Source organism: Coccinella septempunctata, chromosome 7 (assembly GCF_907165205.1).
Source record: "Coccinella septempunctata chromosome 7, icCocSept1.1, whole genome shotgun sequence".
Lineage (NCBI taxonomy): Eukaryota > Metazoa > Arthropoda > Insecta > Coleoptera > Coccinellidae > Coccinella > Coccinella septempunctata.
Window position 1 is genome coordinate 29,403,462 of NC_058195.1, and position 51,817 is coordinate 29,455,278.

A 51,817-nucleotide genomic window follows, 5' to 3' on the forward strand; every position below is an offset into this window, starting at 1 on the left:
GTATTTTGTGATGTAAAATGTACATGGAAACAACCTCTAATAATGGGGGCACCCAATTTTGCATGTCTCTATATTAACATTTACTTCTAGCTAGCGATATTCCATCTTAAAGTTGATTCCTATGTAAAAAAATTTGAATATGGATATGATTCTAACCTCACTAATATGGTCTATAGGCTTCTTTCTCTATGGGTAATAACCATAGACATAGAGACATGTCTCTATGTCTATGGTAATAACATCAACAAACAGGAACAGGAATCTTTGAGGTTAATCTCTGTCATGAAAATAGTTTTAATTAAGTAATGAGTGACTTGAATATTTACGTTTTAGGAGCAGGAATTGTCGGGCTTACTACAGCCTTAGAACTGAAGAGAGATCTCAGAAATGCTTCTATTACTGTTATCGCTGATGACTTCTATGAGAACACAACCAGTTATGTAGCTGCTGGTATATTTCGTCCTACAAGTGGCGATTTTGGAAAGAGTGAAGAGATAACAAGGTGATGAGATAATTGCCCTAATATCCTCAATAAGTAATTTTGGAGTTTTTGTCATATGATGTGGGTGAAAATTGAATTAGTGTTGATGAAATAAAGGACAGGCTTTACAATCCAGTCTCAAAAACATTTTTAGAGGATATTCTCTGGGTTTCATATGAGTTGTGTTTCTGAAAAAGAAAGATTGAGCAAATTCCCAAGTTTCTGTCTGAATCAAGAAACATTGGGCCAGAAGTAGCATGTGCAGAACTGCTTTATCAGATGGAATTAAAAAGTATGATCATGTGTCACATAAGTTGGGAGAATTGAATTTTACACTCTGAATTTCATAATATCATTTGAACAGAAGCCCACTGTATACAATAACTTGGTTTTCAGACCATATGACATATGTCGTAGAAATATATTTTCATGTCCCCATTGCAAGACATCTACATTTAACCCTTAACTGGTCAGGCATAGTCGAAGTGACTACTGCAAATATGGATGTATGCCTCATTTGATAATGAAAATGCCGATCAGATGTTCATTCTTGTTCAGAATTTTAATAAGTTTTCAATATATTCTGTTTATTTTTCATAGTAAATCACATTTATTGTATACCTATATTCTCTGAACCATGTTACCAGACCGGTTGAGGGTTGAAAAAGTTTCAGTCACAATATTTACAGGCTGTACAACACTTTTCCAAATGAATTTGAACTGTCAGATAAAACTAGGTTCAAGAAGATATAAGTATTTCTTCTTGACTCCTTATTACTATAATTTGTGGATGTGTTCATTTTTTTTTGTTTCTTCAATTCCTTTATACTTTCATTTTTGATAATGTTATTTTCAGATTAACTTTTCAAGACTACAAGGGTTAAGTGGTACCTTTTTGTAAACTTCCCCTTGAGATTTCAATTAAAATGAAGATATTTATTATTATTATCATCAATTTGAGCAAATGGAACCGCTGTGAAGCAGAATGTTTCCAGCAGACTGTTTGACGGAAATAGCCGAACGCTTGGACCAGTGGCGCACGGTCGGAAATAGATTTCTCGTGCGAATATAACGGAATTTTTCGTTTTTTTTTCCACAGGAAGAAATGCGGCGGAGCTTTAACATATTTACTATGGTGCACAAACAAATTTTCTACGATGGTTCAGAAGGAACATTCTGGTAAAAAAAATTCGGACTTCGGATGAGACGGCGGGGTTGAAACTTTAACCCTTAACATTCATATTTTTTCTTCACATGAAAACGGCGACGCAGCACAAAAAAATTTCGTACGATGATTCAGTAGGGCGAAAGGAACATTCTGGTAAAAAAATTCGGACTTCGGATGGGACGGCGGGGTTGAAACTTCAACATTCATGTTTTTTTTTCACAAGGAAAACGGTGACGGAGCACAAACATATTTTATACATTATTCACTAGGGAGAGAGGAACATTCTAGAAACGATTCGAAAGACTAAAAAACGGAGCACTCATTTCCGCACTATCTGTGAGGTAAAATGCTAGCCGCGTTTTTTTATATGGTCTCCCCAGTAGGCATAGTCCATTATGATAATAGGACAGAATTTAACGCATCCATTCAATTATTTTCCTTCTTTTCCTCCGATTTATCACAAAATACACAATCCTACGGTAAATACGAAATTCTTGCGTCATCAATATTGTCGCATATTCTATGTATTTTTAAATTCCTCATGCGGTTCAGCTTTGTTCCTTAAGCAATCAATATGAAAGCTCCGTTTACAGCATATGCATATATAATAATTAATTTCAACAAATCTCGAACAATACGAACATCTTTCTGTCATCACATATTATTTCTCCAATAAGAATTTCTTCAATTCTATTAGTACATTCATATTTTTATGCTCATCCAGCGGTTTTCCCAAAAAGTGCTGTTGGAAGTAGTGAATAACGTACATCCCACAATTAAAATTATCCTGTTGGTACATCATATCTATATCTATAATTTTCCATTCTGCCACATATAATTCATCATATTTTCCGCTGGATAAAAGAAGACTCTTCATCTTTTGAAAGTATTTAAATTTCCTTTCCTGATTCACTATGTCTGAGCGTTGTGAAGGATCCAGAAAAAGAAAGTCTTTTTCTTCAACGTCAAGTAATATTATCAAAATGAAATGACTGCTGTTCTCATCTATTGGCAATGCGATGTAGTTTTTTTCCATAACGACATTTTGTTCATGAACAGGGGCGGTAGAAAATATTGCACTTGCCAACTACACCGAGAATTTTTGATATACATATATCGGTCTTAACAATTATGCATAAGCAGTTATCTATGATGAAACTGGTTAAATAATTTCCGCAATCAAGGGATATTTAATCGCTTATTTCAATTTCTGGCACAGGGCAGGAAATATTATTATATCGTGCGACTACGTAATTACGTTCCAATGGTATTCTTCTTGATCCCCCAACATCCCAATCATCAGGTATATTTTTATGTAAATTTATATCCTTCAATAGTCCCATTTAGAAAGGCAGACTGCTTACAAGTAAGCACTTTTGGAACGTCCATCAGAAAAATAGAAGATGCAATTGACAAATTATGAGCGTTACAAAATGAGAGTAATAAATGAGGGAAACCACTAATACCTGGTTTCGAGAAGAGCAGAAGGCTTGAGATCTAACTCGTATGTCGAGCAAGATGAATTAAAAACTTCCAAAGTTGAACCAGGACTAGAGACTGTCAACTAGTTTCATGGATTACAAGAAGTTCATATAGAGTTCTACAGGATATCGACTGAACCTAGAGTCCACCCTGGAGGCATGAGAATTGATTCATATGAAACTCGAAAACAATAATTGGCAATATGGAAATTGAGAGGTTAACAATTGAGTTGATTTGAGAAATGAAATAAGACGACCATGAGTAAATAATAAATCAGTATTCATTACCAGAGAGAAAGACAAGAGAATATTCAATTCTGGTGCTACATACCCATGTGAGAAACCTAGAGAGGTCTGAAAATGTATTCAAATTATAAAAATGTAATGAAATATATATTAATGAGAGTGCACATAAATGAAGTGAATCGAGTGAATCTATAAATTGAGCAGTACAGAGAAGGATTACCAATCTTTTTATAGATTATTCATCATCTAACACATACATAAAGAAAGCATGGAATGAATTGAACGAGAAGGCGCGAAATTATTTTGAGATGAACTATAATAAAAAATTTAACAAGAATCGATGTTTACTCGAGAAAGTCAAAAAGAAAAGAGCTTGACAATTTGTTTTCTGAGAATTCCTCAAACGAGTTTCTGAATATTTGCTGAAATCTTTAGGAAAAGATAGGTTGTATCTTTGATTCAAAACAAGAAAGTATGTTTTTCTGTCAGTCAGGAGTACAGGACTTATATAGGTGATTTTTCTGGAAAAAAATTCTAGTAGTAACCTTTCCTGTTCTGGTTCATTTTTTACTATTTGATTCAACTTCTTTTTCTTACCTACACATTGTGCTATAATTTCCCTGGGGGCTTGGTTGAGATCGTTGAGCTTGAAAATATCTCTGCCTTACTATACACAGTTCTACACTATAGACAAAACTGATCCTTCTTCAATGTAATTTATGGGAACTATAATATTTGGTTATTTTCAGAAAATGGATTATTGATTCTTTTTCATATTGGGAATTGTTGAGACTTTCATCTGAATCCTCTGAAGCTGGTGTCAAGGAAATATCAGGTTATATATTTTCGAGTGAACATCCTCATATTGTCAGAGTAAGTAAACTTGAAATGAACTTGTACAAAACACTAGTTTCCCATTACCCTATATTTTCGTTTTATCAAGCTCAAGAATGACGGGATGTATATGAATTATTCTTTCATATAAACTTTTCTTTTTCGCCCCCCTGCTTAGCCCACTGAAGATGGCGCCCGAAAAGCAGTTTTAAATTTTTTTCAAGAAAAAAAAAACTGACAACAATGAAATTAGGTATTTTATGCGAGTGAGGAGGCACTCAAAACATTTTATGGTGGTGTTCCTCTATGATTGCAGGGAATAGAAAAAGCCACTCCAAAACCTTGTTTCGCAAGAAATTTTTTTTCATTTTTATTTTACTATCTGTGGCAACCGTGAGTATTAAGATACTCACAACAAGATTTACCAGCAGACAGAGAGTTTCTGACGATTGGTCTCGATTTACCAGAGAAATACTCATTGGAAGTAAATGACTCAGTCGCCATAAAGAATGAATAATGATACGAGAATATAGAATGAAGAGTATATATGGAATCAGTGATATGTTTCTCGTTCCGACAATAATATTGAATGAATATCGGCACAAGGATCCTTGTGCCGATATTCACCTTCAATAGTATATCGAATCGTGAATGACTGATTATTGAATATAGAGTCTAGAATGACTATAGCATGAAAAATCGAATTATTGGATTAGGGATAGTGAATAAGGACTAAGGCTACGTCCGCACAGACAGGAGGCTTGCTTCGCGCCTAGATCCTAGGGAGTCAACAAACCAAGCGAGGAGCGTAGTAAAACGAACGTTCTCGAATATACATCATGTGCCACACTTTCTTATGACGCGTAGCTAGTCGCTTAGCGAGTATCGAAGTGAACAAACGTGTTGATTTTTTAAAGCTAGGTGTTCAAAATCGAGGGTGTTATGATTTTGTAATTAAAGAGTAGTGGACTGTATGAGTTGGAGATGGTATAAAAACATTTATTGAATATCGTTCACAATCATAAAATGAATATGCACCTGCATGAAGCTAATACAGTAAAAGCAAACTAATATTAACGACATCTATAGACTCAGAGAGACATTATTCAACTAAAAACAAGAGATCTTCCAGAGCAGTTCAAATGATAAGTCAGTCGATGTCAGACTTGGACGTTGAGGAGTTCAATAAATTCAATATGAACACAACGGTTACAGAGTGATAGAGCAATCAATTGAAAATTGATTGCGAGAGCCTCTTTATTCCATCAGAAAACGCGAAGGTTAGAATACTGAATTTTAAGGAGAAGACGCGAGAGTTCAGAGAAATAGGCCAGAGGTGAAACTGCAATGTCCAAGGCTAGGAACATAGTGAAGCGACCAAGAGGTGCGAAGAGGATAGCGGCAAATTCAAGCGAATATATTGTAATAGAGTAGTACATAGCGCCGCGGTCTCGATCGCAATAGCGCGAGGCGTTTGAGCGAGGATAGCGGCGCGATCGAGGAAGTTTGTTTTCTTTCGACGCCGCGCGGTTGCAAGTAGGTGAATAAAAATAGATATCGAAGCTTTAATAAGTTCTATTAGAGTGCTTTGTGGGATTCAAGAGACGTCCAACATCGTAACCGATATGTTTTGGACAAGTTATGGGATGATGTTTGCCAATGAAATGAAGCTAACAAGTAATTGATTTATATTTTATTCTGACATACATAATGTGTAAAGGTATCCCTAATTAAAGAAGCAGTGGCAGTTGGTCTGTTATTTTCGCGCTGTGCCCCAAATTTGTTCGAATGTGATGGAAGTTGTTCATCATCAATAGAAATTTCTTCCTTGTCGATAATTATGTTGTGCAAAATACATATACATTTTATCACCTTATTTGCTATCTCTGGAGATGTTTCTATTGGTTTCCAGAGAATCCGAAACTTGTCACTTATAATTCCAAATGCACATCCGACTACACGTCTGGCTCGTGAAAGCCTCATATTGAAATATTCTTTCTCGGCATCTAAGTTCCTCCTATTGAATGGTCTCATTGAATTATTTAGTAAAGGATAAGCTTCATCCCCAATGAAAACATAAGGTACAGTTATTGCAGATAAAGGTAATATAGTATCCCCAGGTATGTGTAGACGTTTATTTTCCATCAGATGGAAAAGCGATGAAGATCGGAATGAACCCCCATCACTCTGCTTTCCATATCCACCGACATCAATTATTGTGAATTTGTAATTAGCATCAGCAACAGCTTGCAACACAATCGAAAAAAAAAATTTGTAATTATAAAGAATGATCACGCCTAAACGGGGAGGCTCTAGGTAAATATTACCCAGTAGAACATGCCAACATTGAATAAAGTTCCATCAATTCCAAACGTTCTCCACCGTACAAAAATGCTATGTTGCTCTGATGAGGCCAAATGAGGTCGAAACCATGGTCAGCATCTGCTTTTCTTCGGTGGAGCGTACTCCATTTGGGACCTTGACGATGGCAAATTGGCTAGCTCAATTCAGATCGTAAGATTTGTTGATATTCATATCGGCGGGTAATGTGCATCTGAATTTATCCTCATTATTTTATTCATTGCCTCCCCGTTTAGGCGTGATCATTCTTTATTATTGTTCCGCTGGCATCATTTCTGCCGTGATTTGAGCGCGTTCCAGACTTCTCAATTCATCATGCGTCTGACGTTCGCAAAGCGAATCGGCGTACTGAATTAGGGAAAATATGGGACATATGCTATTGTCTTCGTCTTGGTTTCTATCTGGAGGGGATTGAATCGGACACCGTTTCATGTTGGGTGGCGCTCTGGGTAAATATTACCCAGTAGAACATACCAACATTGAATAAAGTTCCATCAATTCCAAACGTTCTCCATCGAAGAAAAATGCTATCTTGCTCTGATGAGGCCAAATGAGGCCGAAACCATGGTCAGCATCTGCTTTTCTTCGGTGGAGCGTACTCCATTTGGGACCTTGACGATGGCAAATTGGCTAGCTCAATTCAGATCGTAACACTTGTTAATATTCATATCGGCGGGTAGTATGCATCTGAATTTATCCTCACTATTTTTGTAATTATAATACATACTACCCGAGTTATGGGGACATTTTATACGAATGTGTTTTCCATCAATTGCCCCCAAACAATTAGGAAAGTTCCATCTTTCATAAAATTCTTTCGCAATATTTTCAAAATTATTTTCAGTAGGAACTTCCATATGGACTGGTTGGAACGTGTCCCAGATAACTTCCACTACTTCTCGAACGATTGACACAGTTGAGGCACCCATTCGAAAAGTGAAACCAAGTGTTTTGAAAGATGATCCAGTTGCCAAATATCTGCAAAATAAAAAAAAGTTTGAATGCTATCCTTACCAATTTTTTTATTCCAGAAAACATTGTTAGAACAAAATGGAAGAATTTAAGAGACACGTTTCGTAAAGAACTAAAAAAAATGCCTGTGAAGCGATCAGGAGATGGAGCTTCCTCTTGGAGGTCATCTTGGCTATATTTCGACAACCTATACTTCTTAAAAGATCAATTCACGGCTAGAAAAAGTACAAGTAATTTGCCTGATGGCGTAATCTTCGATGAGGATCTTAATTCTCAATTATCGAATGAAGAAATTTTAGATAACGTAGATCCTCCATCGATGGTCGATATATCACAATCCTGTATTAATGAACCATCGACAAGCACGCCATCGGTGAGCAATTTTTCAAGAAAAAGGGAAAGTGAGCATAATGATTGATACACTCCTCTTGCAAAAAAAAATAAGAAGAAACTAACCAACGAGTCAGAAGTTGGAACCGCTTTAATAAGGTTAGAGGAAGAAAAAATCAAATTGTTAAGTAACCAGAAGAAACCTCCAGATGAAGATGAATGTTTCTTCGAAAGCCTCCTTCCTCATATAAGGACACTCAGTCCGAGAAAAAAAATGCTATTGAGGATGAAAATACAGAAAGAAGTTTATGACTGCGTTTATGGAGGTCAGCAAAGGACACAATCAACCAGTTCTGTACAAAATACACCGGACGAATATTCGACATCTACATCCATAGCATCTTACATAAATCATTTTTCTGATGAATCTTTTCAAAATTTGTAAAATTCAAAAAATACTCAGTAGCATCTACATTTTTTATTCTTGTTCAATTTGAATCCATTTCTGAATAAAATTATGAGAAATATGTGTTTACTCACCTCAAAGTCACCACCAGACGTTCTGTGGGAGTGATAGGGTCGCGAATGAAATTGGTCCAGTTTTTCATTAATTGGGATTCAATTTTTTCCAGAATGTAATCGAACGTTGCAATCTTCATACGAAAATATGAATAAAATATTTCTGGATTCTCGCGTAATTCCTCATACAAGTGATGAAATTCACCATGTAATTTTCTGGATTTATTGATTTCATGAACACTACAAGATCTTCTGTTTTCATAATTTTTTATCAGATACCAGAATATCAGTGACGAATTTTCCAACAGCATAAATTCATTTGAATCCATTATTCGAAATCGCGCCACTTCTTGACTTCTATAATAAAATCAAACTCGACTGCCGCTTTGCTTTCTTGGTCGCCTCACTATACGATGACACCTCGTCATCGCCGCTACTCTCGGGAACCGCTATCCTCGACTCCGCTATCCTCTTCGCACCTCGTGGTCGCTTCAATATGTTCCTAGCCTTAGTCTGATCATCAACGAGAAATCGATACATTAAATATGAGTTGATCAATAAGTATAATGTAAATATGAGCAGAACAAGAGTCGCACAATGAGAAGAAAGAGAGAGATGAGAGAAGCACAAAATTAATGAATTTGAGAAGCACTAGAATATTAAATATTATATGAAAGGGGCAATAAATTCTAATTAAATGAAAAGCTCAATAATAATAAATTAAGTGAAAAGAACAATCATAATTAATCTGAGAAGTATAATTCATATACATTGAAGAGTGCAAAAATTAATCATTGAATTCAACATTTACAGAGACGAACTGCTTACAAGTAAGCACGATTGGAACGTTCATCAGAAAACAAGAAACAATTGATAAATTAAGAGAAGAACAAGAGAATACTGAATTATAAAAAAAAATTACTAATCGTTGATTTTTGAGATGTGCTGAAGGCTGAGAAAACTAACATGTATGTTGAGTCCGATGAATGAATACGGAAAAGAATCAATGAGAGTACAAGTTATAAAGAGTAGATCATACCAATGAGTGTACACGAGTACTCGAGCAGACTTTCCAGGGTGGAGCCTAGGTCGAGAGTGTATTGAGCAATATCAATGATCGCTTAACCATAGTTGAGGCGTTCACATCATGTTCTTAGGAAAACTACTACATCCAGGGTCCACCCTGGAGAATATGAGGATTCATTCATCCGAAAACTCAACAACAGTAATTAGTTACATGCACATAGAGGTGATCATAAGAGTTGTCTTAAAAATGAGTAAACTGATTCTAATAAAAAGGAATATCATATCAATAAATCAGTAATCATTATTATTGAGAAGGACTTGAGAAGTTTCAATCCTGGTGCTACATACCCATTTTCATCTGAGAAGATCTAGAGAAGTCTGAAAATCTATACAAATTATGAAATACTAGCTGACCCGGCAAACCTAGTTTTGCCATTTAAATTATTTCTAGGGTAGATAATAATAACTAACTCATCGTGATTGCTCGATTGGTCGTAAGAAAAAGGAATGCCTTTTTTTCTGTTCTGTACAATTTTTTTGGGAATATTTTGTTATATAAACCTTGCCCTAACAATAATAAACACAACAAAAAAAGAATTGTCCAATTTGGTGCGATCGTTTGAACAATAAAGCATTTTGAAGTAAACCATAGATCCTCTTTTATTAATATAGAAGATAATAAAATATATATTTCTGAAAAGGCAATTGATCGATTTGTCTTGAGTGGACGTTTCAGTTGAGCGGTGCTAGCAAGGATTATGAATATGTTTCAAGATTCTGAAATATCTTGCACGTGGACTCATTTCATCAGAATGAAATTATCATGAAAATGGTCTTCTTCTTCTTCTTCATCTTACGTTAGGACTCAGTCCTGTGTTCTCTGCAATGTTCCTCATTCCTGGGATGCCGACGTCCAGCTTTCGTACCATCGTTTTGGTGGTCTTCCTGGTAGTCTCGAGGTATTGGGCTTTTCTGTTTTTGCTATTTTGGGTAGTCGGTTGTCGGGCATCCTATCTACGTGGTCTCTCCAGTGTCTTCGTCTTGTTCTGGCCCATCTCACCACGTCTTGTAGTCCACAGATCTCTCTGATTTCCTCACTTCTCTTATGGTCGTACAATGTATAGCCCGTTATACTTCTCAGTACTCGCATTTCCGTTGTTCTCAGTTGTCTTTTGGTTTGAGCATTTTCGGCTCGTGTTTCAATGCCGTATGTCATGACTGGCCTCACACACGTCTTGTAAATTCTGACCTTGCTAGCTGTGCTCAAGTGTTTGTTCCTCCATACTATATCGCGTAGGTATCCTGATATCAGGGAAGCTTTTGTTGTTTGGCTCTGCACCTCTTCTTTTAAATTTCTGCTACTTGTTATTTTAGAGCCAAGGTATGTGTACGACATTACTTGCTCGATACTCTTATTATACACTGCCAGCTTGCATCTTCTCGGTTCCTTAGATACAGAAAGGCATTGGGTTTTTTGGGTTGAGATAATCATGTTGAAACAGTCTGCTGCTCGTTCGAAAGCATAGAGAAGTCTCTGAAGGTCATCCTCATTTTCAGAAATTATCACAGCGTCGTCCGCGTAGCACATGATTTTAATTTCCTTTCTTCCCATTCTGTATCCTCGACTCTTGCTCTTTACCTGTCTTATGATCTCATCCATGACCACGTTAAAAAGTATTGGGCTCAGGCTGTCTCCCTGTCGTATCCCTGACGCGATTGGTATTTCCTTCGTCAGCCCCGATTCCGTCTTGATGAATGTTGAGGTGTTGGTATTTAGTTCGCTAATGAGTCTTATTATGTTTGTATCTACTTTTCGTTGTTTTAGTAGTCGCACTATGTCCGTGAGGCGTACTCTATCGAATGCCTGGGTGAGATCAATGAAGCACATATAGGCCGTTTTGTTAAATTCTATGGCTTTTTCGGTGATCTGTCTGATGGTAAATATGGCATCTATCGTCGATCTGTTCTTTCTGAAGCCTTGCTGTTCCTCGGATATTCCTGTTGAGACTACCTCGTCTGATATTATTTTTGTTAGTAGCTTCGATACTGTGCTTAGGAGGCTTATTCCTCGATAGTTTTCGGGGAGGGCTCTCTCTCCCTTTTTGAATATGGGTATTGTAATACTTTGTTTCCACTGTTCTGGTATTCTTCCTGTGGTAATTATTCTGCTAAACAAGGTGTGCAGCTCCTGAACCAGGTCATCCCCTCCGTATTTCAGCATTTCATTGGTTATCTCGTCCAAACCAGGTGATTTTCTATTTTTTAGTGCATTAAGTGTTTGACGTATTTTCTCTTGGGATATTGACCAATTCCCATGTTCTTCCATATCCCCATACTCACATACCACTTTGTTGGTTTTGCCATATAATTGATGAAAGTGTTTTTCCCAAGTGTCCGATGATATCCTTGTCATTTGTATATGTTCGTTAACTGGCTTTTTCCTATTTCTTAGCATGTTCCATACCTTCTTTTGTGCTCCATACAGATCATGCTCCATGTCCGAAGAGAATTTTTCCCAGAAGCTTCGTTTTATTGCCTGTATTTGCTCGTTTACCCTATTTCGTACTAATTTATACCCTTCGCATGTTAGCTTCTTACTTCTGAACTGAAGGTATGCGGTGCGTTTTTCTTCAGCTAGCGTTTTCACATCCTCTGTAAACCAGGGTTTCGTCTGTCTTTTACCGTTTGAAGTGGTTCTCCTTCGTCCCAGGGCTTCTTCTGCGGCTGTGATGATGTTCGTCCTCAGTTTTTTCCAAGCGGATTCGACGTCATCAGCTTCCCTGATCTTGTTGTTGTTTATCTGTAGTGCTAGTCTCCTCTGATATAGATCTTTTGTTGAATCATTTGACAGCGATTCAATGTTAAGCTTTTCAGTTTGAATGGCTTGGGTTCTACGCTCTCTTTGTACCCTGTTCCTGATTTTCGCTAGGACGAGGCTGTGGTTGGTTATGGTGTTAGCTGAGCTCAAGACTCTCACGTCGAGTATTTTCGATGGATGGACGTTTTTGTTAGTTATCACGTAATCTATTACTGATTTTTGACCTCTTGAGTTTTCGAACGTGAAGCTGTGCTGCGGTTTGTGTGGGAAGAATGTGTTATTTATTCTTAATTCATTTTGTGCGCATGTTTGAATTAGTTGTTCTCCATTTTCATTGATGTTTTCTTCGTTGAATCGGTTTTTCAGTCCTCTTATCACACCGTTACCAACTCTAGCGTTGAAGTCTCCGAGCAGCATGATTTCGTCCTTTCCTGGTATTCCGTCGAGTACCCTTTGCAGGTCTTCATAGAAGGCATCTTTCTCTTCTGAGGGCTTAGATATATCCGGTGCATATACGCTTATAATATGGGTAATACTCGTGTCCTGAAATTTAAATATTGCCTGCAGTATCCTGTCATTGACATATATGACATTTTCTATGTTCGCTTCGAGTTTTCCATGTACCATCAAGCCGACTCCCGATGTAGCTCTTTCGTGCTTTCCTTTCCCGCTGTATATGAAAATGTAGTCTTCGTATTTGATGTTGCCTTTACCTTTCCTTTTTGTTTCCGAAAGAGCACATATGTCAACTTTGTGTCTTTTGATCTCTATCAATATCTCTTGATCCTTCTTGTTAAAAGATGTCACATTCCAACATCCTATCCGCAATATATTCAGTTTCCTTAATCGTTTTCTCCTTTTTCTCTCCGTGTCGTTATCCGATTGATCAGTCCTGTCCGAGGCAACATTGTTGCCTCGGACCACCATGAAAATGGTGAAATTAATAATTTTGAGAAGTGTACTTTACCTTATGAAAAGAACAATTTAGCACCAGGATTGAGCGAGAGGACTTGAAAATGAGATTACACTAGAAGAGGTGAACTAAAGCGAGTTGCTGCAAATCAAAAAAATGATAACAACGAGAAGTGAATTCTACGGTGTTAACAAAGAGAATCATTAAGAAAAAATGTGTAAATGTGTGGTTTTTCACTTCTGAAAAATACTGAAAGTGGGGCCGCTGCGTCGTTCAACCAGTGCACCGCAGAATGGGGGTACCATACGTGGCCAACGGAGCTGGTCAGGAGCGTCGACTAGAGTAGAGAGAGGTCAATTTTTAACACTAGGGGACAGGCATTTTAAGCATAACAAAATGGATGAAATATTAATTGCATCAGGTTTCAAAAGAGAACCTCTGTGGAATCCATCTAATAACCTCCATAAAAATGCAGTTATCTTGAAACAACTCAAAAATTGTTTGTAGGAGTGAAATTAATATAAAAAATTTATCATCCAAGACACACCGAGAGACACACCAAATAACGAACACATGTAGTTTATAAAATTGTTTCTTGTTCCCACTGTGGGATGATATACATATATCGGTCCAACTTCACCGCTATTAAAAAAAAAGAATCAGCCAACACAAAAACGATGTAAAAAACATATCGAATTTCGAACAGGTCAATGTCCTGGATAATGAAAACAATTACCAAAAGAGATATTTTCTAGAGATGTATCAGATAAAGAGAAATGAGACCACCATGAACGAAAAAACAAGAAATTAACAACCCAAGCTCAATTTATTCCTTTCTCATTCACTTTAATTATAATAATAATGGATCGACCCTGCTCGCACTATAAAAGCAACATGGGGCACTATTAAAAAAAAGATTTTCAAGGAAGAACGAACCATGGGGTTATGATTATGTGGTTTTCACTAAGCTGTCAGCAGCCTCCCAAACGGGAACCGGCCAGTTTGTGTTAGCTTGGGCTTCCATCAGTGCCATCTCAACTCCTCCAAAAATGATATACGAGGACATCGTGGGTACCATTTATGTTAGAATTTATGTCGTCCAGTGCACGACGTTTGTGTTTATACATAAGCTGACTATTTGTATTTTACTTCTCGCCAACCTATGACAGATACATTGGCTGCATCAGAAATATCACAAATCCAACATTCAGTGAGATCAAAATAGATTACCGCTGTAGGAAATTTTTTCCTCGAAAATAAATTGACATGCTGAATTCCTACAACAAATTCGACGAGAAAATCAAAACGGAGAAACATAGAAAACAACGCCTCTTTCAGAGATTGAGACAGAAGAACACCAGCTAAGAAAATTACGCATATCGTTTCCGCATTCCAAGCCTGCACACAAAAGGTTAGGTTAGGTTAGACATCGGTTATATTTTACTCTTCAGGGCAACCCTCATAATGTTGGATTGAATAAACTGTGATATTATGTTGTAATATTTTATTTCACTTCCCTTTTCCCTGGTAAAATATCGATAGTTCCAGCTCAACCATTGAACTTTAGTTCAATGAGCTCAACATACTACTCAACCCACACCACTGTAACCAACTAATTTATATTTATAATTCACATTATAGAACCCTGAAGAAGGCTTGCATTAATCAGCCGAAATAGAAGGATTTAACATCAACAGTCTTCTTGTTACAAGCCTGTTCTACCCAGAAGAAGTAATATTCTCATTGGCGGTTTATCTCTATCGGTACCAAGAAACGGCCGTTGTCTGCACTCCACGTTGTTTTATGTCGAATTCATCACAATTTCAGTGTTTTTTGTGGACGAAAAAACAACGCCGAATGCAGAAAGACACTTTTTCTCTGTTTTGAATAACTACGACGGATTATTGATGGAAATTTTGCGGGGAAATTTCAATTGAACGGATTTTGAATTTAATTATACAAGGATACTAGAAAATATATCTAAAAGGAACTGATATTTTACGGAATATCCAATTAAGAACTGAAATCTCCAGCAGACAGCAGATCTCTCATCCGAAAAATTGAAGAAAACGGATGTCTAACACGAGACAAAAAAAACAAGTATCGTTACAAACCTTTTATTATGAACAAATTGGTATTAAGAAAAAAGTGCTCTACATATGAATCATGATCTAACGAAAAAAAATCAGATATTGTTCTGAAGCCAGAAACTGAAAATTCTGGGATGACTTGAATTATGTTATCTTACATCAAAATATTTCTTTGAAATTCCATAAAACAAATACCAACAAACTAATATACAGAAGGTTTTTCACTTCTGAGGCTATTCAGGCTTTCAGGGGTGATCTGAGGGAGCAGGACTGGGCTACTTTATTTGAAGCAGCAGAGTGTGAGGTGAATTTTCAATGGGAGAGCTTTGTTGAGATATTTTTGTTGATTTTATTTGAGAAATTCCCTAAAAAGCTGGTTCATGTTAAGAAAGTGGATTCCACAAAGATGTTTGTAACTCAGGAAATTCTAGATCTAGAATGTAAAAATAAATTAGACTATCCACTCTTACTCAGAACTCATCACAAAATATATGACGATCTTTATTAAACTGAGAAGAAAAACTAAGAGTCTCTTCTATTGAAATCCAAAGCAAGGAAAAAAATTCAAGGTTCAGAGATTATTTATCTTTCCTTTGTTGACTATTCTCCAGACATAATAATTAAAAGTTCCAAAAATAAACATTGTAGTGGCTATGATGAGATACGTCTATCACTAATCAAATCATGTAGCGATGAACTGAAAACCGTGATTTCATGTATTGTCAAATAGTTATTTTCCTATCAAGTGCGGGCAAGACACTTTCCGCAAGAGTAAGGAACAATATTTTTTCTACAAGCGCTTGAAATATAGAAATGCATCCATACTATGAGTTTCTCATCGTTGACGTTCTGTACATAGAAGCATGATGGAATTTAATTTACTCTATAATATTTGCGTGCGGGAAAAACCCCTGCTAATCCATTCCAGCACGCAAATGCGTGCGGGAAAGAAATAGCAGGCGTTTTTTCCGCACCTTTCGGGAAAGTGACTCTTTGCAATTTGGAATGCGTGCGGGAAAAGGGTTGAACGCGCACGCTTATAGAAAAAATTCTTTTAAATTTGGAATATTTTCTAATCAGCTGAAATATTCATAAATAAAACCTATTTTCAAAAGAGGAAATGAAAATGCACTTGAAAACTATAGGCCTATAAATCTTCTCCACTAGTTTTTCAATGATATTTGAAAATAGTTATTTTCCTATCAAGTGCGGAAAGTGATACTTTAGTAAGCAGTTGAGTGCGGGCAAGACACTTTACGCAAGAGTTAGGAACAATATTTTTTCTACAAGCGCTTGAAATATATAAATATATCCATTTCACGAAACAGATCATATCTCATTTGATTAATTCATATATAATGACAGACGTAATTCTGCTTGTCATTACTATGGGTTTCCCATCGTTGACGTTCTAGGCATAGAAACATGATAGAATTTAATCTACTCTATAATATTTGCGTGCGGGAAAAACCCCTGCTAATCCATTCCCGCACGCAAATGCGTGCAGGAAAGGAATAGCAGGCGTTTTTCCCGCACGTTTTGGGAAAGTGACTCTTTGCAACTTGGAATGCGTGCGGGAAAAAGGTTGAACGCGCACGCTCGTAGAAAAATAATGTTTTTCTACAAGCGTGCGCGTTCAACCTTTTTCCCGCACGCATTCCAAGTTGCAAAGAGTCACTTTCTCAAAGGGTGCGGGAAAAACCCCTGCTATTTCTTTCCCGCACGCAAATGCGTGCGGGAATGGATTAGCAGGGGTTTTTCCCGCACGCAAATATTATAGAGTAAATTAAATTCTATCATTTCTCTATGCACAGAACGTCAACGATGAGAAACCCATAGTAACGTCATGCAGAATTACGTCTGTCATTATATATGAATTAATCAAATGAGATATGATCTGTTTCGTGAAATGGATATATTTATATATTTCAAGCGCTTGTAGAAAAAATATTGTTCCTAACTCTTGCGGAAAGTGTCTTGCCCGCACTCAACTGCTTACCCGAACTCTGCTTCGCATCGTTCGGGCAACGGCAGTTTCGTGCGGGCAAGTATCACTTTCCGCACTTGATAGGAAAATAACTATTTCAAGGCTTGTAGAATTTTGCATAAGAAATGAAATATTTAGTAATTTACAACATGGATACCTTGGGGGTAAGTCTCCGATCACAGCCATTTTGCAATACACTCATGAAATAATAAAAATACTGGAAAGGGATGGACTCGGTTTAGGCTTACCTATTTATAGATCAAACAAGAGCACATGATTGCCTCAATCATGGTTATCTACTTAAAAAACTTGAAAAAATGGGCGTTCGTAATGAGGTGAAAGGGTGGTTTGCGTCCTACCTCGGAGGTCGCCATTAGAAAGTTGCTGTTAGAGTAGAGGATGTGTTGTCTGAATCAGAGTTTAAAAAGATTGAAACAGGAGTACCTCAGGGTAGTGTACTGGGCCCCATATTATTCATTCTGTATGTGAATGATCTGTGTATAATAATCAAATGTCTCTTAGTTACTATTACTTGTTTTGTAGATGATACAAACATATTATTAGAAGGTCAAAATTTTTCGGTTCATTTTTTCGATATATGTAATAAAAAGTGCTTATTTTTTCTGAAATTATTTTTTTTTTGGAAATGGTTTCCAGAATAAATTTTGTCATCCACCGAGAACGAATCATCCAGCGTGGAGATGAGGTTTTTTTTTCTTAGGATATTCCAGCTGACTGAAATAATTTCCCAAAATCCAATGTACAATAATTTCGCAATATTTAATTTCCTCTATTCCATCCATTATATTTCCGATCCAGTATTAGCCCTGACAGCAAAATCACAAAGAATCCTTCGATTTTTTTTAAAATTATTTTTGGTGTAGCAGGGGGAAAATCTGCAAATCAAACGAACCACCCTCTCCTGAGGAAGAACAAGTGTGGGGTTTCTCACTCTCCTGAGCTCGAGACCCACTAAAAACCCTCAATTGCTTCTTGAATTTTGGTTCCGGGAATTTGCCTATAAAGCGTTCATCTCTTAGTCGGTTTTCTTCTCGCACACTATCTTGCTGGAATTTATGGGTTTATCCTCTATTGGATTAACACTTTATTGAATTTTTCAATAAGTTTCTGTTGTTATTTTAATCTCTTTTTAATTGATCTCTTGGTCTCCTTCGGTAAATTCACATTCTCCTCTTGTCTTCCTCTGGGTCATAGTCCACTAGTCTCCTGAGTTCTTGATTCGGATGGTTTTTCGCTGTTTCGAATAATTTCTCTGCTTTCCTGTTCATGAATTCCGTTATGGTTTCCCATTTTAGGTCCCTATAAATGTGTCTATTCCTGACAAACCAAGGTGCATCTATTGCACATCGTAGCAGCTTGTTTTCAGTGGCCTGAATTCTTTTGATGTGGCTCTTTGCCGCGAAGCCCCAGCAGTGGCGGCGCAAGACCTTAATTTGATGTGGGCAAGATACATTTTGCGAGGCCCTCTGGTGACGCCTGAGGACGTTTTCATGAGAAAGCGACTGATAATAAAAAATGAAATTTAAGAAATATAGAATTTTCTACTTTCAGCCTAACTCACTTAACTGAACTAATTAATTATCAAGTCATGGCCCAACTGAGATGCTAGATCATGCTTAGTTAAAAAATTTCAAAATAACTACTGAGGACTAGTTCAAATGAACGCGCAACAACCTGTGAATGGATCCATACACAGTGCAAGATTGTGTTGAACTCGGTCAACCGTTTACATAGTCGCGCGTAATTAATTACGCGTAAACGGTTGCCGGAGTCGCGCGATCCTTTGAACTAGGCCTCAGTGTATTTAGTAGGCTTAGTTCAGATGATAGTGCGTAAACGCGCGATCCACAAACCGCGCGACTAAAGATTCAGAGGAGTTATATACAAATATTCATATGGTCGCGCGACATCGCCTGTAGACTCCACTGTATCTTAAGGCTTAGTTCAGATGATTCGAACCGGAAACCGGACTACTAAAGATACAGAGGAGTCTACGCGCATATGAACATTTATATTTGACTCCTCTGTATCTTTAGTCGCGCAGTTTGTGGATCGCGCGTTTACGCGCTATCATCTGAACTAAGCCTTATTCTGTTATGTGCATTCAGTATAGGTCCCTTCGTTTGCATAAAAAGTATAGCACTTTTCTACACTCGATTTTAGTATTCGTTTGCTGATTGGATTTACACCAGTGTAGAGTAGGTGTAGTTTATCTACACCTCCTTTTGACTAGGTGTAGATAAAATACACCCCCTCTACACTGGTGTGAATCAACTCGAGTGTAGAAAAGTGCTACACTTTTTATGCAAACGAAAGTACCTAATACCATAGTCGTATAGAATTATGAACTATATACGCCAATTTAGTGAGTCTCAATGGCTTTTTTTTAACATCCCTATTTAATCATGAAAAAATTTCATAGTTTAATGGATTCATTCTGAAAATTGAGTTAATGTCAAATTGCTGATAACCCAATTAAAGTCTTGTGAAACCCGATGTTGGACGTCAAGCACAAGCGGTGTAGTGGATCCTCAAGGTAAGCGTCCACAGTTGAGTCACTCGGGCGAAAATTATTCGCTTCGAGCAAAATTTCGCACTACCTAAAACAAAGCGCAATTCATGCAAATTGTCACGTGCAGAGACCTTTGATGCGCTGATGAAAACCAACAGACCACCGACTCGCAGTGAGGGCCCTAGCCCGGCAATTACTCGGTACCAAAAATTATAATCTTTGCTCGGTACCTCTACACTAGGCGCTTTTTAAAAAGTCGGTCTATTTCATAGAGTTTCTTGAGTGAATGTTTATGTTAATCGCTGTTTTCATGACAGAACATTCTTTTCCTTTTGGCTATTCCTTCCTTTCTGAAGTAATTTTGAAGATCAAAACGGTTCTCCTTAATCAACTCTTCGACTCCAATCAATATTTTTTGATACTGTTTGAAAATGTACGCAAATGTTGTAAAGTAAAGGAACTTTTAAATTAACTTGTTTAGATTGCTACAGGAATATGTCTCATACCAAACATGTTGGTGGAACTTGAAAATGGCAGAACAATTTTCTGGATATACCCACAACCCTCAGATTTAGACACGTTCACTGTTTTTATTGCATAAACCTGATCCGAGGGGCTCCTCGGCCCGCGAGGCCCCTCAAGCCGCGAGGCCGTAGGCCGTCGCCCACGTCGCCTACGCCTTCCGCCGCCACTGAGCCCCAGGCAACTGATCCATAAGTCAGTTGATGGTCTGAGATCCCACTGCAGAATTAGTACGTTCAATACGTACAGAGACAAACACACATTTTTACATACGTTTATGGATAGGAGAATACACTGATAACACCGCAGCCTGTCAAAAGTGGCCGCAAGTAATTTTAATTAAATTGATGTTAATCAATATTCCAAGAGAAATTTCGTTCACTCCGTTTTAAAATAAAATATCATCCATATCATAGCAATGCATGTAAAGAATACTAAAATCCATAGCTGCCGTTGCACACTCGGCCGCAACTACCTCGCTGCCAGGTGTAAGCAGGTAACATTTCGATGTATTCCTACGTTCATGACGTACACGGATGTTTTTGATATCAAATTAAAGCTAATTTTTTTTCGAATAGGATGATGTATGGCTGCCTGTGAAAAAATACCCGCAAGTTAGGTCTGCCATCTGTTAAAATAGCGAGATATCCGAAATAAAGTAAGAGAGAGTTAGACTCATCTCGCACCATCGGGTTCTTACCCGATGATGATAAGTCCCACCAAAGTTTATTCCAAAGACACTGGACGATTCATTTTGAAGAAACACGAAAAAAAATTCTTCAGATTTAATTACATTTGTACTTGATGAATAAATTATTTTTTATTATAAAATAAATCTCTTAATACTTTAAGTTTTTTCATAATATTCATTACGTAATTATAATTTTGTAAAAGTTAAGTCGGCTGGCACCTGTTTCCTCTGAAATTATCACGACTAAAAAGGACCTGCAAAATCTTCATTGGTTGCACGTCAATACCGGAAGCCTATCTGTCTATCGTTTGTATAAAAATGACAAATATTCTTATAGAAATTTGTTGAGAAACGCTAAATTAGATTACAACCGAGACCTCATCGAAAAATCTACCAACAGAAATAGAACCGTTTGGAACCTGGTAAATACAGTGACTGGTCGTAAATGTGCCGATCATAAATCAATTGTACTTGATGTTGATGGTATTTTGATTGATAAGGATGAAGCTGTGGCAGAGATATTTGCTGGGTATTTCACATCCATTGCGGAGACAAGCCTCAGTCAATATTATAATAATGCGTTGTCCATTTCATGTACCACTTCTTGCATTCAGAATAATAACTTTTCTTCCATCCAGTATTGGAGCATGAGGTGGTAGATATCCTGAAATCTCTTAAAAATAGTACTTCAGGTGGAGACTTTATCTCTGCACGGATCATTAAAATGATAGGCCCTGTTATCGGACGACATTTTGCTTACTTGATCAATAAATCGATTACGACTGGAGTTTTTCCTAATTGTCTCAAAAAGGCTACTATTATCCCTGTGCATAAAAAAGGGAATGTTTTCGATGTTGGTAATTATAGACCTATCTCAATCCTCAGTTGTTTTTCTAAGGTGTTCGAAAGGTTAGTGTTCAATAGGATGATCAAATTCCTGGATAAATTTAAGTTGCTTACTACTTCACAGCACGGTTTCAGATCAGGTCGCTCAACTCAATCTGCGGCTCTGGAATTTGTTGAATTTGTTTACGAGTGTCTTGACAATGGTTCGCATGTCGCGGGATTATTTTTTGACCTGTCCAAAGCATTTGACAGTATCTCTTTCCAGTTTATACTCGACAAATGCTATAATTTGGGGTACAGGGGAGTATTTCTTGAGTGGATTAAAAGTTATCTTGAAGGGAGAGTTGTATCTGTTCGTGATGCATATTCAAGTACACATAGTCTGAAACTGGGGGTACCGCAGGGGTCTGTACTGGGACCACTTTTATTTCTGTTGTTTATCAAAGACCTTCCGGAGAATTTGAGGAAACTGTTCATTAATAGAAGCAATACTCGCAACCAGCTATACAAAATACTTCGAGCTATCTTGTTTGCCGATGATTTCTCTTTGGCAGTTGCTGCGGATACCTTGGATGAGCTGCAGAGGTTATGTGACTTATTGATTCAGTGCTTTGTTGATTGGTGTCATGTAAATGCCATCATGATCAATGTAAATAAGACCGAATGTATTTATTTTTTAATTTCTGACAATGTCACTGCCCTTGTGGCCCGATATTCAGACTCTGTCATCTCATCAAAGGACGTCATAAAATTTCTTGGCATAAATATCGATAGGCATCTAAAATGGGATGCACACATAGATGCAGTATGTAAAAAACTGTACAGTTCTTATTATGCATTATGTCGGATCAGATTTTTACTTCCCTTGGATTCACTTATGAATATCTACTACAGTTTGGTTTTTAGCCACCTAACATATAATATCTTATTATGGGGAAATTCGACAGATGCTAATAGAGTTTTTATTCTCCAAAAAAGAATTTTGCGTTTAATATATAATGTTGCACCACGATCGTCTTGTAGACCAGTCTTTTTGGAAAATAGAATATTACCACTTGCTTCTATTTTCATTTTTAGGTGTTTGATTTTTGTTAAGGAAAATCAGAATGATCTGGTAAAACTTTCTAGCTTCCATTCCTATAATACTAGAAATTATGTCATATTGTCTATACCCAAACATAGGACAACCAAGTTTGAAATGTCACCTAAGTATCAATGCATTAAAATATTCAACCACCTTCCACGTAATATTAAGTCTCTTAATGTAATTAAATTTAAGAAAGTTGTTAAGCAGATACTTCTGCAAAAGTGTTATTATAGTGTTAATGAGTACTTTCACTATAATTTTGATAATATTTGAAGTAACTTCCAACTTTCAACTGTGACTTGTCCTATACATACCTTGTTATGTCTAAAAGGATCAATAAACTATTATTATTATTATTATTATTATCATCCACCATCCTCATCTAACAAGTGGCGTTGCGCGCCATCTCTTTCACTTTATTGCAAATATCTCGCTATTTTAACAGATGGCAGACCTAACTTACGGCCATTTTTTCACAGGCAGCCATATATCATCCTATTCGAAAAAAAATTAGCTTCAATTTGATATCAAAAACATCCGTGTACGTCATGAACGTAGAAATACATCGAAATGTTACCTGCTTACACCTGGCTGCGAGGTAGTTGCGGCCGAGTGTGCAACGGCAGCTATGGATTTTAGTATTCTTTACATGCATTGCTATGATGTGGATGATATTTTATTTCAAAACGGAGTGAACGAAATTTCTCTTGGAATATTGATTAACATTAGGAAATACGTTGGAGGTTCGGAATTTCACACATACATTTTATAGTGGTGGTGAAACCGGATGGAACCTACATCTCACGAAATGCACTGCAGGACTTGGAAAATCTTGGTCTCAACGTTGTTGTGGCTTGGAGCGATTGAAATACCAAATATTTATTCGATATATACATGTAATTCTTCATTAATTTAATTAAAATTACTTGCGGCCACTTTTGACAGGCTGCGGTGTTATCAGTGTATTCTCCTATCCATAAATGTATGTAAAAATGTGTGTTTGTCTCTGTACGTAATGAACGTAGTAATTCTGCATCGAGGTCTCGTACTATGAGGCCTAGCAACCGCTTTGATTATCTTCAATTTTGTCTCTTTCAACATGTGGCTTCTTCTTCCTATTAAAGGGTAGAGTCTATTCATCGCTGCTTTCGTTTTATCGATTGCTTATTTGATATGACTTTTCCAAGTAAGTCCTTTGTCAAGCGTTATTCCTAAATATTTGGCTTCATTTTTCCAGTCGATTTCTTCGCCGTCAACTTCTAGATTCGTTGTGGGTCGCAGTCTTCTCTTCTGTAATAATATTGCTTGGCTCTTTTGTCCATTGAGCTTGATTTTCCACTTTATGCACCAGTCATTTGTTTCGTCAATCGTTTCTTTTGTAGAACTCGTTCTATTACTTCTGGGTTTCGGTGTCGAGTTGCTATGCCTGTGTCGTCAGCATATAACGTCAGCATGGTTCTTGGATTCTTCGGAATATCGTGAATGTATATGTTGTACAGAAGTTGCCTAAGCACTGACACTTGGGGTACTCCAGCCTCTAAATCTCTTGTTGTGGAGCATTCTCCTTCCACTTTCACGTAGAATCTTCTATTTCTGAGATAATTCCGGATCAACTTGCATATTTTGATCGAATATCCAGCACTTCTCATCTTATACAGGGTGGCCATTTGAAAACGAAACAGACGAGATTACAGACGAAATAAATTTTTTCGATAGAAATGCTCGGACAGGTCGATTTCTGTTTCGAGGGGGACAACTTAAGATGTAGGTTACGGACGCATAGCGCTTCAACCCTTGCTACTACAACCCTCACCCCCAATTTTTGAATAGGGAAGATGGGGTGAGTGATACCTCATTGGAAAGGTATTTTTATACTGATTTCAGCACAGTAATTGTTTTTTCATTTTATGCATTAGTTCTCGAAATATTCTTAACTAAGTATTTGTAAATGAAGTGGTGTTTTCATGGCACTTGAAGTGTTTTTTGTGAAAAATCGAGCTTCAAAACAACCATGACTGTGGCTTCCTTCCTCCAATCCACTGACATAGAAATCTTTTATCAAGATGTCGAACAAACAAAGCGTATTGCGAAGGAGCTCAATCTTGCTGAAACTCAATCTAAATTATCTTCGATATAATTTGCAGTATTTCCAATAACATGCGGTAACACTTGATCGATAGAAATCTCCAAAAAGTCCAAATACGTACATATCTCTAATCAGTAAGCCAACTTAATGATCTGTTCGTAATAAATAAAAAATTATCGATTCTCATTTTTTTGAAAAAGATATGAATTCAATAATCAACAAAATGAAAACATTATTGAAGCCAACTGAGAAAACACTTCATAATTGAGTCGGAAATCGTTTCACGAATTGGGACTGGAATATTTCTGTGGCATCATTAATGATTTGATTTTCTTACCTGGTAATCTGATTAGAGATATGTACATATTTGGACTTTTTGGAGATTTCTATCGATCAAGTGTTACCGCATGTTATTGTAAATACTGCAAATTATATCGAAGATAATTTAGATTGAGTTTCAGCAAGATTGAGCTCCTTCGCAATACGCTTTGTTTGTTCGACATCTTGATTAAAGATTTCTATGTCAGTGGATTGGAGGAAGGAAGCCACAGTCATGGTTGTTTTGAAGCTCAAAATGTCGATTTTTCACAAAAAAACACTACAAGTGCCATGAAAACACCACTTCATTTTCAAATACTTAGTTAAGAATATTTCGAGAACTAATGCATAAAATGAAAAAACAATTACTGTGCTGAAATCAGTATAAAAATACCTTTCAAATGAGGTATCACTCACCCCATCTTCCCTATTCAAAAATTGGGGGTGAGGGTTGTAGTAGCAAGGGTAGAAGCGCTATGCGTCCGTAACCTACATCTTAAGTTGTCCCCCTCGAAACAGAAATCGACCTGTCCGAGCATTTCTATCGAAAAAATTTATTTCGTCTGTAATCTCGTTTGTTTCGTTTTCAAATGGCCACCCTGTATATTAATCCTTCATGCCATACTCTGTCGAAAGCTCTGGCGACGTCTAGTAAAACAAGACCTGTGGCTTGTTTATTTTGGAATCCCTCTGTAATGTAATCTGTGAGCCTTAATAATTGTTGCTCTGTTGAAGAGAGCACCTCTTCTGAATCCGAACTGTTCTGGTGGTATCAGTTTCAGATTTTCGGTTTCCTCATTTAACCTCGTGGCGATAATCCTTTCTACTACTTTTCCTAACGCCAACAGTAGACTTATCGGTCTGTAGTTTTGTGGGAACTTCTTCTCTTTGAATGGTTTATTGAATACTATGACTTCCGTTGTTTTCCATTTTTCTGGGTAGTGTTCTGTCCTCATGATTCCGTTCGCGATATTTGTTAGAGCGGCTATACCTTATCTAGGTAATTTCTTTAACATAACATTCGTTATTTTATCGCTTCCGGGAGCTTTCCTCTTCTTCAAACTTCTTATTATTTCCCTGATTTTATTTGGCGATGTTGGCTTGTCTATTTCAGCAGCCGCTGGTAATTCATCCATTTCTTCATCATTTTCTTCAACCAGTTCTTCCAAATCTTCATTATCGTCGTCTATCCTGTAATTTATTCTCGATTCTCGCTCGATCGAGTCCGCCAATGCATCTGCCTTATCAGTATTAGTATACGCCATTCCCCTTTCTCCGTGTAGGGGTGGAATTTTAGTCTTTTCTCCTCGTAGGCTTTTTTGCATTCTCCATACAGAATGATCGATTGTATTCAGTTCTTGAACCTTTTTGTTCCATCTACTTGTTCTTAGATCTTCCAAGGCATTTTTCAGAACTTGGCTATGGCGGTTGAGGTTCCTTCTATTCAGATCATTTTTATTCATCCAATATATTCTTCTGAGTCTTCGATTTTCTCGTATAAGATCTTTTACTTCTTTAGGCCTTTCGCCATACGGATGACTTAGTGCTGGTCTCTTCACTCTTCTCGTGCTTTTTTTGTAAGCTTTTATAATCTCTTCCAGTTTATCAACCGCACATTCCAGATCCTCTGGAGTGCTTATTGTTGGAATTTCTGTTATTTCCGATTGTATTATATGGCTGTATTTAGCCCAATTGGTATATTCTCTTATTTCCATCAGTTTTTCTCTTTGTTCTTTTCCAATTGTTAATTCGACGGGTTTGTGGTTTGAAGTTCCATCTTCCAAAGTTTCAATAGAGAATTCTTGAGTTATATTTTTCGATATCGCGATATCTATTACATCTGGTATTCCTATATAAAAAGCAAGATATGTCGGTAACTCTGGTCCAATCACTATGGCATTTTGTTTTTCGGCGAAATCGTTGAGTTTTTTGCCATTTCTATTCTCTGCTCTGCTGTTCCATAATGGGGATTTACAGTTGAAATCTCCGATGCAGATTTTCGGGTTTGTCCCTTCCAACATGTTGTTTATCTCCTCTTCCAATAAATTGTTTGGTGGTCGCTTATATGCCGAAGTAATTTCGACTCTTTGACGATTCAATTCGGCAACAATCGTTACTGTCTCTGTTTCTCCTTGTGTTTCGTCGGATCTACTTTTGAAGTAGTGTTTCAAATCTGTTCTCACTAATATTGCTACTCCTCCTCCGGTGTTTGTAGTTCTGTCACATCTATATGTTTCATAATTCATGAAATTCAGTCGTCTCTTCCGGTTTATTCTTGTTTCCTATAGGGCTATAATATCAGGTTGTCTCTCTGATATTATTTCTTCTATCTCGGCTTTCCGAGTGTTGATCCCATTTATGTTCCACGAGATTATCTTGAGGGATTTCTTCCTAATATCCGTAAAGTCCATTAATTAAGTTTACTGAATAATGCTTGGAGTTTTTTCTCCATTTCTCTTTCAAATTTCAACATTACCTTTGTTGTTTCTTTGGTTGAAACAACACTTGCTTGAAGTTTTTAGGGCAACTGAACGACCAGACTCAGAACGTTCAACGGAATGTCTTAACTCCACAGTTGCCGAAGAGGTATATTGATCAAACTAAAGATGAATGATGATTTTATTAATTACAGTCTAAGCTTTTATACTAAATTGAATAATGACGATAGAAATAACATTGCCATATTTGGTATTACTGCACTGACGGAGTCCCCGGTTGCATCAATTGTTTCTAGCCAGTCAGCAGAATTCGGTAGATCGACGGCTCGCTCGGCGTGACCCAGTTTTGTGAATAATTCAGATATTATTGAACTTGATTATTTTTTAGAATAATGTTCGAATTTCGAACATTACTCCCAAGGCCGAAATGCTGCAGGCTATGATGTTGGAGCTCCAGTGTTGGCAATCTGTTACTTCTATTGTCCTATTTCCCAATTTCCTATTTCTAACTTGTGTGACACTCGATCGAGTGCTTTATTCGGCATGGTCATGAATGGGTGCTGACGTCCGGAGTTGGTCTCTCGTCTGGAATTCTGTTTTCGCCTCGGCGTAGAGCTGGTCAAGGTCGAAACATTGCTGGCGTGGTTTTGAACTCGGTGTGATTTCGGTCAATGGAATTTCGGCTTCTGCTTCATTTATTTCCGTGGTGGATCTGTTAGTTCTTCGGTTCCGAAGGAGTGGACGTATATATCGCATACAGAGGTACGTTACAGCTAGTGTGACTATCGCAGAGATTCCTATCACGGTGGTTGTAGCGAGAGGGTGTGAAAAATATCTCCAGATATGTGAATTTGGTTCCTCTTCTTCCAGAATTATCTTTGTTAAATTTGCAGAGATGTTGCCCATTGCTGTTTCGGGCTCGATGAGATTTTCATTGGAAGGATTCGAGTTCCCTTGCCATAAGTTCAATGGGATTGGCTTGCTGAACGTCGTTGTTGATTTCATCTCATTCGTGAACCTCGCTCGAAGGATTATATTTTGCGTTCTGAGGAGACAGTCTGCTCCTATGTGAATTGTGCCAGTTCCATTGATGGTAATTTCTTCTCGTTTTCCTCCGCATAGTTTTGATATAGTGGACGGTTGGTTGGAAATGAACATCCACGTATTTGGTTTCATTAGTTCTTTCCATAATACGTCTTGGACTTGAATGCTGGAGAGTTCACAGTCGAATTTCCCATTTTTTTGGTAGATGCTTTGGATGATGCAATTCGGATGCTGTTCCATGTTTTTGACCATTCCAGGATTATAAATGTATAGGCCTTCTCGTAGTTTTACGGCTTCCTTGACTTCCTGTTCATCTATTTCGAAGTATTTTTGACTGTTGTACTCTACTGCTAATAAGTCATTGGATACTTTTGGTGCTATGAATATGTTTTCTCTCTTCTTAACCGGGACGGGAAATACTTTGATTATGTCGTAACTTTGTCTTTGGATAATGAAGAAGAAGGTGACTATTCTTAGTTCATTCGCATCATAGGAGACTTCCATTCTGCTCACAGGTTTGAGTAATATGTGCATGTCTGATGGAATCGTTGTTTCAGCCTTCTGGATCAGCTTTGCTAGTTCGCTTGGAGAAAGTAGATCCGTGATGTGGCCTTGACCATGACATATGTTTATGATTCTTGTGTATTTGTTATTGACTTCTTCCAAATAGTTGACAGCTAGTTGGTAGTTTTGAATGATTTGAAGATTTATGCTGTTTTCATCAACATTTCTGTACCATAGATGCATTTCGTTGATGATGGCTATGCCTTTGTTGAATTTAACACGAAAATGTTCTAATTTTTGGCTTATTTTTTCTTCGATCTGCCTCACGTCATTCGTCGTGGAAATCAGTAGTTTTCTCTGATGATTGGTGACTTCTATGAGGTGTTGTTGGTTTTCCTGAAGGTCGTCTATATCGTGATAGACTTCATCGTTGACGCCGAAAATGGATGTCATTAATTCTCCTAATATTCCTCTCCTGGATCTGGTCGATAGATGTTGGATGCTGTCGATGAGTAGGTTGTTTTCATACTTCATTTCTGCGATGTGGTGTTGAAACTCGTGACAGTGATTTGTCTGCGATAGTTGAGAAGCTGTAGTACATAACCCTCGAAAGTTTTCAACTGTTCTGTTAAGATTGTTTCGGTCCAAGTGTAGTTGATCAAGAGAAAACGGTGTTAATAATTTCAACTCTCCTCCACTTATGTATGCTTTTCCTAAATGCTCCACGTAGAATCCAGGCGGCAGTTTGTGAGTTGTGTGGTGCGCTATTGCGTTTTTAGTATTGGCTACACATAGTAACGTGATCATCATTAATGTTTGTATCAGTCGATTTTTCGAGGAAGGTCCGACTTTGTTAGTCTTATCGTTTCTTCTTTCTTCTTGCTCGACCAGGAGTATGCAGATTTTGGTTATAGGTCTTCTGATCTCTTTCCCATCTTTGCATCGTATCGTAGCCACTCTCACAAATCCGTCGTTTCCTGGGTGACACTGCGTCACTCTTCCCAAGGGCCAATAGTTGGGATTAACGTTGTCCTGTTTGACTAGTACGATATCTCCTATTTTCATGATTTCTTTTTTATCCGTCCATTTGCTCCTTTGTTACAATCTGGAGAGATATTCCGATGTCCATTTCTTCCAGAAGTCTTGTTTCATTTTTGTATAAGCCTCCATCTATCTTGTAGGGTGATATTTTTTTCATTGATCTCTGGTTCAGGGATTGAATGTAGTGATTTTCCTATGAGAAAATGTCCAGGCGTCAGCACATCTAATTCTTGTGGATTTTCGGTGATTGGGATAAGAGGGCGAGAGTTGAGGCATGCTTCTATTTGACATAGGAGTGTACTCATTTCTTCAAAGGTCAGTTTGTGGTCTCCAACAATTCTTCGTAGGTGAAACTTCGTAGATTTTACGCCAGCTTCCCATAGTCCGCCGAAATAAGGGCTGCCAGGTGGTATGCGGTGCCATTTTATCGATTTTTCTGCTAATGCCTTCTCTATTGAACTTTCATTAATGGCTTCTTGATATTCTTTGTCAAGTATACGTTTAGCTCCGATGAAATTGGTTCCATTGTCACTGAATATTGCAGAGCATAACCCACGTCGCGAGGTGAATCTTCTGAAGGCAGCCATGAATGCTTCTGTAGAAAGGTCACTTACTGCTTCCAGATGTATTGCCTTTGTTGCGAGACAGACGAAAATGGATATGTATCCCTTGAAGGATTTGGATCCTCTACCTCTGGATAATCTCATTTGTATCGGGCCGGCATAGTCTATCCCAACATTAGTGAATGGGTGGGAAGGATTAACTCTTTCTCTCGGTAGATTTCCCATTTTCTGGACACATGGAGTGGAACGATATCGAGTGCATATAACACAACTCCTTATTATGTGTTTGATTTTATTTTTTCCATGTGGTATCCAGTATTCTTGTCTAACTTGACTTAATGTCAGTTGTGTTCCTCCATGCAGGGTTTCGTAGTGTGCGTTTCGGATAATTATGTCAGATGGCATTTTGTTGGTAGAATTATTGGGTGTCTTTGGTTGAAGCTCAGAGATGAGTTTTGTAGTCTACCTCCAACACGAAGCACTCCCTCTTCGTCTATATAGGGGTCCAAGTTTTTAAGGTGATCAGTCCTTTTGATAGTTAGATTGTTGTTTAATCTGGTTAATTCCTCTTGAAAATGTTCATTCTGGACCAATTTTATGAGTGTTGTTTTTGCCCATTGAAGTTCGGTCGGTGTGATGAATGGGGGTGCTCGCTTTTTTGGTAACTCGGTCGCATTCCTGGATCTGCAATTGTCTATGAACCTTTTGCAATAGGCCATCACTCGTTTTGTCTTCTTCCACGATGAGAATTTTGTTAACAATTCTAGAGGTCCATTGGTCTTGGTGGTAAACACCGTTAGTTCTTGAAATTCTTCGTTATTCATTACGATTTCTTTTGGAATCCCTTCAGTTCTCTTGATTTCACTACTTGATGTTTTGAGCCATGCAGGTCCATTCCACCATAATGTGTTTTTCTGGAGTTTACTTGGTAGCGCGCCTCTGGATAGTAAATCAGCTGAATTCTCCTCCGATTTCACGTAGTTCCATTGAACTTGACCTAGTAAGCGATGAACTTCGTTGACTCGGTTGACTATGAAGACGTTTTGCTTACTCGGAGTTCTCTGTAACCAGGCTAACACAACTTTTGAGTCTGACCATGTGTAAATATTTATGTCGGCGATTTTCAGGGCTGTAATTGTTCGTTTCATCAGTTTCGCCAATAATGTTGCGGCACAAAGTTCCAATTGCGGGATAGTTAATTTGTTTTTTACAGGTGCAACTTTTGTTTTGGCTACTAGCAATGTTGTCTGGGTTTTGTCCTTCACGACTGTTTTGGTGTATATTGCTGCTCCATAGGCTCTTTGCGATGCAACACAGAATCCGTGTAGTTCAATGGGCTGCTCTGGATTATACTGGAACCATCGTGGTAGTTGCAGGTTTTCTATTATTGGCAGTTCTTCTTTGAATTTGTCCCACGCTGTTTGGATTTCTGTAGGAATAGCTTCATCCCATTTTTTACCAGTTTTCCATATGTCTTGCATAATTATTTTCGCCTTGATTACAATTGTAGCCATGAGACCTAATGGATCGAATATTGAAGCAATTTCAGATAGCACTTGTCTTTTTGTGTTTGTTCGATTGGAAGTTTGTTTAATAGTGTATTGGAAGTTATCATTTTGTGGTGACCATTTAATTCCCAGAATTTTGGTTATGTCCTCTCTGCTGTTGAAATCTTGAAAGGACGTATCATCATTTGATGTGAGATTGCTTTTCCATTTTCGAATGTTGAATCCTCCCTTGAGAAGTAGCGTTTTAACTTCTTGTCTGATTTTTTGTGCCTCTTCTTTATTGTGGGCGCCGGAGAGAAAATCATCGACGTAGAAATCTTCAAGTATCAGTTCCGCAGCTCTCGGGAATTTGTCGCATTCATCCATGGCTAATTGGTGCATGGTTCTTATAGCAAGGTAGGCAGCGGGAGCGGTTCCGTAGGTGACTGTCGTGAGTTGATATTCCTGGATTGGGTCATTTTTGTTGAACCTCCATAAAATAGTGTGGAATGTTTGATCATCTTCATGTAGTTTGACCTGCCTGTACATTTTTTCCACATCTGCAGTCAACGCGATTTCGTATTTTCGCCATCTCAGTAATATATCAATCAAGTCCTGTTGAAGCTTGGGACCAGTGTGTAATATATCATTTAAACTGATTCCGGTACTGGTCTTCTGGCTCGCGTCGAATACGACACGCAGTTTTGTGAATAATTCAGATATTATTGAACTTGATTATTTTTTAGAATAATGTTCGAATTTCGAACAACCTTGTTGAACATTTTTTCCGTGAAGATATCTAGATCATCGGCTGGTTCAGATATTGTTCTTTTTTCTGGTTGACTATTTACAGTCGGTTCTGATTGGGTCTTCTTTTGTTCTTCTTTCTTCTGCATAGGCTTAGAAGTTTCTTTCTTCTTTTCCTGTTCTGCAGGTTTGGTTTTTACAGTTTCCTGAACTTTTCGTGCAGGTATTGCTTTATTCGACGGCTTTTTCTGTTCTGTCTGTTTTTGGCCGGCTATCTTCTTTCTGGTCACCAGCTTAAATTCGCTACATCTCTTGTAGCTTGCTGGATGGCTTTCTTCACCAAATAAAACGCATTTAGCGTTTCTTTCTTCACCTTTCCTGGTGAGTTCACAATCCTTGCTGCTATGGTTTCCCGAACACTTCACACATCTCCACGGAAAGGAGCATTTATTTTGTGCGTGTCTGTACCTTTGGCATCTGAAGCATTGGCTTGGAGTTTCTGCCTTCTTTTTTGGTTCGACTGTAATACAAAGGTTGTAGAGTCGTTGGATGTCGAATATCTCCTTCTTTTGGGTTTTAACCAGATATAATGGTATCGGCTTTTTCGTTTTGTTTTATGTCATTTTAGACACCTCAGCATCATCGATTCCCTGGAATTTCAGGTCATTTTTAATTAATTCCAGATCTGCATCTATTGGAAGATGCCTAATGACGGCGTAAATTTTCTTTTCCTCTTCCATCTGGTATGTGAAATACTCCTTTCCAAGTTGGTCGAAGAATTTAGTTATTTTTCTGTAGTCTACAGTTGTGGCTATAATCTTGATTCCGTCTTTCACTACAGTACCCCGGTTATAGCTGAATTTCTTGGTATAGAGAGCTTTTGAGATCTCTACCCAATCTGATGTACCCATCATCGTGATGGGTGGGATTTCATCCCTTTTAGGCACTCCCGTTGTCTTCTTGACGGTCTCCTCATCAGAAGAGGAGCTTTCTTTTCGAGCGCGTTTATTTGGGGGCGCGTTTGGGGCCTTCGCAACCAACGTTGTATCATTTTTCCTTGTTTCGGGTTGTGAAACAATTCCTTTAAGGGTATTTTTTTTGGAACCCGCTACCGGTTTTGTAATTGTGGCGTAAGTGGGGGATTTTGGCATATTATTTCGGGTCATTTCCTCTCTCAAGAGGCGCATCTCACCGACCAACTGTGACACAGTTTCAGTCAGTTTGACAATTTGAGCTTTCAACTGCCCATTCTCTCCCCTGAACTTTACAAGCTCCTCGTGTTCGCCGTCGCTGAATTCTTCAGCATCGGTCGCTTCCATATAGGAACCCTCATTATCTGAGGTTTCCGACATAGTTTTATACTAAGATTTCTCAAAATATCGAACAATTTGAAAATAATAAAATATTCAGGAATATTCACTGAAATGGTCTAATATAAAGCTATGGTATAAAGTCGAAAGTTTTCTACGCTATGAGAAAAATCAGAAAAAAGATACGAAAAATAAGCTCACCTGATGTTTTCTGCAGTACCAACGATACAAAAATCTGGACACTGAGGATGAACACCAACTTTGAAAATTTTAACGAATTAAAATTCCGATAACAAATATAGAACCTACACAAACTTCACAGACGGAATCGACCTGAATTCGAGTTCACCACGAAGCCGTTAAATTGAAATGAAGCCGTGAATAGCCAACGGAGCTCAGCCCCCTTCACCCCATACTAATGAAAGCTCGGATAAGAGACAGAGTCTCTGCTTGTAACTTCCAATACAAAAACGTTTTCTATCTACAAATATATGGAGTAGCGATGGGTAGCCCAATAGCAAGCACAATTGCACAACTAGTACTCGAATACCTTGAGGAAGAAATATTGGCCAATTCAAACTACGACATTACAATCTTTAAAAGATACGCCGATGACTGCCTAATAATAACATATGAACAAGTCCAAGAAATCCTAACACACCTTAATGGATTTCACAATAGAATATAATTCACCATAGAAAAGGAGAAAAACAATTCAATCAATATCCTCGATATCACCATTATCAGGAATAACAATAAATTGGAAACCAAATTATACAGGAAACCAACGAACACAGACAGGATATTGGATTACAACTCAGCACACAGTGAAAGGCAAAAAAGGGCAATTATAACGAACTACATAGACAGAGCAATAAAGCTAACATCACCAACATATAGACCAACAATTCTAGAGAAAACAATCACACTTCTAACGAAAAACAATTACCCGATAAATAAGATCAAAAGGATATTGAAGCAGCGAACACATAAATTATACAACACACTTGATACGACAACAAAGAAGGAAACGACAACATACATTCCAATACCATATATTCCACAATTATCCGAAAAAATCGAAAATATACTTCGACCGTACAGTAGCATCAAAATAGCACATAGACCACACTCACAGGTAAAACAGGTATATTCCAGACTAAAAGCACCAACCCCCAAGGAAGAATGTTCACACGTTGTATATAGGATACCATGTAATGACTGTGCAGGCGTTTATGTGGGACAAACACAACAGATGTTAAAGGACAGACTGAAGGGACATAAGTACTCAAAGGCGCCGACAGCCCTATACAAACACACCATCGAAAACCAGCATTCTTTTGACTTCGGGAAAACAGAAATATTGGACAAAGAAAAGAATCGAAAACCAAGAGAATTCCTCGAAATGATTTATATTAAACAGGATGTCAATTCCATCAATGACAGAACGGACATAAGAAACCTGAGATGCATATACTCGACAATCATTGACAACACCAAAAAGAAGAGAAGAACTTGAGTCCAACATAAGAAGAAGAAAAGATTGGAACATAACCTCAGCTACTTGTTCCAATGAATCATAAATCTACGAATTGTTTTCGTTTTTTCATGTAATTTTACAAATTTGAAAAAGGGCACAGCCCGAAACGTAATATATATGTGAACGATTGATTGTTTTTTGTAAACCCTTCAGAATCAAATAAAAGCTTACAAAGTAAACAAAAAAGGGTAAATACATCCAATTGATGAAAAATATATTTGATTGTTTGATTTTTTTCAAGCACAGAAAAAAGTTTGGGGTATATAATACTCAGCATGATTATAACACAAGATGAGAAAACCTACATCATCCTATTCACAGATTATCGATAACAGAAAAACATCCATCATACATGTGCAAAAAATTATTCAATGCACTTCCAAATAATTCAAGAATTTTTCATAACATCAATGTTTTCAAAAAAATACTGAAAAACTGTCTTATTGATATTGAGCCATATTCACTAAGCGAATACTTTGTAGCTGCAAAGCGTTTGTAGTTGTATTTTTGTGACATCAATTTAATTTGATCTTTGTACGAAGATTCCTTGAAATGAAGTTATTATATATTACATCTTGTGTTTGTGACCTGATACGTTCGTAAACTATACGCGGCTTCTTTCAAAATCATCCTAACTGTCTCTTAGACGCCTACTAGAAAACTTCGGTTTTCTTTGGCAATTCCACGTTTCAAATATGTGAATAGAACACATCTATTGGTATAATGAAAAAACCGTATTAAAATCGGCACAAAAACTACAATGCCTATAGGGCTGTTCAAATCAGAGAGTGAGAAATAAAGCAACACTAATTAAAATAGAACTCGAAACAGATTATACGACAGCATCTCCACTCACCTGAATATGCTATTGTCATAGCGAAACACGTCTTGTGGTTCAATAACTCATTTTGTGAAAATCCTATCATTTGTTTATTATTATTTAGCATGATTATAGAATGTCATTAAGTGTCGGCCACATCAATTCAATATTAGTTAAAAATTTTTGGTAAACGGGCTGCTAATTCCTGTCATTTTCGTTCTCAAAACGTTGACATTTTTCTACCTTTCAGAATAAATATCTGGAAAAACTGGTTCCTGTTTACCGGAAAGCTACTGAAGAAGAAATGGGATTGTGCCTAGGGGACTGGAAATACGGTAGTTATTTTTCCACCATTTTAACAGATACGGCGAAATATCTCAAATGGGCTGAAAAGAAAATTCATATGTCAAATGTGCCAATCAGACACGAAAAGATCCGAGCATTTTCAGAAATTTCTGGAGAATGCGACGTGATTGTGAACTGTACAGGCCTAGGTTCAAAGTTCTTATGTAATGATAGTTCCCTGACTGCCATAAGGGGACAGGTGTCGAAGGTAAATATATATGAATTATGTATCTGACTCGAAATTACAAAGTGAAACTATATAGCAATTTGTCGCACTACAGAACTATGGAATGAAGAATTCGCATTTTCTTTCGAAAATAGTAAACAAAAAAAAATACATACTCAATACATTTGAGAATAGTTATTGCAAATACATACGGAAATATTATTTTCCCTTTCACACAGAATTGATATTCGTTTTTTTTTGTTTCGCGTAGTTGTTTCTTTCACCATAGTATCACGTAAATTGTTAAGAAATTCAAAATATGTACATTAAAAACCTTATAACTCAACATCAGAAATTTTTTTTATTCTAACAAACAGAATAGAATATACTGTCTGTAGTCAGCTGAAATTCCGTCTTAAGAAGTGCTCCCCCAAAAACATTCTACGTCATTCTCACAATCCGACAACGCCCATTGAGTCAATAATAAATAAAATAAATAAATATAGTTTTATTGTTATATTACTTCAGTCAATAACGCCCTTGTGTTATTGATCAGATATCCCGTTAAGGAATCTGCTGGAATCTCATAACTAACGGAATTTTTCGAATACACGAGAAACATATATATTACTCATGAGGGAGTAGGAGGGACGAAGGGAAAGGATTATTTGATATATTTTTCCAATGCAAGAACTGAACTGAGATTTGAATTTCTAACGTAGCAGAAGCAGAAGTTTCTTATGACGATTTTTGAAAGAGGAGAATGTACCTATACCAGCTTCCGGAATCTTGGATATAAGGGTGCTTAACTCAGCTTACGTTGGAAGTGATCATGGTCTGCTCTTCGGCAAATTCAGAATCAAGTGGGGATCGAAAAGAAAACATAAAGACCCACCAAGAAAAAAGAAAAAATCAGGTGGATTGATTACAAACTCAATAAATGAACGAATCACACTATTTGACGAACACCAAGGCTTCAGATCTGGGCGATCATGCACGGTAGCGGTGTTTGTCATCAGGCAAATAGTAGAAAAATCTATAGAGTATAATAAACCCGCATTCCTTTGCTTCATAGACCTAGAAAAAGCGTTCGATCGGATAAGATTAGAAGATGTGGTGCACCTCCTGTATGACAAATACCTAGTAATATCATAAAAACTATTGAAGATATTTGCCGAAATAACCAAATACAGAATACAGGTAAAGGTTGAGAACGAACTCACAGAACCAAAACCGTGGAAAGAGGTATACGTCAAGGTGACTCATTGAACCCACTACTCTTCAACATTATTATGGATGAGATCATAAGCAAAGTTCGCAAAAACATAGATTATCGAATGGAAAGCAGGGAGGTGAAAATTTTGTGCTATGCTGATGATGCTGTATTAGTGGCAGAAAATAAGGATGACCTGCAAAGGCTCCTCCACACATTTAACACGATCGCAAAATCACTAGGGTTAACGATAAAACGAATTGCATGACCACATCAAAAACACCCATAAGATGTAAGTTGACAGGGTAATCCACCAGGAGATGAAATTCCGTTACTTAGGCATCGAAATTTCGAGCTTTCGCGACCTAGAATCTGAAGTTAGAGGCAAGCTATCAAAGCATCAGGAACAGCCGCACAACAACATGATATATTGAAAAACAAATATTTGAAAATGGAAACAAAAGTACCCATCTATAAGATTGCAATAAACTAGAAATTCATGTCGTAGTTTGAGACCATGGACCTCCCGTCTGAATCGAATTCTGTCGAAGAGAATCTTAAAACTAAGATAAGTCAGATGTAGTCTGTAGCGCAACGACATATTCAACCCACCGGAGCCTTTCAAGAAAGGCATGATGTGATATCTTCTACGTAAACCATGAATGAGTCTCAGCCAGCTGTTCTGTATCTATATATATGTGCTCGGTACCTTTACGAGCCATCTAGACATGGGAAAAATATACTGAGACAGTGGTTGAAGTTTGACAACACAAGAGATTCACAGAGCATCCTTCTGATATCATTGGGGAGGCAGTTTCGAAACGAATATATTATATAAGACTCAGAGAGTTATAGGCTGTTTTAATTTTATTTACAACAATTTCAGCAAAGCGCAGTTACAAGCCCCAGCACCTTGACGGACACAGAGGAAGCCAGAGTTATGCCGTTATTTTTCATGTTCAAGGGTTTTTCAATTCTCACCAAACCCCTCCTACCACGACCCGATACTTCTCGGGACAGTTCCGATATTGCTGATTCTACTGGCCCGTAATCGAATAACAGTAGAACTCTGGATCAATAGGCATCGTCTCTGGGAATACTGACAGTATTGTTCGGAAATATGTATAGGAACTACCTACTCCTCCTTCAGCCTGAGAAGCCATTTTATAGAACCAGTTTAGGTCTGAATTGATTAATTCCACAGCCGAGTAGATTAGCTTCACACGAAATGAAAAATATCATCGCCCCGGGAGCGTATCGCTCTGAATTTTGACCGTTCCAGTCACAGAACACTAATGGCTGTATACGGGTTCGGCTTTTGGACTGTCCGAGAATTGTTCTAAAACTGCGCAAAACAGTTGCGCCCTAGTATGAAATCCTCTGCGCAGTTCTAGAACCATTCTCGGACTGTCCGAAAGCCGAACCCGAATACAGCTATAATGTTCCAGTACGCGGGGCGTGGTTAATTTGACAGATAAAATTAGGAGTTCCTGTCAAAGCAAGAGCTTGAAGCTCCAGTTCTACTCTGTAATCTGTGCTCCAGTGCGTCAAGCCCCGGGGTTTCGCGCACCTGACTCGAAAGCAGCCAAAGTTTTCGTACCACCATAGACTTTATAATTAAGTGTGGTGATCACATGTCACCAGCAAGATAAATCATGTCAGAAAATGTCATAGTTTTGCAACACAGTGTACTCCGTGAGGAACACGGAACGCGTCTTATTTGCAAATCCGGGTTTACCCCGTTGAGTTATTTTCAACATCAACAAACTAATATTTGTATTATTTTTCATTCATTCATCTTAGGTTTAGTTATTTATAACAGGGGTTCTTGTAGGAATGACAGTTTATTTATTATGAAAATATGAAGTTGGGTTATAATTGTTAATTTGGTCTGCATAAATGGTAATATTAATGCCCGTTTGCACCGTTTCGCTGGTAACCATGGTTAAACTAATCGATGTTTAATATTTAAACGTTGCTCAGAATTTGACGGTTTGCGCCGTGGAATCATAATGTTTGCTTTAATCATCGATAGGTTTGGCAACACCACTCACAGCATAAAAAAAATCAAAATTTCAGCCAAGCACATCATAGAAGATAAATTAAAAAGAAAAAGAAGTCAAGGTTTTCTGACTAAACTTCTGTTGTCAAGTGGGAAATTTGAACATTTCTTTTGGATTTTCGGTATTTTGAATTTGAAGTGCGAACATGGGTAGCATCAACATATCCTATTACTCTAGGAAAAAGAACCTTCTTGTGAAAGGACAGTTGAATTTGCACTATATCCTAATATTTGTTCATTTTAATGAATTCGGAATATAATTTATCAATTGCTAATGAAACTGCAGCAATAATTCTTGATCCTTTCGATACATCTACATTTATGAACTTATCAACAGAAGCCAGCTGACCAGCACTAGCATGAAACCTCAATGTAGGTAGCAATTGATTTATTGGGTCAACACTATAATTCCTGAAATATCTGTATATGTATAATATAACTACTTATTAAATTCCAAATCATTCTCCATATATGGCAAAAAAATAACACGGTTTCTTTCGTTGAACGAAATCTTCTGAAAAAAGTGAGGTCCATTCTTTCGGAATAATTTCTTCTACCGGGAAAACATCTGGGAAATCCAAATTCGATATTGCCAAGTGCATCAAGATCATCATCAAGTAATATCTCATCTTCCAAATCATCCATTATTAATTCGAATTTTATATCAACACAAATAGAAAACACAGTTGTCAATCGAATTTGAAGTATTACTTCAATCAACGTTTCAATCGAGCAAATTTCTGCGTTTAGTTTAAACAACGTTTAAGGGCACTATAATCAACGTTTAGGAACGGTGCAACCCGGTTATGGAATTGAACGTTGTTTAAGAATATAATCGTTGTTTAGACAAACGGTGCAAACGGCCATTAGACTATTTGTTACTTGGTAATTGCTACGTGATTCTTGTTGTGATAAGTGTTACTTGATGCTGCATAAATCCACACTAAGTTTCCATTTTCATTCCCACTTAAAATCGAACGGGTCAATATCCTAAACGAAACCATATGGTTGAGTCATCGCGAAATAAGTGTTACCCGATTGCTATGCGATAATTCAGATAACAAATGTTTATGCCCGTTTGCACCGTTTCGCTGGTAACCATGGTTAAACTAATCGATGTTTAATATTTAAACGTTGCTTAGCGGTTGACGGTTTGCACCGTGGAATCATAATCGTTGTTTACTTTAATCATCGATAGGTTTGGCAACACCACTCACACCATAAAAAATTCAAAATTTCAGCCAAGCACATCATAGAAGATAAATTAAAAAGAAAAAGAAGTCAAGGTTTTATGACTAAACTTCTGTTGTCAAGATGGGAAATTTGAACATTTCTTTTGGAGTTTCGATGTTGTGTTTCGAATTTGAATTGCGAACATGTGTAGCATCGACACATTTTATTAGTCTAGGACCTAGGAAAAGAAGCCTTCTTGTGAAAGGACTGTTGAATTTGCACTTTTTCCTCATCTTTGGCATTTTAATGAATTCGGAATATAATTTACCAATTGCTAATGAAAATTTAGCAATAATTCTTGATGCTGTCGATACATCTACATCTATGAAATTGGCAACAGAAGCCAAGTGACCAGCACTAGCATAAAACCTCAATGTAGCTATCAATCGATATATTGCTGCAACACTATCATTCCTGAAATATCTATATTTGTATATTGTAATTAATTATTAAATTCCAGATCATTTTCCATATATGGCAACAAAAATAACACGGTTTCTTTCGTCAAACGAAATCTTCTGAATAAAATGAGGTTGTCCATTTCTTCGAAATAATTTCTTCTCCGAGCAAGCGTCTGGGAAATCCAAATTCAATATTGCCAAGTGCATCAAGATCATCATCAAGTAATATATCGTCTTCCAAATCATTAATTATTAATTCGAATTTTATATCAACACAAATAGGAAACACAGTTGTCAATCGAATTTGAAGTATTACTTCAATCAATGTCTTAATCGAGCTTCAAACGGGCAAATTTCAGCGTTTAGTTTAAACGATGTTTAAGGACCTTATAATCAACGTTTAGGAACGGTGCAACCCGGTTAAGGAATTAAACGTTGTTTAAGAATATAATCGTTGTTTAGACAAACGGTGCAAACGGCCATTAGGGTTGTATAAGGATCTATATCAGTAATCATTTTCAATTTTTTCTTTCAATTTTACCATTTTAAAATTTTTGTATAGATGATTCTTGGTGAAAAGCTTTATTTTGACCAAATTTACCTTTTGTTAAAAAAAGCCACACCTTTAAATACACCTTCTATATTCACTTCACTTAAATTTTTCAGGTTGAAGCACCTTGGATAAAACACTTTTTCTATGGCGATTACGACACCTACATAATTCCTGGGTTCGATAACGTAACTCTTGGTGGTTGCCGTCAATATGAATCTTATGATAAGAAATTTAGTCAATATGATTATTTGTCTATGAGAGAAAGATGTGAAAAAATGTTACCCTCCTTAAGGGATGCCAAATTGATCGGACATAGAGTTGGCTTGAGACCTCATAGAATTCCCGTGAGAGTTGAAATGGAAGAAAAGATAGCAAATGGAAGGAAATTGAAAATTGTTCATAATTACGGACATGGAGGATATGGTGTGACGACTTGCCCAGGAACATCTATTAACGCTGTGCAGCTTGTTAGGAGGGCCTTAACTGAAAAGAGTAAACTGTAATATGATTGTACCTAATTAATGAATCTAGTGTTGACTCCTGAGAGAGGATAAAATAGTAAAATTTAAGATGAAAATTTTATCTCTCTTCAGTGGATCATGTCGATGACTAACTTTTTTCCTTAGCTTTATCACTTGAAGGCGCGTACGCGACAAGGGCGGAGAAGAAACGGCAATAAACTACATGACTAGACAATATTTGGATATTAGTAATCTATCGAATTCCCCATACAGCACATGTCCCAGGTAGAAATTTTAGTCTTCAAGACGTCTTCGGTTGGTCATGTTCGGACGTATGGTGACCAACTTGGTGACGTCTGTGAGACCTTTTGGTGACGTTAATATGTCCCAGCCTGAAGACGTCTTACGGTGACGTCTTGAAAACTAATTTGGAAGACGATTATTCGGTATTTTTTACGTCTTGCGTACGTCTTTCTCACGTACTGAGGACGTTAGTATTTTTCTGAAAATATTAGAATTTCATGGATAGAAATGAAACAAAAAACAACATAATGTGAACCAACATTGGTTGTTATATTTTTTTCTCTTCCCATCCCCCCTGGCCTTGTGTTCGTGCACATCAGCCAACATTTTTTAAATCCTATATTTATTTATTTATTTATTCACGGGATTAAACCAATTACAAAATAAGAACAAAAATATAAGTCAACAAAAATATCGTACATACCTAATTCAAATCAAACAATAATTAACATTTCTCACTATGGCGGAGTATGATGAGTTTACAAAGTCGATGCCAAGTCGTCCGGCAACATTCACCCGTTCTGAAATCCTGGGAATGGGATATGCCCGTGTGTAATTTAGCCTGTAATTAGGAACACTGAGGAAGGCAGACCCCCTAGTATTTCTGGGTGGAACGTGAAAAGCAAAGAGAGAGAGAAGCTCAGTCGTCGACAGTTTCCCCATTAAAAGCCTAGTGAAGAGCAATACGTCGCTCCTAATCCTACGCGTCTTCAAAGTTGGTAAGTGAAGTACAGATCTCATGTGAGTTGCCGAAAAATTTGATCGAGAAATGCCCATTCTATAAGAAATATTGAGAAGAAATTTATTCTGAACACTCTCGATCCTGTCACTGTCTGTGAAGTATAAGGACACCACACAGAAGATGCGAACTCAAGATGAGGTCTTACCAAAGTTACATACAGATGTTTTATAGTATTGATACCACTGAATTCATGGGAATGTCTCAAAACAAAACCAAGCGACCTTAATCCCTTAGCAACAATATCCTCTATATGCAGACTGAAACTCATTTTGAAGTCATACAAAACACCTAAATCCCTCACCACATCAACCTCAACCAATTTCTCTCCTCCTGAAGAATAACGAGAATGGAAATAGCATCCCTTTCTAAATATTGACATGTGTTTACATTTGTCAACGTTAATAAACACAGCATTTAACCTGCACCACTGTTCGAGTCTCTCCAGATCGGATTGGAGATTGAGCATATCTAATAAAGTGTTGACTACCAAAAATATCTTCAAGTCATCTGCGAAGAGGAGGAACCTCGCGAATCTGAAACATGTCTTAATGTCATTAATGTGCATTAGAAACAGGAAAGGCCCAAGATGACTGCCCTGTGGAACACCCGACCGGATCACATATGACAAGGAGAAAGAAGCCCTAACCTTAACCCTTTGCGAACGACTATCTAAGTATGACATGAACCAACTGAGCAATCTGCCCGAGATACCAAATGCCAATAGCTTCCCCCTCAAGATACTATGATTCACCCTATCAAATGCCTTGGAGAAATCCGTATATATGACGTCAACCTGCTTTCCCCCCCTCCAAAGAATCCATAACATACTGAACAAACACAAGGAGATTCGATTCAACGATCTTACCACAAACAAAACCATGCTACTGTTCTGATAGCTTAGAAGATATGTCTCTGCGCAATCGCTCCAACATTAATGCCCGTTTGCTCCGTTTCGCTGGTAACCATGGTTAAACTAATCGATGTTTAATATTTAAACGTTGCTTATGCCCGTTTGCACCGTTTCGCTGGTAACCATGGTTAAACTAATCGACGTTTAATATTTAAACGTTGCTTAGCGGTTGACGGTTTGCACCGTGGAATCATAATCGTTGTTTACTTTAATCATTGATAGGTTTGGCAACACCACTCACACCATAAAAAATTAAAAATTTCAGCCAAGCACATCATAGAAGATAATTTAAAAAGAAAAAGAATTCAAGGTTTTCTGACTAAACTTCTGTTGTCAAGGTGGGAAATTTGAACATTTCTTTTGGAGTTTCGGTGTTGTGTTTTGAATATTTGAAGTGCGAACATAGATAGCATCAACACATCCTATTACTCGAGGAAAAAGATCCTTCTTGTGATAGGACCGTTGAATTTGCACTATATCCTCATCTTTGGTCATTGTAATGAATTCGGAATATAATTTACCAATTGCTAATGAAACTGCAGCAATAATTCTTGATACTTTCGATACATCTACATTTATGAACTTATCAACAGAAGCCAACTGACCAGCACTAGCATAAAACCGCAATGTAGGTAGCAATTGATTTATTGGGTCAACAATATTATTCCTGAAATATCTATATATGTATAATATAACTAATTATTAAATTCCAAATCATTCTCCATATATGGCAAAAAAATAACACGGTTTCTTTCGTTGAACAAAATCTTCTGAAAAATGTCAGGTCCATTCTTTCGAAATAATTTCTTCTACGGGGAAAATATCTGGGAAATCCAAATTCGATATTGCCAAGTGCATCAAGATCATCATCAAGTAATATCTTATCTTCCAAATCATCCATTATTAATTCGAATTTTATATCGACACAAATAGAAAACACAGTTGTCAATCGAATTTGAAGTATTACTTCAATCAACGTTTTAATCGAGCTTTAATCGAGCAAATTTCTGCGATTAGTTTAAACAACGTTTAAGGGCCTTATAATCAATGTTTAGGAACGGTGCAATCCGGTTAAGGAATTAAACGTTGTTTAAGAATATAATCGTTGTTTAGACAAACGGTGCAAACGGCCATTAGCGGTTGACGGTTTGCACCGTCGAATCATAATCGTTGTTTACTTTAATCATCGATAGGTTTGGCAACACCACTCACAGCATGAAAAATTCAAAATCAGAGACAATCAGAGACTCTATGTTCAAAATTTCAGCCAAGCACATCATAAAAGATAAATAAAAAAAAAAAAGAAGTCAAAGTTTTGTGTTTGAAGTTCTGTTGTCAATTTGTCAAGGTGGAAAATTCGAACATTTCTTTTGAATTTCGGTGTTGTGTTTCGAATTTGAAGTGCGAACATGAGTACTATGAGTAGCATCCACACATTCTATTAGTCTAGGAAAAGAAGCCTTCTTGTGAAAGGACTGTTGAATTTGCACTATTTCCTCATCTTTGGGCATTTCAATGAATTCGGAATATAATTTACCAATTGCTAATGAAAATTTAGCAATAATTCTTGATGCTCTCGATACATCTACATTTATGAAATTGGCAACAGCAGCCAAGTAACCAGCACTAGCATAAAACCTAAATATAGCAATCAATTCATTTATTGTTGCCACACTATTATTCCTGAAATATCTTTATTTCTATGATATAATTAATTATTAAATTCCAAATCATTCTCCATATATGGCAACAAAAATAACACGGTTTCTTTCGTTAAAAGAAATCTTCTGAAAATGATGAGGTTGTCCATCACTTCGAAATAATTTTTTCTCCGAGTAAACGTCTGGGAAATCCAAATTCAGTATTGCCAGGTGCATCAAGATCATCATCAAGTACTATCTCATCGAGTATCTCATCTTCCAAATCATCCATTATTAATTCGAATTTTATATCAACACAAATAGAAAACACATTTGTCAATCGAATTTGAAGTTTTACTTCAATCAACGTTTTAATCATAGATAACCTATAGATGCGCAACTCTCTGTCTGAATTTGTTTCCTTATAGAGCGACATCTATCGAGTTTTTTCCTTTTTCGCCGGCATGATTTTGGCAGCATTGCTACCAGAATTACAGATGCCTACTGAACTACCAACGCATTTGGTTTAAATTTCAATACATCAAGATTGAAATTTCGGTCGTGTACCATCACAAATTTATGCCGAAAGTAATTTAATTTCCGACATAAATTAGTAATGATGCGCAGAAGATTTGAAACTCGCCAAAAAAAATTCAATTTGTAGATTTGGTAACATCTGATTGGAAAAATTAATCTAACGGAATAAAAGAAGATAATACCTCCTCATATTGGGCTTGAAACTCCTCAACATCTACTTGCCCCCTGAGTTCTTCCCTAATTTTGAATTTGGTTATTAAAAGGAGTTATTTTGGCGAGGATATTTAGAGTTGAGCGATGAAAAATAGTATTAAATGTTCAGGAGGGTCTCACCGATTTTGTGTTGGCTTCATTTAGCCTAAATTACTTCCAAGCAATCCGAACATTTATTATAATATCATTCATCGTTTTTCTGGCTAAATATCCCGCCACATACGGTTTCCTCGAATCATTTTTTACATTTTTACGTCAAAAGTTTTGACCACAGATAACAGAATCATAGTTTTGACTTCCATCAAAGAGGAACCTTTCCTCTTTGCTTCCACCACATTGTTGTTGTTTTTATTCTTTTCCTTCTTTCTCAATCAAAGTTGCTGATATTCGTGAAGAAATCTATTTTAAAATATCTCTTCGTCGATAGTTAAAAGGAAACAAATCGATAGATGGCACTACTTCTTCCCGAACAAAATCATTTCAAGGGAGTTAACCCCATAGACCTATAAAACGCATGGACGCGCCCTTCCAGTGAGTTTCAATAGCCACGAGTGCGGCCAACATGAGATGGAGCTAGTATGGGCAAGAAAACGTTTCCTTAGAACGCCTTAGCTCTATGCGCATACGATTTATTTCGATTTTTTTTTATATAGGGAAAATTAGAAATGGAGTTTGCTTAGAAATATTTCGATAATTGATTATAAAACATAATTCTTTTAATTTAGGTATTAATTTCCGAGCTATATTTGTATATTGGCGCCCGTTAGAGATAAAAACAAGTACCTATAATCGAATAAAAAAATTAAACGAATATTACTATCATTTAGATTGCGTTTAATGATCCAATTAGAACTAAAGAGCACAATTTTTGCTTTCGGCAACTATTCCTCCGAAAATACAACAGATAAGTTCATGAAAAGTTTGTGAATAAATTGATTTGAATAAAAACAATTGAGTACATTTTTAGCCAACACAATATTCTGATTTCTTGTTGGTTCAATATCTGAAAAAAAATTTCATTGATCAATATTGATCAAAAGGTTGAAAAATAGACATTACAATCAGCATACTAAGTAATTTTTCAACTGAGGATAATTTTCAGGAAGCATATTTATATTTTGTCCCAATGGAAAAGCTCGCATTTTGGGCATTTATTTTCTCTTCTAATCTCAAGTGCTTAATTCTTGAGTATTATTTTATCTACACCTTTTCCAATTGTAATTCAGAAAACGTAAAATGTAATTCAGAAAAGACAATTGAATTTCAGAAAATGAAAATTGTAATTCAGAATAGTAAGTTTATATTCAGAAAAGGGAATTTGAATTTCAGAATAAGAACTTTAAATTCAGAAACGGTAATTTGAATTTCAGAATAGTAATATGCATTTCAGAAAGTGTAAATTGGAATTCAGATTTCGTGATTTGAAATTCAGAAAATGGAAATTGTAATTCAGAAATAGGAAATTGTAATTCAGAATGTACTCTACATAGAAATAATAACAATGAGTACAGGTGAGGTATTTCTTGATCGTGAATGAATAATTGATGGAAGCTTATATTGGGATATCCTGGTCTTCAGGAAGAGTATTAATAGTAATATCAAAAGTAACACAATTAACAAAATTAACATAAGATTATAAAGCTAACATAACAAAACTAACAACCAACTGGTAAATCTTCTATGTAAATCTAGCACTGCGTCGTGAAATGTTGTTGTGTGCTGAGCGGCACGAGCACAGTCGCCTCCCATAATTGTGTCTTTACTTCTATCTATAATTTGCTCCAAATATTGCAACCTTTGCTCTTGAACCCCTGGGGCCGTCACCTCAGGGACTCTAAGTCTTGTTTTCACCCCCATTTTCAATTTAGCCCAAATTGATCGGGTTTAGCATCGGGGAATACGGAGCTAATCTCAACAAATTAGCTTCCGTTGCATTGACAACTTCTTCTAGCCTAGAGTGACAGGGAGCGTTATCACACACAATAACCAAATCTGACAATCGATTGCCCAAGTCTTCCCATGTATTCATAAGTCTTTGAATCCACTCGTTAGCTAGAAGCGCCGTGTAAGATCCTCTTCTATTTTCCATTGCAATCACACCAGCGGCAGAAATAGCACCAATCACATGTATATTCGGACCTCTTGCTGCCGGGAGCTGTTGAATTGCACGAGTACCGGCTTTGGAACGCCCTCGAGATCTTCGGCAAAATAAATTGAAATTTGTCTCGTCTATCCAAACGATTTGTTTTCCTTGACGGATGAAATTGTTAAGGGACCTTACATAATCGGCACGTTTCAATTTATTTTCTTCGGTGTTCATAGTAGCTGGTGCTGTATGAACCTTTTTTAATGTGAATATTCTTCCTTCCAAATAGTTTGTTATCGTTGTGCTCGATATTGATTTTCCAAACTCTGCTAATACCTTGGCTTTTAACTGTTTAATAGTTAGGTCGCAAGTTTCCTCAACCCATGAGATCATTATATCTATTTGTTCACTGTTCAAAATTTTTGGTTTTTTCCCACCCTTTCCAAACATACTGTCCCTTCCTGATCTTACCCACTGATAGGCAGTTTTGTATTTCACACCCAAAGTTTCTGATAAAGACACCCAATCGTCCCCTTTATTTGCGCATGCTGTTATACGCTGCCTGTCTTGACTTGTGTTTTTTTTATATATGGTCCTGGTAACTTCTATTTTTTCCACAAATACAGTTCTGCAAATAGGACAAGTCTGATCCCTCAAAGGCTCCGCACATTTGTCATGTAAAAGATGGCTGCATGGCAATAATTTAACTACTTTGTTTCTACTCATGGATATTCTGCATATTGCACAATTATCTTTCAATTCCATTTTTGATTTTTTTCTCGATAATGACTTAAGTTTCATGAGAAGTTTGATGACATATTGTCATACATATCACTTGATACTTTTCTGAATTACATATTACATTTTCTGAAATTGAATTGATGTTTTCTGAAATACAATTTTCGTTTTCTGAATTACAATATGCTATTTCTGAATTTCAATTCACTATTCTGAATTACAACTTTGTTTTTCTGAATTTCAACTTCCTAATCTGAAATTCAATTTCTATATTCTGAAATTAAATTAACTATTCTGAAATTCAATTTCTCTTTTCTGAATTAAATGTTGCTAATCTGAAATACATGTTTGCTTTTCTGAAATTGAACTTTGATTTTCTGAATTACAACTGGAAAAGGTGTAGATGAGAAAAGAATTGACATACATTTATTGATTTAAAATGAATAATTCAACTAGGTATGATATAATAAATCGATTAATACATTCGAAGTTACTATACCTGTGAAATTTCACTTTATCTGTCTTTTCAACTCATTTCGTACTATTAATTGCACTCTACGAGGACACCATTATTACTTTCATAGTAGAAAAAGGATACGACATTCAAAGTTGATCTAAAATTGATGAGAAAATTCTGAAAATTTCGATAAATACAAAGTGTAAACGAATGTTTTGCCCATACTAGCTCTATCTTATTTCGGCCGCACCCCCTCTCTCTCTACGCCGTGTCCATGTGTTTAATATGTCTATGGTTAACCCCCCCTGGTTTTAATCGAGCTTCAAACGGGCAAATTTCTGCGTTAAGTTAAACGCCGTTTAAGGGCCTTATAATCAACGTTTAGGAACGCTGCAACCCGGTTAGGGAATTAAACGTTGTTTAAGAATATAATCGTTGTTTAGAGAAACGGTGCAAACGGCCATGCATAAGGATTCAAAAACTTTCGGTATGGCACTAATGATGCATATAGGTCTATAATCTTTAATGTCAGATCTGTCACCAGATTTGTACAAAGGTTTAACTGTACTGCACTTCCAATGTTCAGGAAAAATACCTGTACTTAAAGACTTATTGAATATTATCTGAAGTGGAAGAGCAAGAGATGAGGAACAGTTCTTCAGAAAAAAAGGTGGAATCTCGTCAGGTCCAGGACCTTTGTTGGTATCTAGCGAATGCATTCGGTCCAAAACCTCCTCAACTGAAAAAGATAAAATATAATCTCCAAGTTGACCGCTTGACAGCGGCACTGTAGACCTACATGTAGAATCAAAAGTTGGTAAATATACTGATTTAAAATGTTCGGCAAAAAGCTCAGCAATATGTGAATCTACACTAGCAATACCTTCATCTAGGTGCATATTAAGCGGCAAGTCGTTGTTTTCTCTCTTAGAGTTCGTGAAATTCCAAAATGAT

At 37.0% G+C, this 51,817-nt stretch overlaps 2 protein-coding genes across 3 annotated transcripts; one reads left to right on the forward strand and one right to left on the reverse strand.

The window, feature by feature from the left end:
* Positions 1-275: 275 nt before the first annotated feature.
* LOC123317100 (D-aspartate oxidase) lies at positions 276-43,345 on the forward strand. Of its 2 annotated transcripts, none has more exons than XM_044903472.1 (4): positions 276-502; positions 4,126-4,249; positions 37,054-37,356; positions 42,890-43,345. In XM_044903472.1, the coding sequence occupies exons 1-4, from the start codon at positions 306-308 to the stop codon at positions 43,277-43,279; spliced, it is 1,014 nt and encodes a 337-aa protein (XP_044759407.1). In that variant the 5' UTR covers positions 276-305; the 3' UTR covers positions 43,280-43,345. The 2 variants fall into 2 exon arrangements, with proteins under 2 accessions (XP_044759407.1, XP_044759408.1); XM_044903473.1 differs by lacking the exon at positions 276-502 and adding an exon at positions 509-773.
* LOC123317099 lies at positions 28,083-32,973 on the reverse strand. Its single transcript, XM_044903471.1, has 2 exons — positions 31,920-32,973; positions 28,083-28,398 (listed from the first exon to the last, which is right to left on the reverse strand). Exons 1-2 carry the CDS (start codon positions 32,933-32,935, stop codon positions 28,224-28,226), a joined length of 1,191 nt encoding a protein of 396 aa, XP_044759406.1. The 5' UTR covers positions 32,936-32,973; the 3' UTR covers positions 28,083-28,223.
* Positions 43,346-51,817: the final 8,472 nt, after the last annotated feature.

What these genes read in the sequence shown, in the direction of transcription:
- LOC123317100 (XM_044903472.1), top strand. Translation starts at nt 306, where the DNA reads ATGAGTGACTTGAATATTTACGTTTTAGGAGCAGGAATTGTCGGGCTT. An exon ending in AAGAGTGAAGAGATAACAAG is followed by an intron (nt 503 to 4,125) that starts GTGATGAGATAA and finishes GGTTATTTTCAG; the next exon opens with AAAATGGATTATTGATTCTT. An exon ending in AACATCCTCATATTGTCAGA is followed by an intron (nt 4,250 to 37,053) that starts GTAAGTAAACTT and finishes TCTACCTTTCAG; the next exon opens with AATAAATATCTGGAAAAACT.
- LOC123317099 (XM_044903471.1), bottom strand. Translation starts at nt 32,935, where the DNA reads ATGTACAGGCAGGTCAAACTACATGAAGATGATCAAACATTCCACACT. An exon ending in GTCTTCATAGTCAACCGAGT is followed by an intron (nt 28,399 to 31,919) that starts CAACGAAGTTCA and finishes ATCACACCGAGT; the next exon opens with TCAAAACCACGCCAGCAATG.